General features: G+C 39.7%; 3 protein-coding genes across 3 annotated transcripts in view; all 3 read left to right on the top strand.

Annotated features, from left to right (window-relative positions):
- The first annotated feature begins 29,092 nt into the window (after nt 1–29,092).
- foxd3 (forkhead box D3) lies at nt 29,093–31,196 on the top strand. The gene has a single exon (XM_080887941.1). It carries the CDS (start codon nt 29,518–29,520, stop codon nt 30,709–30,711), a length of 1,194 nt encoding a protein of 397 aa, XP_080744067.1. The 5' UTR covers nt 29,093–29,517; the 3' UTR covers nt 30,712–31,196.
- Nucleotides 31,197–36,719: 5,523 nt separating this feature from the next.
- alg6 (ALG6 alpha-1,3-glucosyltransferase) lies at nt 36,720–54,810 on the top strand. Its single transcript, XM_080887813.1, has 14 exons — nt 36,720–36,902; nt 37,140–37,224; nt 37,515–37,604; nt 37,829–37,917; nt 38,132–38,214; nt 38,602–38,666; nt 39,953–40,138; nt 42,432–42,567; nt 45,708–45,793; nt 47,173–47,257; nt 47,449–47,519; nt 48,599–48,667; nt 51,004–51,196; nt 53,837–54,810. The coding sequence occupies exons 1-14, from the start codon at nt 36,821–36,823 to the stop codon at nt 54,032–54,034; spliced, it is 1,518 nt and encodes a 505-aa protein (XP_080743939.1). The 5' UTR covers nt 36,720–36,820; the 3' UTR covers nt 54,035–54,810.
- Nucleotides 54,811–67,889: 13,079 nt separating this feature from the next.
- The window catches only part of efcab7 (EF-hand calcium binding domain 7), a 12,523-nt gene continuing 8,323 nt past the window's right edge, over nt 67,890–72,089 (top strand). The window contains exons 1-4 of the mRNA XM_080886515.1: nt 67,890–68,243; nt 69,512–69,723; nt 70,103–70,189; nt 70,641–70,824. Of these exons, the coding sequence (XP_080742641.1) occupies nt 68,114–68,243; nt 69,512–69,723; nt 70,103–70,189; nt 70,641–70,824 (613 nt within the window). The 5' untranslated portion in view covers nt 67,890–68,113. The remainder of the gene's footprint in view (nt 68,244–69,511; nt 69,724–70,102; nt 70,190–70,640; nt 70,825–72,089) is intronic.

Here is a 72,089-nt window from a genome sequence, read left to right as displayed (position 1 = left end):
CGCCGCTTCCCTCTGGTCTGATGAATACTACTCACTATTCATTCAGCCCCTGCGTATCCTCCTCAACTCTGCCTCCATTACAGCAGTCTGTGGAGCTGTAGATGATGATGGTGATCATCATCATCATCATGCTGTCAACAGTGGGAAATTGAAATTATCTGTGTGTTCTTTGAATGTTTGAATGATTAAATGAAAAGTATATTTAAAAAATAATAATAATAATTTGGGGGTTTCTGGACAAGTTGTGCTTTTTTCATTGTTTCGGTCAATGTGGAAATATAGGTCAGATGTGAAAATGACATCACAAGTGATCTGGTAAAACTGAGAAACGGAGTAGATAGACTTTTTTTCCCACTCTGAGTATTCCCAAATGAATTTTAACTTAATGAACAAGGATTTCATTGCTGAAGCGATACCTGTGCTCAACATGCAATTATTGCAATTTCCATGTTTTGTTTAATAACCCTGTGACAATTTCCTATGCAATCGTTTGCAGAAACTCATTAAGTCCACAGAAAGTATCTGGATTTCATCTTCACGATGGCTGCACATGAGGAAAATGTTTGGGAAAAATTCCTGCAACATTAACACAGTATAGATGGAGGGTGGGGGCATTTCTGCAAACACTACACCTTCAAGGATCCCTTGTATTTAAATGTGAGTCCTTGTTGGCGTGAGTGTGGAAAACTCCCAGGGGACATTAAGGGAAGAGGCGAAAAACCTTGATAGGCACAGTCGTGACAGTCATGGTCATCAATACCCTCTCAATCTGCCGGGAAACAGTGAAAGAAAGGGGGGTAAAGATGGTGATGAGAAACACTAAAAACATTGATTTAGCATTTGTCCACTTCATTTAAAGTGAGACAAGGGGGCGACAAGGACCAGAGGGGTCTTTGAAGAGGCGAGATCAGGGAGTGTTTAGCCTTCTCCCATTCAGATGTCACCCTCTTGTTGGAAACCAAAAGCAACCGTCCCTCCCCTCCACATTGTTGAGGGTAAATGTGGCATAGCAGGGGCTGAGCATGTCTGTATAAATCAGACATGGAGATTGTGTGAGGCGATGGGAGCGTGTGCATGTGTGTGTGCACTATGAGGAGGCCGGCACATTCATGGATGCGTACACCGTCATTAATCCTGCTTAAAGAAGACAGTGTTGGCAGAGTGGCAGCACCCCAATCCAGCTGCTCCCCCCGCAGAGACACATCAGACACCCTATATGACCCCCACCCGAGCACGCTCCCTCCCTTCCTGCTAGTCACCCGCTCATTCAACCCACCTCCTCACCCCTCCGTAACCATCAGTTCAGCCTTCTCCACCTTTGCTCGCAGGCTTAATTTTCCATCACTCCCCTCCGCCACCGCCCGCCACCCCCTCGCACCACCCAAAACCCCACTCTCACTCACTCACCCATCCTTGCCATACATCACTCCAAATTAAATTTACATTAGGCCCTCCTCTATCAAAGAAGCTAAAAGAGAAGCAGAGAGGGAATGAGATCGAGGGGCTGACATCATTACCCGGCAGCAGAGCACATGACCGTCATCTATTAAACCCTTTTATACACATGTCTCAGGATTTTACCAAAGTTCATGCATACCTAAGTGCAAGTTTACGTTAAAAATTAAACGCTCTTTTAGGAGGACAAAGGAGTTTCTGAACTGTTGACTTTGAGAGGGGCTTTATAACCTCTAACCATGGATGTCTAGCATTGCTATAGACAGCCCCTTCCCTTCTTCTCTTCGCTCACTTTTTTCTTCTTCCTATGGCTGCTGCTGCTTTTTCCTCCAGTGGTTAGGCGGCAGTGAGTTGACTGTCCGTATATTAGCAAGATTTTTTATCCTGACGTAAAATAACAGCTCATGGCTACCACGATGCAGTCTTCAGTCACCCTCTGGTGTGTCCTGTTTCTCTTTCATATGATAGGTTTTTGTTCCATTCTTTGAGGATGTTTTCTCATCCAGTGTGTTTAAAAACCCTCTGGATTGTTATGAGAATGCACAGACATTTGGTCATACAAGTAAACTATCAAAAGACAGTGTCTATTGCAGAAACCTTGCCTGGACTTTAACAGCCTTTTTAGTTGTACAGAATTTCTCAGCATATAACTGAAGGTCCATTGTTTTATTGTAAAAAAAAAAAAAAAGGAAGAAAGAAAAAGAAAAGAAAAAGTCCATACCTGGACGGTCTTTTTTCTGAACTTTTGAGGCAGGTATATTTATAGGTATGTCAGGTATGCTAGCTAGCTAGCTAGCTGTGCCTCCTTGTTTTGCTATTAAAGAGAAATCTGACACTAGTTTCTCTTGTTTTCCTTCATTGTGCTTCATACAATGCCCTGCAGATGTTCTCAGTTATATGTTCTCATCTCTAAGACTCTTTACTTACTTACTTACTTTACTCACTTTGTGTATGGCTACGAGATTGTTGGTTCACAAACTCCAGCTCCTCCAGTCCGCATGCCAGAGTGACTCTGGGTAAGACCCTGAAATCAAAGCATCACAGTATGAACATGTACATGATAGGTATAAAAAATTACACACGCACATTCATATTGTTAAATGGCATTACAAGGTGTAGCATAAACAAAATCTATGTAACTTACAGGTAAATGTAGGGACAATTGTGGACACTATATGTACTACACCATCCAAGCACCACCACTGTTCTACAGATCAAGGAGGCTTTTTTCAACCAGTAGTCAGGACAACTCATGTTGTGTGTACATGTGAAAAGGGGACAGTGTCCTGTAATTGTTCAGAGGTCATGTGTACAGCCATAGCTGAAACCTCAGCCTTCCAGAGAAAAGGAAATCCAGGGTAATTTAAATGGTAAAACTACAATGAAACCTACCACAAAATTTCATTAGATTTTTTATGTTATGTTTCAATCCAATTCAATTAAACTTTATTTATATAGCAACAATTCACAACAACAGTTACAATTTATACTTTAAGGCAAAGACACTACAGTATTACAGAAAATCCTAACAATCAAGTGATTGCATATAGTAATAATTTAGCTGTTGCTTTCTAAAACAAGTGAATGCCCCCTTTTGCCAAACATTTGTCAGCCTTTAGTCTTGGAACTAAAGTAACCTTCAGTTCTCTGGAAAGCTTTAAGACATTTGTTTTGTTGTGTGTGAATATGGCTAATGTGCTGCAACATAGCAACAATGGTTTCTATCGTCATGTCATTAATTGACTACACAAAATGACATATCTTTACAATTTTACAGCTAAAACCAAAGTTCTCACACAATAAATACAAGAAGCCACCCTACAAGAAGATCTTTGGGTGCACGGTCGTATTAAACATGTGTAATTCATTACGATGCTGCATAACAACATGAGTAGTTTTTCATTACCTCGCGATGTGGCCCTGTCACATGTTCGTGTGCTGCTTTGTATGAGGTGTATAATGTAATTTCCCGTTGTCTATCATGTCATGTCCTATTGTGTCAGACTGGGTTGCACTTTGTCGCGCAGCATTATACTACAGCATGTCGTGTTGTGCTCTCTCGTCTCGGTCTATATCGGTGATGTATTAGGACAGAGTGTTACCTCCCCTCACCGTTGGGGATATATTTGCATTGGAGCGTCTGAAAGCAGCTGGAGTGAACCAGCTCAGTAAAGGCACCTGAGTGCTGAGCGCTTACTCTTTAATTGCTTCATTATCGTCTGTGCTAATCCCTCTCCAATTTCGACACTCTCATTTTCCACACTAATTTGTCCCGGTCCCTCTCCAGCTCTCTGCTCTCACAGTCCGCAGCGCTATGGCACCTATTTGCTTTCCAAGGCAATGATAACAATTAATGCAGCAGTTGGCGGCGCTTGTTTCATATAAACCTGTTTTAGCCGACTGAACAAGAGGTTGCTGATAAACAGACTCTGGAGCCAAGGCGCAGAGCTTCACAGCACCATTTGTTTCTCTAATTATGCTTTAATTACAACTGTGTATGCTAATACACTAAACATTTGCATAGAACATTCACACAACTTTCTGCTTTCTGTTCGGGAGCGAGCGAGCGCTGCAGAAACAAGGAGAGAGCAAAAGTAGCGGCGCTTATTGAAAGAGGCCCGCACTGTGTTAAATTACGTATGGGAATTGTTTGGAATAAAAAACAGTGCCACAGTTCTCCCTGACAAACTGTTTATCTTATATTGTTAGGTAACAGCAAACAAAGTCGGACTGATTACAAAATTAGGTGTCAATTTATTCCTTAAGCGGAAAACACTGTATTGCATTTTGCAGTAATAAAAACAATTTTAAAACGCTCTTGACAAATGTGTGTGATGATGTTTTCACAAATTATTCTCCCTGCATTAAAACATTTCTGCAGCGGGATGACACTAGTCTGCCTCGTGAAAAACAAACAAACACATAATTGCAGTTTCCTGGATGGTGTCACGTTTTAAAGCCGTAATTAACCCTTTAGTGTCGCTCTGCAACATCCAGTTAAAGTCTGCTTGGCAGAAATAGCTGCTATTAGTCAGATGTTCTCTGCTGCCTTTATTTGTTCACAATTAATATGCAGAGAAAAAAACAGGAAACATACAAATATGACAGTTTAAGTCATATATATTTATGCCCTAAAACTTTAATTACAAAATGCTTACTTTTTAGTGCAACATATGTAAAACACACAAAACTTGCTGGGATCAATGCGATATTTACCATGAATCAAGAATAAATTAAGAACTCTTAAGAACACTTTTGTCTAGGCAAAATAGTATCATAATAGTAAAGTAACAGCTACAGACCAACGTCTTACTTTGTTGATCTCTAGGAACTTTCCAGGTGACCATTTCCAGTTATTGTTTCCAAAAGTATTGTTCTACAAGCAGACACAGAATGGAGAGGTGATAGAGTTTCTGAGAATGATGTTTCTGATCATTCTGTTAGGTGCTTTTTGTCAGACTCAATATAAAAGGTGTTTGAATCGAACAATGGTGTGCAGTCTGGGAGCAGATATAAACTCTGAATTTGACAGTAACAACTCATCTGAATTAAGGAGTTGGCTAAGAAGGTATATTTCTTTATTGAGACAGTTTTGGACAAAAGAGTTACTTATTTTTATATTTGTTATCATTGCTGTATAAAATTTATAGGGTGATAGATTGTGTTTGTAGAAATGTAGCTTAATAATATCTGTTTGTGAAAAAGAGAATGGAAAAGATAGATAAACTTGTAAACTTAGATAAACTGAAGTTAAATTGTATTAAAGCGAAAAGGTAAAGAAATGAAGAGGTATAGCATCCCAAACAGAACCTGTTTTTTTTAGGAGATTTTGAACATATTTAATTTTAAAGGGGATATTAAGTTTTTCTTGCTAGCATTGGGCGACAATGGGGGGAAAAGTTTAGTGTAGACTTGGTATTTTTAACATGGTGTTAATGTCATGAGAGGCTCCAGGGAGCAGTTGTTAACCCATTCAACTTACATTTTAAAGATTCCCAGTTCACAAGAACTGGGAGTCGCAAGCCCGGATAACGGAAGGGTCACCTCAGGAGGAGCATCCGGCTTAAAACCTGTGCCGAAATCAAAATGTGGATCCATCCGCTGAGGCGACCCTTTAGGAAAAAAGGGAGCAGCTGAAAGTTAATGTCCTAAAAGGAAATAATTCAATCCAAACCGTGATACTTTCCTGAACCCATAACAGAGAAACTTGAAGAATATACCACAAAGAAGGTGCCTAAAACTAACGAGAGACTAAAAGCAAAAGGACAAAAACAATCTGGGTAGCCACCATCCTACATCTGTAATGGTTTGGTAATGAATGTAGTCAAGCTTTAATCATTTCGGTTCACTGAAAATAATGTTAAAAGTGTCCGTTGGCTCCAGTTTTCATGAGACATAAAGCTCTTCACTGAAACTCAAAATGGCTGAAATGCATTCTGAAGGGGCTAGGTCCGAATTTTCAGATGGCCATTCTTTCTAAACCATTCATCCAGTTTTGATGAAATCAGGTTTGTATTGGAATTGAATCAAATATGAAATACAGTTGTCAAAATTCAGATCTTACTATCCCCATTTGACCTTCTGACCTCCACCACGACCTTTGTGGTTAGTAGTAGGAAATCTATACTGCTGCTAAAATCACATGTTTATTAAAGAATATTAAAATATCCCACAATTAATATTTCTCCTTTTCTTTCAACAAATGCAATTGAAAGTACCATGGATTTATACTTGCGAAATGCATGACCTTTGCGTGTCCTCTAATGTTGCCCTACATTGTTAAATAATTAAATAGCTTTGGTTGTGGAGAAATCCAAAGACAAACATGTTGCCCAGCCATGAAACAACAAATCAACAAGCAATTCTTTAATGTCTCAGATTAAGTTTCCTCTATGTAGAATGTTTTTTAGGAGCTCTGGCGATGTCACACAATTCTCAGCGGGTAGAATTTGTTTCATCAGTGTTGAATTAGCACCAAATGTTAAATCCATCAGCTGATGATGTCCGTAGGATATGTCTGAAAGATCCAGAAGACTCGCTAAATGAACCTTAAAGAGAGATTATTTTATCAACCAGTATTCTATTCTATTCTGTTGCTCTGACTGTATCACTGCTACTCTCTGCTCGAGCCAGGCATTCAGCTAAACACGTAACTTAACTACATTATCATTAACATACAAATGACCTGCAGTTATCCTGTTATTAGGCCCCCCAAATGCCACCAAATGCTAAGAAACGCCCATTTACAGATAAGTAACCCAGCCAGCCCTGTTAAGTAATTCTTCGCCATGCCATTTTGGCTAAAATCGAGGCATTTAATTGGTCGTTAAGAGGTATGCTTCTCACTGTTAAGGTTAGTGGTAGAGGGGAGGATAATGATAGTAGTAGATGATTGAAAAAGTAGACTACACACTGAGAAGAAACACACAAATTCAGTGGCTGTATAGCAGTAAATACAACACATATCCCATTCACGGTACAGTCGTCGTTCACTATAGGATGATCTCATAGTCAGCAACTGACTCAGTCCACCATCAACAACACAGTCAAGTGACTGTTTCTGTCACTATTTGTCAGAAGAACATGCCAGGCTTTATACACAGCTCACACCTTCTGGGAAATTTGAGATGATTTCATTCCCATTCATCTTCAATATTTTCCGTTGTTAACAAGAACGGTAAATTTTATATACCACATTTTAATTATTTTAGCTATAACTATAAAATGTTTTGATTCATGACAGACGTTATCAGTCATTTGGATTGACTGACCAAATAATCACATCCAGGTCCATTTATTAGCTGTTCTGCAGTTTTCATTCATGCATTTCACACAATTCTCCCAAACTGATTGTGGTTTTTCCAACATTCATGTTCATATTTCGGGTGCCCAAAGACTTTTTCTGTATTTGCTTAAATTTTGGATTCATTTTTACTTTCTTTACTTTTGAAAGAGCTGTTCAGAAAAACCATATTATTGAATTTGCAGGGTTACTTTTTATGCCATGTTTAGTGTAAGAATTAAGAATGTTTAGAATTTGTTTGTAATTTCCTGTTTTAATTTGATAGTGTTTACCTCCTGTCTGTGTACCTGTGTCTCCTCCCCCTCCTGTTTCTGATCCCCAACTAAAGTAAATCCGGTCTTGTCCTCCTCTTCTTCTTTGTCAGTTTGTCTGTGATAGCTCCCTGCTTTGCTGCCTCATTTTGGGTTCATGTTGGCATTTGGGGACACACTTCTTGAACTTCCCATGACAGAAAGATCATGTATTGTGGTTAAAACCTGCAGATAATCTACTTGCTTGTGGGGTGAGTAGTTTCCATTACATATTTACAATTAACAACAGCCTTTTAATTGGTGCAGAACATTTTAAGGATTTAATAATGTAAAACTATTCCCCTGCAATACCACAGCAGTTATCGTCAAGGTGTTTTGTTTCTCAGGTTTAAAGTCTGTGTACTTTCAATAAATGTGAAATTATGAGTCTTATATCAGGACAGCACTCAAAATAGTCTAAAACACCAAAAAATCTTCACAGTATGTCTGAATTTTTTTTTCTTTTCTTCGTAGCGCACAACAGTCAGATCGATATATGTTTGCTGACCTAACCTCTCTGCCTGTCCAAGCAGGAAATCTAAAAGCTATGAAGCAGCTCATCTGGACCGAAGTGTAACCTCTGACCTTGAGTGCGGCAAAGGCATCTTCACTCCACAGTGGCCAGAGCTCCAGAGCAGTAAACACTAACTAGAAGTTGTTGCACTTGTCACAAGGTTGCTGGGAGCTGACGCCTACTGCTTTTCTCTGTTGTTCTTTGTCTTCTGCAGTGGTCGAGTGCAAACACAGTGTGTATGTTACCGGAGGCTGGAACTTGCAGGTAATTCAGGAATTTCAGGAGATTTTATTCTTTCCTTTTGTTTTTGACAAATTATAAAGAAGCAGACTTTCAGCTTAATTGCTGAAGTGTTAGCTTTGTAGCTTGAAGTAAATCAGACTTGTTGTGGATGTGCAACAGCAGTCAAACACTGGATATTCAACAAATCAAATAAGGATAAATTAGGCAGATCATTCATGCACAGGTCACTCACTTGGAATCAGAATACTTTATTAATCCCTAAGGAAACTATGTAATTCATGCACTCATGAATAAAGCAAGTAGTATAGAAATAGACTTGGTCAGACATACATTAAGGGAATCTGAACCTAATCAAGGAGAATAATGTCATCACCCTAAAATGAAACTGTAAATATTTCCTCTGGAGCGTAACGCCGTAGGAGTACAGCAAGCATTTAAGCAGGTCTTTTATTTTGGCTTCATCTCTCAGTTCTGTCATCAAAATTGAGATAGCGATACTGAGGAGGACAAGAGAATCAACAGTGAAAACAGAACAAATAATATTTCCCTCTCACATCATCTATCTGACAGAAGGCAGCAAAAGAAGAAGAAGAAAAGGGAGAGAAAATAGAAGAAATCTCAGTCTGCCCGCCAATCTTTCATTCGCTCTGCTCTCATCCATCCTGGATGCACCTCTTAATTTGGTCCTGCCGCAGACTGGGCAACAGAGACCTTCAGCCATTGGAAACAAATGGTCTGGCTGGGGAGGGGCAACAACTCACAGCCAGCACTGCAAAACTACTCAGCTGCTGGGGTTTACTTTGCATTGGAGTGGATTTGAAACCTGTTAGTATCCCAGTTTTTAGAAGTCCATCTGCTAATCCATGACTAGGACTACACTAGAAGACTTGCAGGTCAAAAAAAGATTAGCTCAGGTTGGCCCAGCCTTACACTGAAATGCTTTAAATCACAGAAATCACTATTATGACTGAGATAAACATGTAGCTGGCAACTGCCAGTTTCGAAAGATAAATTAAAAGTTGTGACTAGCATATACGCTAAGCAAGCTAGCATTCAGACAGGCTACTGAATCAACTTTCCAGTTGACCTGCTGAGTCTTGTGTAGGTACCTGATGCCAATAAACTATCTAGTAGAAATAAATGTGCAGGACTGGACTTACCTGCCCAGGGATTGTGGATGAAAATTAGCTAGTAGCAAAATCTGATGCAATGCATTAAGATTAAGAAAGCAATTAATTCAAAATCTCATCAGAAGATGATAAAGATTTCCAACACCTGCAGATGTATAACTGCATCATGGCCACGCAAACATACAGACAAGGCCATCAAATACATTCTTTCAGTTAGGAGTAAAAGTCTTCTCACGTTAAATTTTGTAGGATATATGTGTATGCACCCTATCTACCCCCTTAACACTTGCCCAATCAGAATGAAACTCTTGATTTTTATATTAATCTTCCCTCTGCGAATGAGACATTACATTCTCCATTACCATTTGTTTCATGTGTCATATTCAACGTAACTTAACAGTATACGAGGCAGAAGGCAGTGCTAAATACCCCGGTCACCAGTACCAGACACCTCAAATTAGTGGAATTATGAAAATGAAATTATTTAACAGATAAAGTAGGATAGACACTATAAACTGACCACTGAGAGAAACTGTGAAACATTTATGCGTTCACATGACCCAGACAAATTTATAAACATAACTTTACGTGTCTTAAAGCAAGCCCTAAGAAAACATCTAAAAGATGTTCATGTGTAGAACATCTTTTAGACTTCTGTGACCAAATACTGAGTTTTCCCTTAGTGACATATGACCTCGGGTTGGAGCAGCGACAGAAATCTTTGAATGGCAGCTTTAACTGTCAAATAAAGTTCAAGTAAATCATTCAAATTTATGATTAATATGAAAAGAGGTTTTAATGTGGAAAACCTCACATATTTTGGCAGATGACACAGGCTGACAGACAAAAAGAGGAGAGGAGAAAGGCTTCAGTCAAGTCTTTTTACAGTAACTTCAGTGTATTGTAGTGAAGAGCAGAGTAGCCACATGGTGACATTTGTGACTCTATCGATGTCAACCTAATTTTACTGTGAAACCAGAAGCCCCGTGTCATCCTCATGTGAGAGTTGAGTAAGAGGCCTAGAATACACTGGGGAGATGATACCGCACACACACAACACACGGACGCACATACGCACACATGCAAAAAGGAAAATGAAAAAAACACTGAAATTTGTGCGTGTAAATGGAACGATAACTACATGATGTGTACAAACACACACAGTGACAGGTATTTATAAATGTATAATAGTGGTGTGGATGATGGCATACACCTGACAGACACAAGCAGAGGCTGAACTTAGTGGCTCTGAGGGATCATGGGGCAGATGCCAACTGAATGGACCGTGTTGGTGTGACTAGTGGGAGGACATATGAGTCCCCAGTGGATACTACAAGAGAACAGGGCATTGACACAAGGTGGCAGATAGCTACTGGTCACTAGCTCCAGCTCTGTTCTTTAGAAGTGTTGCTCAAATAAGATATCACTCTCAGTATTTTTTAAGGGACTATAGAAGCCATCGGCATAACTTTGTGTTTACATTGTGGGGTCAAGATCTCTGTCTAAATAAGTAAATAAATCTGGGTTAATTCCCAGATGGTTAACCATGCAACTATTTTGTTGGTAATACCTGAAATGAGTAAAGAAAATCAACAGCCTATTTATGCAAGATAATTTATAATTTTATCGGGGGGGGGGGGGGGGGGGGGGGGGGGTATACTGGCTGGGTCTGATTATTGGGGGGGTCATAACCACCCTAACTCCCCTGGAAATTATGCCCTAGATAGAAGCCGACAGAAATGTACAACATGTGCTTCATTGGTCCACTGTTTAAAAATCTATACAACTAGCTGCCTGTAAAATTTGGCACACACTACAAAAAAACCCACTCACTGGCCACTTTATTTGGTACACTATGCTAATACTGGCTTGGGTCCCTTTGCCTTGAGAACTGGTTTAATTCTTCGTGGCTCAAATTCAACAAAGTGCTGGAAACATTCCTCAGAGATTTTAGTTCATATTGACTTGATGGCATATGACAGACATGCCGGCTACACACCGACAATAAGAATCTACCGTTCCACCACATCCCAAAGCTGCTCTATTGGATTGAACTCTGGTGACTGTTGAGATCAGGTCATTTGAGTACAGCGAACTCATTGACATGTTCAAACAATTATTGTAAGATGATTTGAGTTTTGAGGCACAGTGTACCGATAAAAATATAGCCATGATTAACAGCAATATTCAGGTAGCTGTGGTTTTTAAATGATACGCAGGCACTAAGGGACCCACGCTGTGCCAATAAAATATCTTCCCCACCATTACACCACCAGCAGCAGTAGCCTAAACCAGGTACTATGAACCTATGCTTGCCTGTTATTTACACCGCACTCCAAATGTTGCAGCAGAAGTTGAGACTCATCGGGAACAGGCAATGATTTCCCGATCTTCCGCTATCCGGTTTTGGTGAGCCACAGGTATAAACTGTAGCCTCTGTTTCCTGTTCTCTGCTGCTAATGAACATCTTCTTTAAGGTTAAACATGTGCATTCAGAGATGTTTCGTTGCATATCTTGGTGGTTGGTTTGATCTACTGTTACCTTCCTGTTAGCATGAAGCACTCTGGCCATTCTCCTTTGATATCAGGCATCAACAAAGAACTTTCATTCAGAAAGTCTAAGGTTTTTACCTGAACACTCAAATGAAAGCTACAGATGTGGTTGCCATATTGGCGTGTAAGATTGTGAGTGCAGGTAGACCGTGTATGCTCCTTGGTTCCTGTCAGACGTCCACACAGCCGGTTTATCAACACTTGGCAGTTTAACCAGGAATTAGACATACACTCTGCTAATTTCACAATGTGTGTAACACACACTATTAATTAGCAGTTTGTGTTAGGGTAGGTTTCTTATCTCTTTAGTGGTAAATTTAGCAGCTGGTCTGTAAATTGTGGTCTGGAAAAGACTTCTTTAGATTTAATTTAACTTAAAATGCTTTGGTCAAAAAATAGTCTGTCACCACAGCACAGAGAAATAAAGCTGGCCCCTGAAACTGTAGGGTTTTTGTAGCCTGTAACAGCTCTTATTTGATTTCTCTAAGTTTAGCCTCAGCCAGTGTAATTGCATTTCCTTTACTTCTTGGACAGTTATAAATAAATTGGGTCTTGAATTTATTAATGCATTATTGTAACATGCTACTGATCTACAAACACAACAGGTTGCCCATCATTTGAGATGATAATGATCCGCCACAGCAGCTCACCTCTCAGATGTTATGCTGCTAAGATAATTAGATTGTACTGGAGTTGTGCTTGGACTGCAGCAGTAGCATATAGAGGAATTCCTGTCAGATGACTTAAGTTTCCAACAAACACAATTTAAGGTAACTGGAAGCGTCTTTGAAATAAATCAGATGTTTACAGAGCAATTCACCTGCTAAATTGAGGGAATCTTGGGACAATAACAAAGGGTCATGTAAGTGTTAGCACACTGGGTTCGCTGTGAGCAGCACAGCGAAGGTTTTTGATTTAGTCTGGTGATGTTTTATACCACTATTTTCATTTGGACAGATAAATTAACAACATTGAAGTCTTGCACTTTTACTGGTTGTCTGAGGAATTTGGGGTGTTATCTGTGCACCATCTACATCAATTTGTTTTAGAAACTTAGCGATTAGGCAAGATTTACGCCAACACTTGATGAGTACATGCAAATGTGTGTCTATACACTGTAAGAACTGGATATTTGACCTCTAAATTGCCAACTGAACTAACAAAGTGCACCCTGTAGTACAATAATGGTACTCCAAGTTCTGCAAAGCTCTGATTTGTCAGCCACACACACATGTTGTCAAAAATATGTGGAACAACTTGCAATGTTGACTATTGTTGTTCATGTTTGCACAATTCTCCATTGGCCTACGCATAGCACCATTGCTGTCGAGGGATGACTTCTTAGTTGAATTCCCATAAACCTTCTCCTTGTGTAGCCAAAAGGTTACTCCGACAGACACAAATTTAGGATCGTGAATCTGGCTTTAGCCAAACACATGTTTGTGTTCCACTCCACATATACAATAGTGTTTTTCCTGCTGCCAACAACCGCCCCTTACCTGACAGCCTGTAGGTTGTACAGTATGATAGCGATGACATGCAAATAAAAGTCAGTATGGAAAAGTAAATAATCAAAAATGATGTTACACTTAAGAGATCCTGTCATATTTTATATCATATTTTTATATTACCAGTGTGAAGAAAAATTGGTTTTAGAGTTTTAGAGATCTTGATTTTTTGTTTTTTGGTATATTGGTTTGTTTATTTTTGCAGTACCGTGTGGATCCAATGGAGCATACAGGCAGCAAAGCTCAGTGCCAATGCTATATCTACCTGTGGTAATACATATACACACACACGAGTTGCTAGGACAGTTGTGTGTGTAATCCACACGCATTTCATGACTCACACCAACACGGTCCATGCATTATATGCTTTGTGGATTACTATTTTAGTGATCCAGTATCGAAGTTAAAACGGGGTGAAAATACAGACTCCTTCCTTTATTATTTAGATCTAAGGAAAGTCTGTATGTTCCATCTATCACGAGTGACTTTCTACATGGAGGATCTAAGAGGAGGGGACGAAGACAATAATATGGAGGACAGAAAGAGGTTTAAATGAGCCTGCTACGATTTTTCAGAAAGTGAAAATAAAAGTACTACACAAAGTGATATGGGAAGGAACTACACTGATGAGTGTTGGGTGATGTTTCCAGCAGATCTCACCTTTCCTGTGCGCCATGTCACATTCTACTCTGAAGATTGCCAGTTAATTACCATCCAAGAAAACCTCAATGAGAAAACAACAAAAACAGCCAGCCAGCATAACCTGTGATCCCAACTACTAATCAGTCTAGTTAGGCAGAGAACAAAGGTCTTTCCCAGAAAGACGCTTTAACAAAGTTTGAGTCTGTTCCTGATTAACCTTGAGATGGGAAACTGGTTTGCTCCACCCCCACCCCCACCCCCAGTTGAGTTAAGCACGTGCAATGGGCTCCAGCTCCAAAATTCACCAGTGTAACCAAAAAGTAAGGATCAGAACCTCAGTTTTAAGTCTGTCTGACGATTTGCAGCCTTTGTTTTGTTTTTTAATAAGTTTTAAACTATATTTTGTCTGATTTAACATTCTTAAAATTGTTTCAGCTGCACCACAATCACTCTTACTTGGTTACAACATTGATGAGAATCTTCTAAATCTTCACTCTTGTGTGTTTTATTTAAACAGTGATCACTACAGTAATACACAGTTGTGTTCAGAAGTTTACCTAACCTCAATATGGGCAAGAATATCATGATAATTTGGTGAGTTTAATTATTTCTTTGAACTCTTCTTTTCTCAGGGTGGAATGATTGTACAGAATACATCTTTAATGACAGAAATAGAATATATGGTATTTAATGTATATATAATATATACATTTTCAATTCTTAGAACACTGTATCAGCTGCCAAGCATGGAGGTGGTAGCATCATGCTCTGCAGCAGTTTTGCTACCAGTGGTACTGGTACTTTACAAAGTAGATCTAATAATAAAGAAGGAGGACTACCTCCAAATTCTTTGAGTTACCAGGTTGTGGAAGAGATAAAGCAGGCTGACATCAAGTTTCTGCAGTGATCTTTCCTGAACGCAACCCCATTGAAAACTTGTGGAGCCGATCCCTGCCAGGAAATCAACCAATTTTGATGAATTCTACAAGTGCTGAAAAGAAGCGTGGTCAAATATCCAGCCAGAATTATGCCAGGAGATTTTTTTTTTATGGCTAACAAAACCATCTGGTTGATTTTTTTTAATTTGCTAAGGAACATTCACAGAAAAGAACCCAAAAATGAGATTACCAGTCATCTGAATTGGCCCCAATATAATAACGCAGTCACTCAGATCACCTGCAGAACACCCACTGAGTTTATACTACATCAGATTAATGTCTCTCAAGATAGGCATTAAAAGCTGCACATACAGGGAGTGCAGAATTATTAGGCAAGTTGTATTTTTGAGGAATAATTTTATTATTGAACAACAACCATGTTCTCAATGAACCCAAAAAACTCATTAATATCAAAGCTGAATGTTTTTGGAAGTAGTTTTTAGTTTGTTTTTAGTTTTAGCTATTTTAGGGGGATATCTGTGTGTGCAGGTGACTATTACTGTGCATAATTATTAGGCAACTCAAAAAACAAATATATACCCATTTCAATTATTTATTTTTACCAGTGAAACCAATATAACATCTCCACATTCACAAATATACATTTCTGACATTCAAAAACAAAACAAAAACAAATCAGCGACCAATATAGCCACCTTTCTTTGCAAGGACACTCAAAAGCCTGCCATCCATGGATTCTGTCAGTGTTTTGATCTGTTCACCATCAACATTGCGTGCAGCAGCAACCACAGCCTCCCAGACACTGTTCAGAGAGGTGTACTGTTTTCCCTCCTTGTAAATCTCACATTTGATGATGGACCACAGGTTCTCAATGGGGTTCAGATCAGGTGAACAAGGTGGCCATGTCATTAGTTTTTCTTCTTTTATACCCTTTCTTGCCAGCCACGCTGTGGAGTACTTGGATGCGTGTGATGGAGCATTGTCCTGCATGAAAATCATGTTTTTCTTGAAGGATGCAGACTTCTTCCTGTACCACTGCTTGAAGAAGGTGTCTTCCAGGAACTGGCAGTAGGACTGGGAGTTGAGCTTGACTCCATCCTCAACCCGAAAAGGCCCCACAAGCTCATCTTTGATGATACCAGCCCAAACCAGTACTCCACCTCCACCTTGCTGGCGTCTGAGTCGGACTGGAGCTCTCTGCCCTTTACCAATCCAGCCACGGGCCCATCCATCTGGCCCATCAAGACTCACTCTCATTTCATCAGTCCATAAAACCTTAGAAAAACCAGTCTTGAGATATTTCTTGGCCCAGTCTTGACATTTCAGCTTGTGTGTCTTGTTCAGTGGTGGTTGTCTTTCAGCCTTTCTTACCTTGGCCATGTCTCTGAGTATTGCACACCTTGTGCTTTTGGGCACTCCAGTGATGTTGCAGCTCTGAAATATGGCCAAACTGGTGGCAAGTGGCATCTTGGCAGCTGCACGCTTGACTTTTCTCAGTTCATGGGCAGTTATTTTGTGCCTTGGTTTTTCCACACGCTTCTTGCGACCCTGTTGACTATTTTGAATGAAACGCTTGATTGGTCGATGATCACGCTTCAGAAGCTTTGCAATTTTGAGACTGCTGCATCCCTCTGCAAGATATCTCACTATTTTTGACTTTTCTGAGCCTGTCAAGTCCTTCTTTTGACCCATTTTGCCAAAGGAAAGGAAGTTGCCTAATAATTATGCACACCTGATATAGGGTGTTGATGTTATTAGACCACACCCCTTCTCATTACAGAGATGCACATCACCTAATATGCCTAATTGGTAGTAGGCTTTCGAGCCTATACAGCTTGGAGTAAGACAACATGCATGAAGAGGATGATGTGGACAAAATACTCATTTGCCTAATAATTCTGCACTCCCTGTACACAGAGATTAATGGTTGATCCAGAATTGAACCATTGTTGGTTTGTGTGCACGGAAAAACAAAAGGAGACTTTCTTGTTCTGCTTTTTTTCTCTTTTAAACAGAGTAATACAGAGTAATGTCCCGTAAGACCACAAAATCATAAAACTGAAATCCACTACATATCAGGCTCTTAGACCCATATCTTATCACCATCACAAGTTTGTTTGCTTTCTGTGTTTTTACCGAGACAGACTTTCCATTTTGTCCTTGATAACATTGCGTTTTTCATGACTAATAAATCTATACTCGTGATTATGTTAACGATAAGCAGTCCAAAATAAATCATTAATGTGGTCATAAAGTATTAAGCTAATACTTGCTGTGCTGCTCTGGAGATGACGCTACAAATATGGAATCTGCAACTTCTCAACACAAATGAGAAAGAAAAGGCGGGATACGTTCATGTATGGTTCCAAAACAGAGTGGATAATTTATCCACAGTGCAACTGGTCGCGTTGAATCAGATTTCCTTCTCTTTATTATTCATTGTGAATTGTTAGCTGTGCATAGAGAGCTCTCTTAGCGTCTTTCTTTTTCTATTCAGTTGACATTCCTGATGGGGGGAAAATCCAGAATTCATAATGAAGTTCAAAACATTACATATGCAAGGAGAAATTTTGGATCGCTCGCAGCTACAGCTTTGCAGTGTTCCCGTTGCATGGATCTGCACCAACCGCTCTAATGCCAAAAGAGCATGAAACAGAAATGACATATGCTGCAAAACTTGAAATGTATGTAGCTTCCTCAATATTATCCTTGACTGGCTCGCTTTGTTTCAAATGTGTGTCCAAACCATGTACACAGATAGATGACCCAGCAAAGGAATTCCTGCAGCAGCTCAATGAAATGGCTTATGCAGGGCAAATTTAATATGTGGTTTTGCCCAGACAATACAGGGGTTTGAGCAGCTCTGCCATGCCCTGGAGCTGGGTGATGAAGAAGAGCAACACAGAGGAGAATGGGGCCTTTGTGAGAAAGTTTGAAAGCCCCTTGCAGGATGCAGCAAAACCTGACCCAAGACGACAAGTCCCTGTAGGGGAAATAAAATGGGTAATCATTAGATAAGTGCCACAAACTGTTAATATCTAGGGAACAAAAGAAGTGCAAACTAAAGTGTGACTGGTAGAATGTACATACGCTCGAGCTCTGAGTGACTCGGGTCACTTTCTCAGCAAGGTGATTCTTATCGGAACACATGTGTTTGGGATTTTACATATATATCATCATTATTATTTAATGTCCATGATATTATCTTTTACAGCTGAATAGAGAAATGAAGGTCATTTGTCATTTCTGCTGTAGCAGCACAATGAAGTCTGCTGCAGAGATTCCATCTGGGTGAAATAAAACAAAGAGATGTTTCATGATCTTCCATCTAATCAAACATCTGGGATGGAGAAGCAATTTTTTTAAGCACAAAGCATCCTCTTTGGAGCCCATAATTTCAAGTAACTTTGCAAAACACTGTTTTAGCAATGTTTCAGTATGCACGCTGCAGAATCATTTAGTCCTGGTGGTTAAGTTTCAAGTCCAGCTGGGGACTGCTCATTTCTCTCGGTCCCCAGTCCTAACTGACATGCTTGCTCTCCAATAAACATAAAAGGACACTGCTGGATCCCTAAAAATCTGTTTAATATTTCATTTATATTTCTCGTGTTTCTGTGGGGCTTTAACTCAATGTTTGTTACCCATAATGCATCACTAAACCATCTTAGGAAGTGACTGCTCAAACTGAATGCCTACACTGAATAACCAGACCATTTTCTGATCGCATTTTAGCACATTATACTCATTTGTAAACATTTAATAACATTCAAAGAAGGCGTAAGGCGCTTTCAAATGACATTCGCCACACTAACAGGAGTCATCTGACTGGAATACCTCTAATTTCTAGTATAGACTGTTTTCATGCAGAATCCTAACATGATAATTGGATTTTCTGTTCTGAGTTGCTTTCTCAAGTCCAGTCACATGGCCCCATTAGCCATTTAGCTTCTCCTTTGGTTCTTGAGTTGTAACATTGCAGGCCAGGAAGAAGCCAGCCAAATCACTATTAACTGCAGATCTTTGATGATTCTGTAACATGTTTAAATGAACTGGTTGATCTGATTTTCCAAAAGTTCCTGAACCAGAAACGGCTTGAGGGGGAATAAAGAATAGTGAGAAACCAGATGGTTTTGTTTAGAATTAGAGGAAAAACATAAAAATGAATGCCTGGATTATTAACAAGCAGATTAAGAGGTACAAAAGCTTCACTCGGCTGTTTTTTTCTCTTTTTGAAGCAACTTAAGGGTGAGCTCTAAGGGCTTGTTACACAGCTTATCACATCCGTTAAGTTAGTGGTTAGAATACAGTTTACACCAAGGCACACATCCTGTGCATAAACTCACAACTGTTCTAGCCAACAGATGGCATGAAACTGTGCCCTCAACAGGACGATGGTATGTGCACAGAGTAACAGGCATAAAGTTGTTTTCTTCAGAGGCTGCCATTGCATATGGTCCCAACTGAATAAAAGGACTATGTAAAGTCATATTTAGAGCAAAAGCTGCCTCTCAAAGAGAATCATATAATGTGCTGAATCTTAGGTCCTTCTTCACTGTTTTTTAAATCATCCTTTCAATTTCAAAAGCGCACAGATTTTGGTTTCACATGACACAAAAACATCAAATCTCAGCATTATTCACTGTAAGGAAGAGGACTCCCTTACTGCATTTATTTATATTATCTGTATAGCACTTTAGAGCACACCTTTCACTTTGTTAAAAGCACCTTATCAAGCACTTTATTTAGCATTGCACTTTAAGCATGGATTTGCACACAAGTTTAAATATTTATTGACCATTTATTGGGAATTTTAAAATCAGTTGGTAGCCTTATTTCAGATCCTGCACAGCTGCTCCTCATCAAGGAATGTGGTGGTTGTCTGTCAGGAGAGAAGAATGGTGATTGAGATTGTGATTAAGGTTTACCAGTAAGGAAAACTAATGCAAATGTGTGTGTGAAATCTAGGGATGAAAGTGGTGCAAATAAGTGTAAGATAATGATTACTCAGCTTTCTTGCCTGTGTCCTCTTCAAGGTGTTTGGGCAAATGTTTCACTGGGGGTCCAGACACCATTTAAAGGTTCCGGGAGAGACCATTGGTAAAGAGAGTGGTGAATCTTTTTGTGCTTGGGTTTCTGGGTTTTTATAATATTGGGTTTGGTGTAACATTAAAGTGTGAAATATTTATTAATATGTAAATGTGAAAATGTATTTATGTATTTATTTATTCTTATTGATATATTGTATACTGTGGTGGAAGGTTGGGATTTAAGAATTTACCTGAGAGTGGAATAATGGTTAAGTCTGTGACAGCTGAACATATTTAAGGCTGCCAGTTGTCATTAGAGGATGGATTTTTGTGCTGTGAAGAAGCTCGACAAATTAATTGTTGTAAGGTGAGCTGTATAGCAAATAATTACTTTGTTCCACTACAATTGCCTTGGTCCATCTCACTGTGTTTCCAGCCGCTAAGGGCCGCCCTGTTACATGCACAAATTGCACAAACACTCAAACACATGATTTTGAAGCTACGTACATCATTTATCATTATGGTAATACCACCAATACTACACAAGTACTGATCAAAAGGTTTAAAATCTTGAATCTGGACTCTCAATGTGTCAAAAAGAAATGTAAAAAAAAAAAGCAGTTTTGACCCATGCACATCTCCTGAACGTTGTCGGAATTTTTCACATTTTCTGTTACATTCTGTCACTTTTTATATTGGCTCAAGAACAAAACTGTGTCCATTGATCTTTTTAAGTAAACAACTGTAGCTGCCCAGCAACACTCAATCATCCCCAATGCTTCCAGATATTAACATTGCAAATTTATCATCATGCCCTAGCTCATTCGTTGAGATTTGCCACACTGGTATTCTATTTGTTCAGTGCATTAGAAAACTCCACACCAAAAATGCATTTTTCAGAACCATCAGGAGGATGAATCACGAGTCCTGCACGTACACTTGATCTCGACTACATAAAAGAACTATGCAAGGTTATCACTTAACACATGTTAACACCTTTTTACAAGGAAAATCTACTCTAACTGCTGCCTGCAGCTGTGTTCTACTCTCAAAGTGTGTGCAATTCGCCAACATTGAGTTGACCAAGTGACCAGAAAAATGATATTCAGTGTGAGCCTGCTGCCAGGTGTCATTACATTTCCCCCTATCCAGCAGAGAAAAGCAGCCACACACGCAGACATCTGTTTCTAAGATACCCTCCCAAGCTCATAACAGTGTCCTTTTTGCCTTATTTTGTGATCATATTGAGAAGCTGTGGTGTGTGCGTGTAAAAATTGAGCCTCTATCAATCTTTGAGTGTACTCATGCAACAAAGCCTGACTGGACCGAGACATTTCCTCAGAAATTTGTTATTTTCCAAAAGCCAACCAACAAACACAAGTCTCACATTTGGCCTAATGCATTCAGAAGTATAAAAAAGGCTGTATTTGACTACATCAGGACACAACAACTCACAGTTGTGCATGCAGAGGGCTGATGGTACATTTTGACACGAATTCATATGCAAAGGGCGCATGGATTTTATTTTAAAATCCCATAACACTGAGCATTGTGAAACATATTCCAAACAGCCGCCTCCATCACTTTTCATGCCAACTCTGACATCCAAGCAACAATCCCCCCCCCCCGCCACTTCCTGTGACAACAGTATCTGCTTATGATCTCGCTGGTGGACAAGCACACAGTCCTCAAGGCTGGCTCAGTGTGTGGCGGTGGGTGAAATCCCCCCTTTTGTGCAGCAGAGTGTTGGACCAGGCCGGGTGTCCTCTTAGTCAAATCAAAGGCGCTTCCTCCGGCACTGTGGCAGAGCCCACTGCCTCTGGAGCTACTCATTATTACATGCGAAGGGGGACTTGTGATCTTTTTAATTATTCTGCACTTCATTTCTATCCCACCATTCAAAACGCAACATGAGAATTGATTGCCTCAAAGATCCATCTTTATAATCTCCCTCAGGCCCATAAATTATCCAACTTTTGGGCAGGGTGGACGAGCCATGCAGGCACAAGCAGATCCCTTTCAGAGCTAGGCGGAGGCACATCGCTGCAGTGTGTTGGGGGGAGCCAAACTGAATGGGGCTGCTCTTTTGCTCGCTGAAAAACGACAGGGAGAAAAAAAAGTACACTTGTTATCTTGTGAACCCTCAAACATGTAAGATAGGAATCTCTTGAATGTCAGCGACAGAAATGGAATTAACAAGAGATCTTTTTATTGTCACAGAAGGTCATTAGGCTGCCAATCGGGGTAATTATGGAAATGATCTCCCCAGCTCTTTGGAATGTTTTCCTGCTTCCATAAGGACTTGAAAGTGTTCAATCAGCCTCTCTCGTGGGAAAGTTCAGCCATAACTGCAAGTGTACCAGCAAAATCAAATTAAGCAAAGAGATTTCATTAGTATTTATAGCCCCGAGGCATTTGTAAAAGTATGGAGCTGCAGAGTAATGTGGGACTGTGGCGAAGAGAATTATTGCTTAATGACAAAGGCCATACCTAGAAGACATACACATGGATAATGAATAGGAGGCATTGATTACATCTTTGAAGAGGATTCTGGAGGGATTGTAAAATATTGATGCTTACTTTGGACTCCCTGCATGGATGCAAGGGAGATAACCTTGTTGTTAACCCCGCTATGCTGTTTGCTTTATTATCTGCAGACGTTCTACCTAAAAGCAAATATTGTAATGCAACACTGTTGCAATAATTTTAGATGGTTTTATCTTGTGTTTTATATAAAGGTTTTGTGTATTTTTACTGCTGTAGTTCTGTTGCTGCATTTAGTGTGAAAGAGAACTGAAGCATAGCTTAAAGGCTGCAACATCTACTCAGGCACTCTTTAGGTGTTCATGACCAGTTTAAATGTATTTAAATGGATACTGGAAGGGGAGTAAAAATAGGTTTGCTGAAACGAAGTAAGTTTATGTTTTCTTTGTGTGTGAAATGCACTTCGCCATCTGGGGTAAAAATGAAATGAAGTCAGATAGCAATGTGCGATCAGGTGGAACACCTGATTTGAATCACTGGGTCTATTCAGTCCACTTAACCTCAGAGTAATTGACAATTTAAAGGTGCAGTCCTTAATTTCAACGGACAGAACCAGGACTTTGATTAGGATGTGTGATATGCACTTCCCCGCAGGAATAACAGGCAAGGACATTTTTTTAAATAACGCAAATAGGGGAAGCCATACATTAAATGTAAAATATTATGTTTGGAGATTAAAGGAATAATATTAGGCCTGCAAGAGAACAAGCACGTTATAGACAAGTGATACTAATGTGATCTTAGACCTTTTTATACATCATTTATACATCATTTTAAGCTTCTTTGTAAGTCATACGTTTTAAACACAAACACACATTTCGGTCAATCATACAATGAAAACACCATTCCTCTCCGACCGAAAGCTTTTGTCTCATTATCTCATTTTTTTTCTCCCACAATAATTGGGTTCGTGAAGAGGTAAAGTGTCTCTGTGAAGAACTTGACAGATTATGTGAAGGTGTATTATTACGTGTAGGGCAGGCGGGATGTAGGAGGTAATTTACTGTGATGTTACATTTATTTATATATATGCATCAATAAGCAGGAGGATATTGAGTTCAGGGGTCGAGCTGAATGAGAGTTCTCTTCCATGCTTATGGGGAAAAGGTGCTTTGGATGCAAACATTAATACTGGCGCGTGAAGATTTTCATTGTGAAATCAAAGAAATGTGAGATAAGGGTTTTTTTTTTATTGTTCTGCATTTCAAGAATTTTTGCAATGGCAAATAACCTCAAATCAAGTGTACTCCTGAAAACAAAGGGCCAATACAATCAAAATCCAGTGAAACGTTTATTAAATGCACTGATTTCCTCACTTTTTATTCTGAAACTTACACACTGGTTAAAAACGTGGAGATGAACCTGTGAGCGCTATTATAGGTATTTCTGAGATGCTTTCTTTATCATTTGACATCTTTGGCTGTGACTATTAGCACATCGTTTACTGTTCTTTCAGTGATTCAGTTCAAAGACGAGGTGTGCGTGTTTTGGCACCGCGCTAAATGCCCGCAATTGGGCCAATTTGCACTGTTTACGGCTTGAATCGCAACACAGTGATATTCCGATTCAGTCCTTAATCTGAATGACAATGAACCTACAAATAGGGTGACACCGCGCGTATTTAACAAGCACACAATGGCATGGTAATCCGGCTGCATTTAACTGAAGGTGTCACTTTCCCACCAGCACCTGCGAGTTTCCACGCAACCAGCCTTCTCCTGGGGGCTTCTCACTCACGGGCAGCCGTAGGGGTGGGACAGGGGCGAAGGCCGGCGTGTTTACGAGTTAAAATATTTGATATTAGATTGTAATACAAATTTATGTAAAAACAAATGAAAAAATGTGGTTTGTGTACATTAAAGGACGTGAAAATGATCAGTCAATATTAATTCAAAGCGACAATAAAGTAACGTGTCCTTCTTTGTAACCAGATACATCTCTTACGGGAATAAAATCTTTTGATTTTTTTCCCGAATTTTCATATATTACGTTCTCTTATTTTATTGTTGTTTCTCATGTTTGCTTGATTTATTTCAAATTATCTTTTATGTCACAACACGAAAATCATCAGGCTAGAAAAAAAGGTCTTCGACTTATTCTAGTGACAGACAGCTGTTTAAGCTGTGCATGAGTTTATTTCTGCTCGCCGCTTGACCCAGATATCGCCAGTGTCCACTAAGAGTGCAATCCCCCCAATTTTTTTTCAAATAATGAAAGAAATTAGTTGATTTTTTTTTCTTTTCCTACCTGAAACACAAGCATGCTGATCTGGGGGGAAACTATTAAAGGGAAGATGGAAAACAGTGGCTGTAAGTAGGAGACCTAAACTTGAGACTGGGAAATCAATAGAAAGGCGTGGGGTGTGTCCCCTTAAACGTGATATTATCGCTCAATCGATCCCCATTAAAAATATAAAACCGCATTAGCATCCAAAAACGGCCCGTGAATGAGCTGTAAATGGTAAAGTGAGTAAAGGCACGATGTTTCATGGATCACCTGCTGCAACTGCGCAGCCTGACCTGTTGAAATGTGTCTTTATACAGACGCGTCAAACAGATGGGACGTCCAACAAAACACAAACACACACACACACACAGTGAGAGAGAGACAGCATACACGCTCGGATCTTTGGCTTCCATTCTAGGTCCTTTTTTCTTGCTTTTGACGTGACATGTGAGAGATTTGGCTGCGGCCGATCCAGCAGGAGGGAGGGTTAAAAAATGAGCTCCATCATATTGTTTGACAGAAACTCGCAGGTTGATAGAGTGGATTCTGAGAAGGGCTGAAAATGGTGATTTCCAAAAGAGAAGAGGAAGAAACGAACACAAAAAAGAGGAGGGGAGGTGAAAAGCTGTCATACCTGCCTTCTGGATTTTACGAGTAAAATGTGAAAAAAATCCAGTTCTGGGGAAGAAGAATGTGTAAAGTTTTGTTGTGATATTCTAATATTGAGCTATTTCGTTTTTTATTTAATGTGACAATCCAAAGATCTGACTGACTGCTGTGAAATAATTAACATAATGGTCGCAATAAGAATGTATCAGTTTATCGTCACATTGGGAGTTGCATGCTGCCCCTAGAGATGCACTCTGTCACCTGATCAGTGAGCTGCCTTTAAAGATCTGGTTTTGCGGAAAATCCGTGCAAGAATGTGAATTATTTAGCCCGCTTCAATGTAAAGTTGCATTTTTGAGCATTAATATTGTCATGTTTGCATCATGCACAACGTTTTATTCTTCCAAAGACTCCCTCAAGACATGCAAATGAATAATTATATAAAATAACATTTTACAGATGTCTTAAGCATATTTTGCAGGAAAATAAAGATCCTGGTTTCACCAGTGCGCACGCGAGGTTTTACGCCAAAGTTACTTTTGAGAGTTTTACAGGAAAAGCTGTTACAAAGCTATTTGTACTCCGAATGTTTTTGTGTGCCAATTGGGATGTTATTAGGACAGCACTTCCAAAAAACCTCCAGTAGTTTTCTACTCTAAAAAGCCCTGACGCCTGTGTCAGGAAATTATCGACAATTAAAAATATAATACAGCCATACTTTTAAATATTTATATTAATACATTTATAGAAACATATGATTTGTATATATTTATACAACTTACAAATACTTTGTATATAAGAAAATTACAACTATTTTAAAATTATTCACCCCTTCATTATTATTATTATTATTATTATTATTATTATTATTATTATTATTATTATTATTATCATTATTATCATTATTATTATTATTAGTAGTAGTAGTAGTAGTAGTAGTAGTAGTAGTATCACAAAATAAGCATGCTGTCCAATCTGGTAGACTAAATAAAAATAAATTATAAGTCACATATCTTCACCTTTTCTTTTCCCTCGCCACCAAATTTTGATAATAAGCGTCTCCTGTCACCTTTATTCATTCAGACAAACTCAGCTCTTTAGCAGTCTGAGGCGTTAGCCTCGCCAGAGTCTCTCTGAGCAACGCACTCCTCCAACCTCCCAGCTTCTGCAGGTGACCTCTGAACCCAGGGACAGACGCACGAGGACGGGGCAGAAAGCAGGAATCGCGGGAGCATAATGCCTTATTATGATGACAATTATTTGTTCGGTGACCTTGCTGGTACGGCGTGCACTCATCACATGTGCTGGCTCTTTCCTCTCCATCACCTGTGCTGCCTCAACCGCCGCCGCTTCTGCTTCTGCTGCTCCACCGCCATCTCCTCTTCCCACCTCCACCCAGCCACCCCGACACTCCTGCTTGCACTCGTTGGTTTCATGCAGGAACGAGATGGCTTATTACACTAAAAGGTTTTGTCGCGCTAAGCCGTGCATGCGTGCTTAAAACGTACTTTTCATTAACAAACTGCGGAGGTATAAAAGCGGATTTATGAGGCTTCAAAAGATCACAGGAAGGACGGGTTTGAAACCCCCTCTCGGTGCTTTTGCAGTCAGGTTATATCAGCAGTTACGCCGCCTTTCACACAACACTGCAACTCCGGGATTTTTTATTTTTTGTTTTTAATGAAGGCTTGCTGCACCTGCCTTTCCTAAAAGAGGGGGGTTAGGACAGCTGTTCTGCGATCATCTGATTCTTTAAAGTAAAACAAAAATATAAGAAAACTGTAAAAATAAATAAATAAATAAATAAAATCAAACATCTGCTATACCCACGTGTCTCTTATTTTGCTCCTGTAAAAGATTTCTTCTGTAAGAAGACAAAGAAAAGGAGGATTCTTGATTGGGCCCAACATGAGTTATTCTGCTGTTAAACGCCCGAATGTAATGAAAGAAAGAAAAGAACGAACTGTGATGGAAAAAGTTTTCCTTTTAAAAAGAAAAAATATATATTGAAAAAAATCTGTCAATTAAAACTCAACTATATATCTTTTTTTTTTATGTTTTAATCTGACAAATCCACAAAGCAAATAAGCGATTCCTTAAATACACTCTCGCCGCGCGGAGGAACAGGATGAAAGTTGACCCCAAGCCTCTGGATTCATCTTCTAAGTAGCCCCGGTATTGACGGACATCCAGATCGCGCGGGTCATCGAGAGATTAACGCGGAGCCAGTCCGATCGGAATCCACGATTCCGTCCTTTTGACCCGAACACACACGCATTATTAATGATAGTGTTTTAATTTAATCCCACTTTTAGCTTCGCCAGCTCAGGTGCCGGTGAAGAGGCGCTGTGAAGGCACTTAAGGGATCAAATTTACCCCCAAATTATACAAATTAAGTACAATAATAATAATAACAATAATAATAATTCAGTGTTGTATCGTTAATTTTATTTGAATAAAGCCCTGACATTAAGTAACTGGCTCGTGCTGATTTTTAGGTATTTCCTCCTGAGAGGTTCCAGAAACCGTGTGTACGTTCAAGGCGCCTATGTCAAGCTCGAAAATGTCTAAATTGCTGTTTTTATTTTAACACACAAACGTTAAGATAAGCCGCTTTGACAAACGGCCTAAATACAGCAGCTCGTGCTTTCCTATCAGTCCTCCCAGATTTTCGCACGCGACGCAGGAAGCCTTGTGTAAAGGACCTGACGTGCCCCCTCTGTCAGAGCTCAGCCTGCACCGCTCACCTTCACGCTTTTGTGAATAAACGTTCTCTTTGCACTCACCCGCTGCCCGCATTTCCTACTTTTTTTTCAAATGCAAAAACTCGGGTGACACGGACACGGGGGAAAGGGGGGGGGGGGGGTCGTTAGCACCTCTTCCAAACTCTGAAGGAAATTCTGCATTCGTCCCATTCATCGTCGCTGCTGCCGCTTCTTCAATATTCTTCCCACCTCGGCTAAATCCTGCGGGAATAAATAGACTGGAATTCATGCTTTGCATTCGCTGCTTGGATTTACGCGACCGGGCTTTAAAGCTGGGAGCACCGAGGCATGCAATTCCAGCACCGAATGAACAGAGCAAGCAAAAATATCAATAAAAAAAACATGTCTAACGTATCCTTTCAAGGAGAGTTACATGCACGGACTCTACGCTAAAATAAAGTGTGGGGATTAAAAATAAACTACGCATGCACAATTAAACAGTTTCTATAAATATATATATATATATATATAGAAGTCAATACATTCATGAACTTGAAGGAAGATTCCGTTAACTTAGCTGTTGTCGTTTTCATTCTGCAGCTGTCAGCAGAGTTCGCGTTAGCAAAGTTAAAGCTTTGGTTTGTTTTTTAACGCGGTCACATTATTGCGCGTCAGATCTTTCAATCACGCGAGCCAATTTTCTCCCCCTCCTCCTCTTCCTCCTCCCTCTGCCACCGTTAAATGGTCTATGACGGACGAACACAAAAATAAGCGGAAAGCAGCACTGCTGATGTCCCATTGTTGACAAATCCATGAAACAACTCCAGTTTGCATGGTTTAACAGAGAGGAGAGGAGAGGTGGGTGGAGGGAGGAGAGTGGAGAGAGGACAGGGGGGCGTCTGTCGTCACCAAACCACGTGTCCAGCGCTGATAGTATATCTTATAGTGGGGAGGGAAAGTAATCTATCAGACAGTCTTGTTAAAAGCCCCGGCCTTTTTCAGAGCAGCATGTGTCATCTCGGCTCGGTTCTCCAAATATCGCTCGTCCAGGAAATCTAAGCACCGAGAAGGGACGTCGGAGCGCAAAAGTCGCGCTGTCTGCAAAACAACTTCTAGGCGAGACGTGCTGCTCCCCGGGCCTGCTCACTGACCGAGTGGAGAAATATTTGTAGAAGTTTGAAGTTCCTTGTCGGCTGGACTGGCAGGCGTCCGGTTCGATCACATTTAGATTTTTGGGGAGGGGAAAGCATCCGATCTGTTGACAACCAGCAGCGCGAGCGCACTGATCGCGCGGCTGCTCTGTCTTTTTCGGCTGCAGTGAGACTTTTTTAATAATAAAAAAAATAAAACGGTGTCAGTAAGAAGTGAGATGACCCTGTCTGGAGGCAGCGAACGAGCCAGCGACATGTCCGGCCAAACTGTGCTCACAGCCGAGGACGTGGATATTGACGTAGTGGGCGAGGGAGATGAGGAGGGCATGGAGAGGGTGGACAGCGACTGCGACAGCCCAGGAGACGGCATCTTGCACGACCTCCGGGGGGAAACGGGAGACGAGGAGGTGGAAGACGAGATCGAGGTGGAGAAAGAGGAGATGACGTCCGGGGTAGGGAGTCCGTGCTGCGAGAGCGCCGGGGAGGCAGAATCGGGCACCGGAAAAGGAGAGGGTCACGACCAGAGCGCAGCGCCAGGTGCGATCCAGAAGCCCAAGAGTAGCCTGGTAAAGCCGCCTTACTCCTACATCGCACTTATCACCATGGCTATCCTGCAAAGCCCGCAGAAAAAGCTCACCCTCAGCGGGATCTGCGAATTCATCAGCAACCGCTTCCCTTATTACCGTGAGAAGTTCCCGGCGTGGCAAAACTCCATCCGTCACAACTTGTCTCTCAACGACTGCTTCATAAAAATCCCTCGGGAACCTGGTAACCCCGGCAAGGGCAACTACTGGACCATGGACCCCGCTTCAGAGGACATGTTCGACAACGGCAGCTTCCTCAGGAGGAGGAAAAGGTTCAAGAGAGTTCAGCCAGATGTGCTCAGGGACCAGACTGCTCTCATGATGCAAAGTTTCGGGGCGTACAGTCTTGGAGGGCCCTACGGGAGACACTACGGTATCCACCCGGCGGCGTATTCCCATCCGGCTGCTTTGCAGTACCCGTACATCCCCCCTGTAGGTCCCATGCTGCCCCCGGGCGTCCCTCTCCTGCCCTCGGCGGAGCTAAACAGAAAAGCGTTCAACTCTCAGCTCAGCCCGAGCCTTCAGCTTCAACTCAGTAGTCTCAGCACGGCGTCTATGATCAAATCAGAGCCTTCAAACAGACCTTCATTCAGTATAGAAAATATAATCGGGGTGTCCAGTGCCTCCTCTTCCTCGCCGGGCGCAGCTCAGGCTTTCCTGCGGCCTCCTGTGACCGTCCAGTCGGCCCTGCTGAGCGCGCAGTCCCTCTCTCTGACACGGACCTCAGCCGCTATCGCGCCCATCCTCAGTGTACCTTCAAATATTATTTCTGGACACGTTTTACCCTCAGCGGCGGCGGCGGCAGTGTCCAAATGGCCTTCACAATGACTTCAAACCGAAGAGAAAGCAAACTCTTATTTTTATATAGAGACATTATTACTGGGAAGTGTGAAAAGCACAAATTTATAGGCAGCACTGGACTGTAAAGCCATGTAAAGACTGTTGAAAAACAGAGAACAAAAAACGAAAAAGAAGATTTTTTTCTGTACAGGTAATATTTGTAAATATTTGTATAAAAAAAGACAAATGATTTTGCCAGTTTGACTTTTACCTGTTCCTTTCTCCCCTTTGTTCCTGTTTGAGATCTGTGGTAATTATTTTACGTTTTTTTCTCCTTTCCTTTTGTAACAGAAGCTCAACTGGACATAGTTACTTTGGCTTCTTTTTCATACAAGACACAAAACCTCTGGAAAAAAAGAGACTGTTTATAATAATAATTTTTAAAAAATACAAATATATGTAATTCTATGTAGCTATATTGTGTTGTAAACTGAATTTATTTGTAAATAAATCTAAGAAAGAATTAAAAATCAATTTTCATTATTAACATTCTTAACATTTTTGACACGTGATTTGAGAAAAAAAATCGCATTATTTCAAGGGAACATTTTTCACGGTAAAAAAAAATAATCGTAAATTTAATTTGAATAACTTCACAGTTCGTGTAAAGCATACATTATTAATATTGCTACACAAAAAAAATCGAAGCTGTCTTATTTTGTTGTCTGTTTTCAGGCTTAAAAATATCGAATATATAAAATATTATTATTAATAATAATAATATATAACATATATGTTTTTAACATTACTTTCAATGTTTCATTTTATCAGCATAATTCAAAGTATTTCATTATTTAGAAATTGAAATAGAAAAAAATTAGTTATACTTTACACTTTACTTTACACTTCCTAAGGATTAGAATTTAACAAAATATATTTTTTTACTGCTGTTGCGATTGACGTGGTAGCGTTTAAAAACATATTTAAAGTTACAATTTAACAATAGTATGCAAATAAAAATAACTAAAAATACTGACAAAGGTGTATGAATAATATGTAATCGTAAATTTTAAAATAAAAATAAAAAAAACTTGTAAAAGCTTTGAGATTAGCTTGCTATAGAGTAAATTCAATCCTGAAAATTTGCGCGTATGCCTACCTTATATTTATGCTTTTTGCAGGAAGGCATACATCTAATTTGTATCATATTTCAGATGATGGGATGTGGCATAAAGAGGTGAATATTGAGCACAAATCAGTGTAGCCCTTTATTAAAGTATTTACCCTGGAATTTCCTGACAATGCTCCCTGACAGGGGGTTACAGTTTAGACCACAGGTTCACCATCACATCACACGCTGTACGCTTTTGCGCGATATTCTGTGGCTTGGCTCCTATAAAGGTAACAATTTCGCAGTTGTGTCTGGCTAATCACTTTTACACAAACAGCAAGTGGTGTGCGTGTGTGCATATGAAAGCGAGAGTGTGAATGTGTAAATGTGTGTGTGTGTGTGAGAGAGAGAGAGAAAGAGGGTGAGCGCGAGGGGTTTTAGGGGCTATATTTATCTGATCCCCATGGGAAAGAGAAAAAGGCCTCTCTCTCCGCTCCAATTCACTTTCAGACACCGAAGAAGGTGCTGATGATGCAAAAGTCTTCTCCAATGTCACCGTGACATTTCTACTTACTAAATTCATTATTATTCAGACTATTGATATCATTCAAATTACCTACAGCAGTGACTGTGATGTTATTATTTTAAAGACCAGTCTTTGATTATTTATCTACTGAAACATAAAAATAATATATAAATTAAAATGTGAGACATTGTCTGCATTGCACTGCCCGTAATAGATTTCTGATCATTTCTGCCATTTTTTTCCCTTGCCATTCGATCATGCGAAAATAAAATGACAAGGCATTAAATATAGCAGGCTCTACAATGAAGTGATGGCTAAAGAGTACAGTTAGAGAAAGGTGAGTGAAATTTTGGGGGATGCAGAAATATTCAGAAAAAGCTTCAAATTTTAAATACCAAAAAGACTCAAACTTGCACTTGTTGAACCTGTTTATTTAAACCTCTAATTTATTTCTTGTGTGACGTGTGTACATGGCTACGAGCGGGGATTCAGACTCCACAAAGCAACATTAACCCAGCCTCGCGCGTCTGTCTTATAGGATGCGAGCATCTATAATTACACTTGCAGTGTTGCAGTGTGAAGCCCGGGTGTGAGATCTTGCAACAGGAGCGATGTTGCAGGCTGACAACACCTTGAGGCCGTGACATCCATGCCGCTAGGGGGCGTCAACATACACCTGCGGCTCTTAATTAGGGTGATCATAAATAAAATAAATATTTGTGAAAACCTGAAATAATACATCAACATTTTCCACCTAATTTTCTTTCTTCTTTGCACACACACACTTCCTGCTGGACAAATTTATCCGAGTAATCTAACTGCAAATTTGATTTTAGATCATAAGTGATGTTTTACCATTTACCATTATTTTTGTAGTTTGTAGTAACATTGTAGCAGAGTATCTGCAAGTGGTTTTTTTTTCCCTTTAAGCAAAAATTGGTAACGTTAATTGTGTTAATATTTAAGATACAACACAGAGAGGAAACACCGAAAGCAAAGCTTTTGTTAACGACAGAGCACTAAATTCCTGAACCGAAGCTGCAGTGCTGCAAATACAGGCATGAACAAGATTTCTAGCAGCACGGGCCTACTTAAAGGGTAAGCCAGTGCAATAATAACAATAACAGAGTTAATGGCTATTATTAATATTATTATTACTATTATTAAAATTATGCTACGTTAGCTTAAAGTTATTTCTTACTTGTTGTTTCATCAAAACCAAGCGCAGTTTCGTGTAATTATGGTGCAAACTATGGCGCACAATTTGCTAAACGAACGAAGACGCTCATTTATAGACGCTCGCGCGCCCGCCCGCACGGGCGCACACGATAATGAGCCATGCAGCTGCACGTGCTTGTGCACAGGTGGAGAAAAGCCTGGGTTGTAGTTCCCACAGCTCCACCAGACAGGCTATATTAGTATCCAAGCACAATCTGTAAATACAGCTCGCTCTCCCGCCCCTCTCTCTCTCTCTGTGATTCCTGACTTGTTTTACCTCCATATAACCTCCTGAGCGGAAAGAGTTTATGTAGAGGTTGGTTTTTTTTTGTATTTTTGTTTTGTTTTTTAGTGCTGATTGTGCTTGTGGCTATGATAGGTAACAAATCCTTTTTTTTAGTATATTATCAATGCATAAATGTGTCCAGTCAGCATTCGTGATATAAAAAGAGGTCACAGCTCTTTTTGAACCTAAAGTTAGATTATCGGGAAAAACAAAAAACAAAACATAACATTTTTTTTTATTTTTACTTGGATCTCTTTTGTGTTAGACATACGTTTGTGCTGTCCTGTGTGAAGAAAAAAAACGTAAAAGGTGGTGGTGGTGGGGGGGGGAATCTGAAGACCTATACACAGAAAACTGAAAGAGAGAAATTATCACTGCCCGTTGAAGTTGCTACAACTCTTAAGTTCAAAGTGCGTGAGGTAGATTAAGAAGGAATATTTTATAGAGAAATTGAATTAATATCCAACATAATGCACTTTATTTTTCACAGTACAACCTTTAAAACCAAAAACTTACAATTACTGATGTTACACTATGCTGCTTATGCGTGATCAATATTAGCTGCTAGAGCAGTGTATAGTCATCTGTAACTCTGTATGAGTTTTAGCTTTCAGGTTTGGGACTCAAGCCCATGCACAAACTGTGGGATGCTAAAGTAAAACAAAAACATCCTGTAGCAGGTTGGGAAATGACATCACTGCAAACAATGATGCATGAAAAATAGTTCAATTTGTCCATTCACTGAAACCCAAGTAAACAGTTGCACAGGAATATATAATAGTGATTTGTCCACTTGCACTGAGGCTTGTTAGAGCTCATGAGCCCATTTAAATCCTCCTTTCTGTCCCACCGAAAGGCAAAAATGGCTGTTGAACTTCATTTGCATTTAGTTTTTATCTGTCTTGTCCAAGTACACAAATTTAGTGTTTAAGAGTGTAATGATGCTGCAATCTCAGAAGCCAAAATTCCACATTTTGCAGGACCCTATGAGGGTGGATGTGTCTTTAACATACCAGAGAAGTCTCTGATCCATGCAGAACATTAAACATCTGGGTGATGATATTGTTCAAAGTAAGCTGTTAAAGTGCAAACCATGACCTTTGTTTCAGAGAGTGACTGCCAAGTATAACTGAAAGACTGAACCAGACTGATACAACACCCCTCTGGACGTAGGCTTTCAAAGCCTAGCACAGAATTGAAATGCTATTAAGTGCACACAAATAGTGCAGGATTTTTCCAAATGGCAATTAATTATGCACTCAAGAATGAATCTGAAAAGGTGCAGGACTTCTTTATCATCACAATTCCCAAATAAGACATAATAGGAGAAATCTCTATGAAGTTCTGGATTTGTTGATCCGGCTTGACTTGCTGTAGCAAACATGACTGTTGACATGATAGACTTTAGTGACATTGGGAAGCAAGGCCTAGGCCTTTAATAATAACTAGGTCATCCTGCACCACAAGCTATAGCCTTCTCCTGGGCGGAGATTACAGACAGTAAATGTAGGTACAGCAGTTGCTGAATATTTAAAAAGGCATAGAGATGAAGCAATAAATGACAAAGTAAAGCTGGCGTGGCTGGGCATTAATAACTAATGGGTACCAGTGAGTTATAGGCTGCTGCTGTTGTAATGAAAGTGTCATTGCAAATCAGCAGTTGTCCGAGGTTATTATTATTTATGCATAATTGATGCCAGAACCACAAGGAACATGTCTCATCCAACAAACCCTAACACCTTGAGAACAAAGATGATGGTGTCAACAAAAGAAAAGGTCACAAAGAGAAAGACGCCCTCTGGCTTGGATTTAGCCTACAGTGTGCAGGGAAGACAAGGTAAGGATGTGATACCCATATCTACATCTGTGTACAGAAGATTAACACAAACTAATACACTAGTTAGACTGTCGCCCCTCTGCTGCTGATTATATAGTGGATTTTTCTCTGTCACTTTGATATAAATTTTGTGAAATCAGCTGTTCCTGAGCTATTTGCAAAGACTTAGAATTAAGCATTTGTTATGACAGCAACAATTTCCAGTTTGGCATGGATGCTTGCTTCTTTAATGTCCAAACTTATTGATTCCATGTGCATCCATTTTATCTGCCAATTTGTTTGTTCTGCTTCCACGTACCTCCAAATTTGCAGAAAACAACTAAATATATTATAAACTGTATAGTATTATTATGTTTTTACTTTCTTGGATATAATTTGAGATTTCAAAAATGTTTCATAGTCATATTTATATTGATAAGAAATGTTAAAATGTTTTTCATTATAAATGTAATCATGTTATGTGGATATTGTAGACTATTGGAATTGACAAATTCATATTCCTGATTATGATTGTTATGAATCAGCTGTATTGGATAATGGACACATCTAAAACCTGCAGGACACCAGCACTGGAGGCCTGGAGTTGCCTAATGCCTATGCAGTCAGCCTCGCCCCCCCCAACCCATGTTATTAAGCAATCTTAGGAGTGTTCATTTATTACCAGGCGGCCTCTAACCTCCAAATTCAGCATCAGCTGCAAAAAAAAAAAAAAAAAGCGAAAATACGGAAGAAATAAATCTTTAATAATGCATAATACCCATCATAAATCTTTTTTCAGAGATGCCTTCACTGTGCCTGGGAAATTTAGAATACATTATTCGACTTGTAACTTCTAACAAGTGAGCACAAACTGTGAGAGTAATATACCAAAAAAACTTCCTGTCACGTGTTAAAAAAAGGTCTTGGATGATCTGAAACTGGATTATTAAAACGCGTTTGATTACTGCAACAACTGAACGAATGATCGACAAAAGTGAAGATGTCAATTATTTCCATAGTATTCATGAACGCATCATAACTGTCGGTCGCAACGTCAGAAATCCAGCGACCAATGAGTAGTTGAAACGAAGACTTGGTGAGTGACGTATACAGGAAGCGAAACAGATTTCAAAAGTGTTTCAATGTACCGATTTTTATTGTTTATTTCTTCCACAAATCCTCATTTTACCGAGTAAAGCTATGCAGACGTGGAGTCTCGTATCAATTTGCGTGTTGCTTTCCATTATTGCGAGATGGGGAGTTTCGCTAAATTCATATTCAGGTAGGAAAATTGTGGAGGTCGGCGTTTAAACACTACTTTCCCTTGGTACAGTGCTGTTTATACTAGTCAAAACAATGCTTTCAAATTGTTTTAACCGTATCAGAGTGACTCTTTCGGTAGTTAGCGTCCACTCAGTGATTTAAAAACGTGTTAGCGCGGGTGTGTTGTGTGGTGGCCATTCGTTCATGATGCAAGCTTCATAGTATTCACACTAACGGCTCAATGATTTTCCACCAGGGGCGGGGAAACCTCCCATGTTCGGCGATTATGAAGCTCAGAGGCACTGGCAAGAAGTGACCTACAACCTCCCCATTCAGGAATGGTCAGTCTAGCACCTCCCGGTGTTTATTCACAGGACCTGTTTGTAGTAACTGGGTCTTATTACAGGTCATGGATTTGAGAAATGTACTGTGACACTCAAGACGCACATTACTGACATGTGCTGTTCCTGCTCTTGTGTCCAGCTTACAAGTTTGAGATGGATTGATGTGCGAAACATTAAATACGGATAACATCAACAACAGTTTTTCCTATATACAGTACACGCTACATTGCTTATGTAGTATGAAACAGTTTTGTTGATGAAACTATGTGATCTTTCTGCTCCCCCAGGTACTTCAATACTACAAACAATGACTTGAACTACTGGGGTCTTGACTATCCTCCCCTCACTGCTTACCACAGCTGGATCTGTGCTTATCTGTAAGCCATTTGGATTATTTAAAAAGGATCTTTCACATAATATTTGAATGTTAATTTAGGAGAGAGACAGAACAAGAGTGAGCATACCATGGGAGAAATGTTAAGGTATAGTGATGTAATAACACAGCTGCCCACTTTTAGGAACCAATAAAGTTAAGTATTTGTACATTTTCTGTAAGGAAAAAGAAAAAAAAATCAAAATACATGCTTTGTTGTTTCTGCAGAGCCAAAACAATAAACCCTGAATGGGTGGAACTCCACAAGTCCAGAGGTTATGAAAGTACACAGCACAAGCTATTCATGAGAACTACAGGTACTGTAACTATGAGAGGTGAAAGAAAAAGAAAAGCATTCATAATCCATGTCTACTTCATATTTACAGCAATGTTTGTGGTTATACCTGCTTAGATATTATGCCCAAATCACTGTAATCATTCACATCATTGTATACCCATGGACCTTTTCTGTTACTTTGTATAACGTAAATTTGAGATCATGCAGTCTGTATTTTTTTCTTTTTGTTTCAGTGTTAGTTGCAGATTTGTTGATATACATCCCTGCGGTGGTTTTATACTGTTTATACCTGACTGATGGATCCTCTAAGAAAAAGGTCAGAGACGAGCTGAGCATGAAATGATTAGTTTTCAGTTAAAGACCCAGACCAGCCCATTTTCTCTCAGTCTGGGAACCCACCCTTATTAAAACAGATTACAGCACTAGACCTCCAAATTGGGAAATTATGGCGTCATTATTGTAAGTTAATCTGGTTATATGATGTTATTACATTTCCAAGAAGTTATTACAGTTCAGCTGGTCTTCATACATTTACAGTGCAGTCAATTTGAAGGGATCATTTCTAATGTTTTGACGGTGTCTTATGTTATCAAACAGTGAAAGAGGAATTGTAGTTAAACAAGCTTCTCACAGGATTTGATTTTAAAAGGTTGTGTTTTTACTGCTGCGTTGAATTAAAATGTCTGTCCTTTTCCCTTTTTAGGTTTCCGTTATGTTCTGCTTTCTACTGTACCCAGGATTAATTCTCATTGACTACGGACATTTCCAGTATCCTTTATGCACACGTGCATTCCTATTATAAATTGTATTCTTGTATATTATATGTACCATTAAGGTTGTCCTGAATGTAATTAAATTGAATGTAATATGAAATAATGACCTATAAAGGTATCACACTTGAAAGCTCCAATCATAATAAAGTGTAGTGAGTTATATTTAAATGCACTGCTCTAAAACAGATCAAATCTCAATGGGAAAAAATCATGCTGGATATCTATAACTGATATGGACTGGGTCATGTGTTAGGAGTGAAATTTGTGCTCCTTGCACAAAGGAGCAGACACTGGCCCTGCTGGTCGGTTAAGGACCTACGGTGCTGTCCAGCTCTCCTAGAGTAACTGCCTGACTCCTGGAATCTCCTCCATGCTCTTGAGACTGTGCTGGGAGGCAGCAAACCTTATGTCATTGATGTGCTGTCCTGCAGGACTTGGACTACTTGTGCAACCTCTGTAGGGTCCAGGTATCACCTCAGGCTGCGAGTAGTGATACTGTCCCTAGGCACATACAAAACTAGGGGAAAAAATAATCTCAGTGACCTGTAAAACCTTTCCTGTTTTTGGGGTTGTCTCATTGTTGCCCCTCTAGTGCACCTGTTGTTAATTTCATTAACACTAAAGCAGCTGAATTAACAACCACTCTTCTACTTAACTGACCAGATCAATATCCCAGACGTTTAACTGATTTGATGCTGTACTCTGATTAAAAAGTGTTTCTTTTTTTTTAACACTGTATATATTTGCAGCATCTTTTGAGTTTAGTTCACTGAGAAACAGAGATTTAAGCATTTAAAATATTTTAACAACATAAAAATATACATTTATTTTACTGACTTACGTAACATAACTTTAAAAAAAAAGACAAAAAAAACACAGCTTGTCCCATGGGGCAGATTTAGCACCACAGCATATCTATGGAAACGCTGAACAGCTGATCCTAGGATGGATGTGGAATTTCTGCATTCTTTATTATTCAGATTTCCTACATACAGTAGGTTCAATAGGATTAAAAACATTTGTTGTTCTGGCTTAAAACAATAGATTTACAAAAACAGTTTGAAGAGATGAAGAGCGCACCAGCTGACCAGGCTGTTATTATTGTTATTCAGCCACTGCCAAATACAACAATGAAAAGCTGACGATGTGCACACTATGCAGCAGAACTGACCTCAGGATCAGCAGCTATTTTCTGGATCGCTTGTTATACATCTGCAACATTAAGTTGTTTAGCTCCAGAAAATTGCCCTTCCAGATCAAAATTAACCTTAACGGTATCAGGTACAACGGAGTGAGCCTGGGTTTTGCCCTGTGGGGGATTCTGGCTTTGGGTCTGGGCTGGGATGTGTTGGGCTCCATGGCTTTCTCTCTGGCTCTCAACTACAAACAGATGGAGCTGTACCATGCTTTGCCTTTCTTCTGTTACCTTCTGGGAAAGTGCATCAAAACGGGCCTGATGGGCCGAGGGTGAGTCTTATTATTTCCTTCCATAATGAAGATGATTGTTTTTTGCACTGACGCATAGTCCAGATGTTCATCTCCAACCTCACCCACAATTTTAGCACTGATTAGATAATAGTATGATTCTTAGTATGATTCAAGGGTCCAGTTGGGGTCCATTTTTCTTGGCCTTCAGACAATAATTCTGATTGCTACAGTGCCAGACAGGACAGGCAAAAAAAAAAAAAGATAATAGTATGATTCAAATACTGTAAGCTAAAATGATGAGAATGGTTACTTAACAAATCCCAGTGTTGTGCATTAAAGCAATTTCCAATATTTTTAGGTGTTTTCTATGTGTAATACATTTCCTTATGTTGGTAAACAGCCTGTTATCAACAGGATTTTCTGAAAGGGTTACATATAAAATAAAGAAATGTCCTGTTTTGTACGGGTATACTTGTGACTTTTAATTTTTGTACCTGCATTCTAATCAGTCCAGTCTTTTTGGGCCACTTAAAATGTCTCGGTAGAGCTGTGATGTTATTTTTGTTGCAGTATCTGCTGCCCTCTTGGCCAGATCTCTCTTAAAAATATTTAAGGGTGAAACTGATTTTAGGTTCTATCTTGTAACAAGACTGTTCTTTCTGGCTCAAAATGGCTTGATATCATTAATAAGTGATATGTTTGACAGATCATAGCCCAACAAGTTATTTACAGCAGTTATGGGGAATTGTTTTATGTCAAATATCGTAAATTACTTTTTGGAAGACAATCAATTTTAAGCACAACACTGGTAAGCATTTTAGCGTGCTGGTGGTAACATAAAGTTCACAGTGCTACTATGTGGAAGAAAAGCAACAGCATTTAAAAACAAACAAACAAAAAATCCCAATATTGTTTACTGGGATTGTATTTACGGTGCTTAACAATTTTTTTAGATGTAAGGTTTATGTCATAGCTGCCCAAAATTAACAGTATTGGTAATTACCAAAACATTTTTTTCTCTAGAACATGTGCAAGCCCTTTGGTAAATGGCCTATATTTATATAGCGCTTTACTAGTCCCTAAGGACCCCAAAGCGCTTTACACATCCAGTCATCCACCCATTCACACACACATTAGCCACCCTGGGGCGCACTGACAGAGGCGAGGCTGCCAGACACTGGCGCCGCCGGGCCCTCTGACCACCACCAGTAGGCAACGGGTGAAGTGTCTTGCCCAAGGACACAACGACCGAGACTGTCGGTCTCGGTCGTTGTGACCGCATAAAAAGCACATTATTGTTTTTTGATTAATATGCCAAATTACACTTACTCATTGACATTACTCACGAGAAAGATAAGTTTCAGTTTTTGAATGTTACACTTGATTAATTTCTAAATTCTTAGAGAAGTTCAAAGTGCCGGCTCAAATTTGGGTATAAAAACCTGTATGTAGTTTGTTGTTTTCCTAATAAGTAACAATATATTTCTTTTAGTTTTAAACAGGTGATTTAATAAATTTGTTGAGCACTGTACTTTTGTTCATTAAACTTAAAAAGCAATCAAATAAGGTAACACAGAAGACTCTTTGGCTTTCCAGTTTACAGGTGGATCGCGTTTATATATATATGTGTGCATACTTGCCTTTCCCCCACACGCTGCGATCAGTGATGCCCTTCACTAGAGCCGAACACAAAATGTCTCAGGAGGACTTATAGTGATGACTGTGAAATCCTGAATGTTCAACTCTACATTTGTTGCTTGTACTCTGTGATCACTGTGCACATATGTTTCAACAGAATGCCCACACTAGATATGTAATGTCAGTGTATAAGATAGCAGTGTCCTCAGGAGTGTCACAGAATGACTGAGGTAATCAGATTGGATGCTGTTACTAGTGTGTCCAGTGTCTGTTTATCTAGTAACAATGTACCAAGGGCATTTAGTAGCAAATGGAGAGCTGGATTAGAAGGCCCGGGGGGAAGATATGTCCAGATGACACTCTGGCCATGCCCAAACTCCTCAGCTATGCCTGTGTGTGCAACTTAACCAGCAGCTTCACAGTTACAGCTGACAAGATATCCTGACCTACACTGAACACTTTCAGCTGATGCATGGCTTTCACTGCATTCCTTAACACAAGGGTCAAAGCCCAAATTTAGGACTTGCACACAGTATGTGTGAACTGTTTTCACAGACAATTTTAAAGTAAATACTAAAGCATCTGGGGGAAAGTGATTATAGGAAGTGGGGAAAGTATTAGTAATTGCTTGTTTTCATTAGTTCATTATTTATGACATATGATTATTTACTCTCCTGGTTGTCTTTTCATGTAGGCTTTTCTTGCTGGTGAGGGTTGGTGTAACAGTGTTGGCGACTTTTGCCCTCTGCTGGTTGCCCTTCCTGGCTGAACCCAGCCAGGCCATGCAGGTGGTCAGGAGGATTTTTCCCGTGGCTCGGGGTCTGTTTGAGGTAACGTGTAGTTCCTTAAATCAAAGGTTTACCAAAAAACCACATCTGACAAACATAATATTAAAAAGAAAACATGTATGCTTTTGTCATAACAACATCTGCATTCTATTTACACTATACCTGCTTCTCTTAAGCAGTGTTACTAGAAATGATAGCATACATTTTCATTGCTATGCAGATGATACCTGACTTTATCTATCCAAGCCAGAACTCACACATTAATTCATTAAACTGCAGGAACATCTTAAATCCATAAAGATTTCTCTTTATAAATTCAGATAAAACTGAGGTTATTTTACTAAAAATCTTAGAGACTTGGTTTCTAACTAGTGTGGACGGTATTACCTTGGTCTGAATCTTGGAGCTGTTTTTCAGCAGGATATGTCCTTCAATGTGCATACTAAAAAATATTTAGGACTGCTTTCTTGCATTTTTCCAAAAATATCTCTAAAATTCGAAACATCCTGTCACAGAGTGATGCTGAAAACCTACTTTATGCATTTATTAATGGTTGGTTCTAAAAAAAAAAAAAATTATCCAAAATAGTATTATTGTAGGGAGGTTACTGTTGTTGTGATTTTGCACTATATAAATAATATAGAGCTGAAACGAATACTAGCCGTGTTAATCTTGAATTGAGTTTTTTAACTGAAAATGGGAAGACAGCAATTATTTTAATCAAGTATAATACAATTCCAAGTACAACCAGTGACATGTAATAAAAAGGGATGTATATGGACTTTAAAAATTTCCATTGTGGGTTAAGCCAGCGTGGGTGCAGTTATGTTTCTGTTTGATCAAAGCAAATTACTGTGATCAATATCAGCAACTTCACATCTTATGATCACTGGTAAACGACTTCTCTTTGGGCTGAGAATTACTGTGAAATGCTGTTTCCTATTAAAGGATTTATTCTACTGTTTCGAGCATTAAGCTGTTACCAATGTTAGAAACAACACACACGGCACTACTCCGCTATTGCACTGGTTCCGTACTCACAGCATGGCGAAATACCCTTCCATCTACTAGCGCTTAGCTGCTTGGAAACAGATACCCTGCAGGATCAAAGAAAACAGTGGAATAAAACTGTGAAAGGTCAGGAGATCAGTTTCACTCTATCTCCGGGAGGTGTTGGGGTTTGGGGTGTACAGTAGGAGGATAGAGATAAATCTCACTAATTTATGACCAGGTTGTTTTCGCCACCTCGTAGCACAGCCATGTTCTAGCCATACGAACCAAGGAGTCTGGTGGACGCAACACTTGAAGGCATATCAGAGCACGTCGGACAGCTGCTTTCACCTACTGACTACATCTTCGGAAAACAGACACATAAGCGTATGTTTGACTGTTTTGCAAGAACAAACGTACATGTTTGATATACCGTGGTCACCCACTTATAGCCTGGTCACTGGAATATGATATTAATTAAAAAAGTAAAGTGATGATGGCGAACAAGAATACTTGAAACACCTCCGGAGTCAGAGTGATGAAAGCGGCTGAGTTGAAGTAACTGCGTGCGTGTGACTGACAGCTCGGAGGCCAAGCTTTGCGGCTCTCGTTTCTGAAACCCTGTAACCCCCTCTTGTCCCGGTTCCCGAGGTGGAACCCACCATAAGGTGTCACGGATGTGAGAAGTAATTGAAAATTCTGCCGGGGGAGCGGCTGGCATCGAGCACCGCGGCAGTATTTGTTCAACGAAATGGTTCAAACATAATACACAGGGTGTGAGAGACACTATGCTCGCCTGTGACGACAGCACGAAGGGGGCTGCTGGGGGCAAGTTGTCCTGAACTAATTGGGAAATTGTGCACGTAAGCAGACGCCTCGGACAAGGGGACGGGGCGAGAAGGGGCGGTGGGGAAGAAGAGGGCTGGTGACTGGTGGTCCCGGTGGCTTCTGTGAGGGAGCAGTTGTAAGTTTACCCACTGAGCTGCATTCTGGCGTCTCACATTGCTGCCTGCACACAAAAATGGCACCAAATGCTTCTCCCTGTGAAATTCCATGCTAGTTTATAGGTGAAGGGGGCTGCACCGCTCTCGCTCAGCCCACCCTGACATCCATGTGTTGCCTGCTGCACTGCTGTAACAGTTATTTGGAGCAATGAGCCAGAAAGGAAGGACAGAGGGATTGGGCTGAGAAAACACAGCACTGGACGGCCCTGTGCTGCTGACTACTTTGCCATTAAGATCGGCACAGCTGTGCAGCCAGCAGCTGTAGAACAAAAGAGAGGGAAGAGGCCAGAAATAGATTTTCTAGATAGAATCACACAGTGAAAACATCCACAGCCTCTGTGATGTGTGATATCATGGCGCACACTGGTGGCTTTGGCCTCGATATCCCTGCACAACTGCTTAAGCACTTAAATCAGCTGAAGCACACACAATGAGCTCCTCATCTGATATCAGCTTTAAACCGCAAGTACTTTTCAGCTGGTATTAAAGAGGAAGCTTCACGCATACCGTGTACTGTATCGTATATATAATTTCAGTCATCTTAGAAATGAGGCACATTATTAACAAAAGTGACACTAATATGAGAAATTGCACGACTTTTGATTAATAATGATAATAGTAAATAATGTAAATGTTTACATGCTTATTTTTTCCATAACTTCCTCTGGATTCAGCCTCCCAAAAATGAGAATTTGCTACTTCTTTTTTGTTTCAGATATATATATATTTTAAATTTTTATAGCCGTATTTTGGATTATAGTTTAAAAATATCCATTCATGCTCGAAATTATGTCTTCACTTTTCCAATGCCTGACATTTATCAGCAAAGCAACAAATCAAAAAGATAACAGCTATTGTCAGAAAATAGAATTCAAAGAAAGTTATTGGCTTAATATATCGACTTCATCAAACTTGATCCCAAAACCCCAAGGTTACAAATAAGCCCCATGCTTTTCCTGACAGGAGAGAAAATGTATGATGGAGGGTTATGAATAAACGTCATCCCACAGAGGAATTTTGTTACACTTTCTGAGAAGGAATAATTTCTTAGAACAATTAATTCTTTGTGTTTCCTGCCATTTTCTATTTGACCAAGGTGTGTGTGTGTGTGTGTGTGTGTGTGTGTGTGTGTGTGTGTGTGTGTGTGTGTGTGTGTGTGTGTGTGTGTGTGTGTGTGTGTGTGTACAGGATAAAGTGGCTAACACATGGTGCAGCCTGAACACCCTGATAAAGATCAGATCCATTTTGTCAGGTGACTCTCAGCTCTACCTCAGGTGATCCCTCTATCTGTTTAACAAGTTTCACTTTATTGTACCCCCCCCCCCCCCCCCCCCCCCCCCACACACACACACACACACACACACACAGTTCCTCTCTCTCTCTCTCTCTCTCTCTCTCTCTCCCTCTGTTTGATTTTTTTCCTCACTCCTTTCATTTCCTGAAAAAACCAAGCTTAAAGACAGTGATCCAGTAGTTGGAAGTAAGGTCATCACTTACATCTCATGAGGAGCTTTTGAACATAAAGTCATTGATCTCTTTGAAAATGTGGTGACAACATTTTAAAACACCCGAGAAATATTGAAAAGACTCAATCGATGTGACGGCGAGGTTTTATTTTTTGTTTGTTTTAGCATAATTATGGATCTTGTGTGCAAATGTAATTCTAATGTAGGTATGAAAGAGAAGCTGATTCTCCGCATACATTAGAAGTTATCTTGACCAAAAGTTGGGGTCCTGTGCAGCCACGCTTAGAAAAACTTTTTGCAACAGTTGCGTCGTGGTGGAGCCTGCTTAAATAACCCAGCACGCTAAATTTAGGAGTCCTGCGTTCGCAGCACGGACACGTTTCTGCCAGACTGCTAAGTCTGGGGATCAAGTTAGACTTCTTTTACTGTCGTGCATTTGAAACAAATGAAAAACACTGCTGTCTTTATGGCGCACAGGGTGGATTGCTAAATGCTCTGCTGTGGGTGTACATAAAATGAATCAGCTGTGTAAAGTCATACAGCTCCATCCAGACAGCAAATGCCCTACACATAGCACACGAGTAGCACACTTGCTTTCATACACAATAAATATCCACTTACAGGTCTGCCATTACTCTTGTGTATATTGTACATGTACACTTCTTTCTGTCTTCTATGATTTGTAGTTTAGTTAGTTGACACCTCAAACTAACTCGCAGCCTGACCTTTCAGCACATTTATACACACTGACTCCAACACGTTTTTTTTCTCACGCTTCTACCCCCAGAAGGTGACAATTGAGGGTTACTGCCTGGTAACCCTCAGCAGGGGCCATTATTTTGGTCCATTACGGCACTGCACACAACTTGGTTACAGATCAGAGGGCTGTCTAAAAAGACCTGTGGCATGAACTGAGAGTTAAATGCTGATATTCATACAGTGCCAATTAATGAAAACAAATCGTGCTGTTTTTATGTATTTTGTTGCCTTGGTAAAATAATGTATTAGGAAAGTCTTCATGAAAAACATTTCCATGCATCCACGTCCACTCAGTTCATAAGACTTGCATACAAACCTTGAAATGTCATGCAAATGCAATTGAGAATAACATTGCCTACATAGCACAGGTGATACTGTTTTGTTTTTTCCTTCAGTAACTTCATCTTCCATCTTCATTTGTTTTTCAGTCTTGCCTGCACTCTCCTGGCGGTTCTACCTTCCTGTATCAGGCTATTAACAAAACCAACCTTCTGGCACTTTAAACTGGCTTTGGTGAGTGTTTTTGGCATTCAGCATTTTTAAGCCAGTGAGGTTTATCATACATAAGTATCATATTTAATTTAACAAACCCAGTTTCTTTTTTGAGAAGACGATCTCGAATATGTTTCTCTTCCTTCCCTTTGTAATAAAAAGTGTAATATTAAATATAGCAGTTTTACTGATAGCCCCAATGTCACTTTAAGGTCAATTCATCCCTGGCGTTCTTCCTCTTCTCCTTTCAAGTCCATGAGAAGTCCATCCTTTTGGCTGCCTTGTAAGTACAAAGAAGATAATTGTAACTTCTTGAGGTTTGTCTCATTGAGTGACAAATGTAAATGGTACTTTCTCTGTCTTGTAGCGATATCTGAAATATTCATGAGTATAGATTTAATTTCTACTCACAAAGGAGCCATTCGCCTTGTCAAATCTCAGATTATGTCGTACAGAATTCTAATGGTTTCAAATCATGTTCGCTTTGTAAAAATGACGTCATCCTCCTGCTGTACCCCCAGATTTCTTTTTAAGTACCGAGAAGTTATTCACCTCTGTCAACACAGATAGGAACCCTGCTTCCACTGCCATGATTTGTGCTGTGTCAGAGCTGGGTCATATTTAACAGGGTGAAAGCAGCACTAAAAGAAGTGAGGTGTGTGTGTGCGTGCGTGCTTCATTATCATTTACCTCCATATGTAGAAAGCTGTAGGTGGGGTGAAAAGCCTGGGATAGATTTGACAGCGAGGGATTTGGTTCCTAGATCTGGGCTCATCTATTAATCTAGATTAGGGTAGATTGTTGCTTTATTAACTATTGAGTTATATCTCCCACCTGTCCTCCTGAATCAATCAGTAATACATGTCCAGGGATTAGGAAAGAATGGTAGGCGGCAGCTCGGGGTGTTGTTTGCGCAGGATCAATTATTGGGCTGTAACAGGATCACCGAAGAGCACTGACTGTAATTATGGGATCGGGGACTGATGGAAAGTGCCCCCCTTTGAGCAGAGTGTACAACTTGCACTGAAGCGAGCTAGCAAGTTCAATTAGCAACAGGCTTAAACGCATATGAACACAGATGCATGTGCATGTGACGCATGCGGTCATAAATGTATCATTGCAACTTCTTGGCAAAACATTGGCAGTTCTTCAAATGAAAATAGAAAACTTAGCTAAAGTGTAAAAGATGTATTCTCGAATAAAATAATGTGGTACAGCAAAGACTGACTGACTTGTAAATACTTGTAAGTGGATGTTTGATCAGCTCAGTAGCTTTAATATTCTTTTCACTCTAGTCTTGTCTAATCGCAAAAGTCACGGCAGTCTATTTAATATTGAGTTCATCTGAATTTCTTTTTCTAGGCCTGCCTGTCTCCTGCTGAATGACCTCCCCTTGATGGCCCTTTGGTTCCTACAGGCCTCGACATTCAGGTAAGAAGGAAAGTCTTTTGAAATCACTGACAACACACAAAGGTTGGAAGATTAACATATAAAAACAGGCGATCTGTTGTTAGATTTGTTTCTAAATCTTATTTACTGCAACTTGGATAATGGAATAATAGAGTTATGCAATTATAGTTATTTTTATGATGGGAAAAGGTTCAGCAATTATAATTGCTTTAAAATGTCCCGTTTGATTTGCTTGCGTATAAATCTGGTGTCCGGCTGTTGGGTGCTGTTTCTTGTCATTTCTTTTACTTTGTTTTCTATCTCTTATTTAATGAGAAACATACAAAAATTAACCTGAAAAGTTAAATGGTGTGCTGTGTGGGTTGGAGCTAAGCACCATGAATGGAAAACACAAGTAGTGCTGCAAATGCTCCATCTAACTTTCACCAGCTGTTGTTAAATTCTTCCGGCAGCACTAATTGTTGTGCGTGTGGTTTAGTATAAGGATATCTGGGGATTACACTGCATAGTCTGCATGCCTGCTGTCTAAGTGTGTGTTGTGTAGGGACAGGAGGTCATTCTGTAGCTGCTCCCCTGTACAGTCTGCCTTGGACTTTCACATTATCTGCATCCTCTCGAGACTAATTTAAAAAAGAAAAAAAATACATCTTTTGTTAGCAGAACTGGCTGAATGGATGGTCAAGCATGACCACTTTACGGCCACTGAATGCAGCCAGTCAGTGTAAATGGAGGAAGTGTTAAACATTTATCTACTGAATAGAAGTTTTTTTGTTTGAGTCCAAATCTGAATAAGTAGTTTTTTGTCTGGGGAAAGGTTTTTATAAGCTGGGGCGTTGTGTGATTCACTGTGAGTCAACTGTTGTTCTTGCCCATGCTCCTCTACTAAACTAAGATAAGCTCCTCGTTGAGGGTTACTGCCTGGTAAAAAAATAAATAAATAAATAAATTAAAAAAAAATTTAAAAAAAATGACAAAGGATGAACTGAAGCTCTGCCATCACGTAATGTCGCATACTGCTGTTTCTGATGTCATTTAAAAAAAAAAAAAAAAAAAAAAAAAGATAAGCTCCTCGTGAATTACAGAGCCATCTCTCCCTGGGAGATGCATGCACATACAGGCCTGCAGGATAAAAACTGTTTGACTTACTGCTGCACTTAACAAACTTTGCACTCAACTTAATGATGTTGATGGGTATGAAACTCTGTCGTGCTCTCCATCAGCTGTAGGATCAAACTTGATTTATTTTCTAACAATCATTTAAAAATCTGATATTGTCCCTTTTCTTTTCAGTTCAGTTTAATTTAATTTAATTTAATTGCATTTTATTTCTATAGCACCAAATTTACGAGAACAGTTGCTTTGAATTGTAAGGTCACCATAATACAGAGAAAACCCCAAGACTCAGATGAACGCTACGAGCAAGCGCTTGGTGACTGTGGGAAGGAAAAGCTCCCTTTTAACAGGAAGAAACCTCCAGCAGAACCAGGCTCAGGGAGGGCCAAGCATCTGCCACGACTGGTTCGGGGTGAGAGGAGGAAGACGTCCTGTCTTCCTCCTCTGATACACACATTTATACACTGTGTGTATAAATGTCCAGCTGTACCTTGCATGTAAAGGCAATAGCTATAATATCTTCATGATATAAGAATCACGTGTGATTCTTGCTTTTGGGGCTATATTACATTGAACTAACCAAAGACATCAGCGTGAGTTCATGCCCATCCTCAGAACTTTTCTGTCTTTATACAGGTGCAAATATTTTTGTTTGTAGAGATACAAAGATGCCAAGAATGAAAAAGAATGTGAGACTTGGGGGTGCTTTTAATAATAATAATGGATTGGATTTATATAGCGCTTTTCAAGGCACCCAAAGCGCTTTACAATGCCACTATTCATTCACTCTCACATTCACACACTGGTGGAGGCAAGCTACGGTTGTAGCCACAGCTGCCCTGGGGCAGACTGACAGAAGCGAGGCTGCCATATCGCGCCATCGGCCCCTCTGGCCAACACCAGTAGGCGGTAGGGTAAAGTGTAAACGACCAGGACAGAGAGCCCGGGGATCAAACCGGCGACCTTCCGGTTACAGATGCGCTTCCCAACCCCCTGAGCCACGGTCGCCCCGTGGTGCTCTTCACTTTGTATTCGTGTATTGGAACAGGACCATCCAGAGACTTGATGCTCATTTTGGTCTGAACTACACACCTGTGAATTTTCATAGCTATATTTTGCTATTGCTATGTGTGCAGTAGGTCCTGCTACAGTAGTTGAAACTGATTCTGCCATGACAACAGACAGACAGGCTTAAAATGTAATAAAATCTGCTATGCTTGTCCTTTTCCTGTCTCTGTGTGCAGCATGCTTCCTTTGTTCCTGAAGGACGGCCTGCTGGTGCCCTACATTGTGACCTCTTTGGGCTTCCTCTTCTTCAGCATTTATTTACTGTCTGCACTGGATCACTGTTCAGAGGATAAACTGAGACTGGGAGCTTACAACAAGCTGTTTTATTGGGTACTGAAGATGGACCTGGCCTTTATAGTGAGATGGAAGGTCAGTATTGAAGTGCTGTTATAATAATTTACATTATAGTTCCAAATATTCACTGATTTGTTTGTTTGCACATCAAAAGAAACCATGCATATATGAAATCTTGTAACTGTTTCACATTTACTCAAGAACTGTACTTGAGTACACTTAGGGGTTCTTCCAGTGTAAGGCCTTATTTAGATGGCCCCTGTAGGGAATCTTTGTAAAGCCTGTGAAGCAGTCTACAATGTAACCGACATCGTTGCCAGCATTTATGTTTGTGCAATGTGACGTGTTAATTAGCATGTGAGCGTGTCCAGTCCATTTGTTTCAATAGAAAGAAATGAACTGCTGGATCCTGAGTCCTGGGTCCTGACTTTTTGTTATGGCCATTTTTTTTCATAGGTAGACATATTTTTCTTTCAGGTTTTTCCATTTCTTTCTACATTCCCTCACATCTATGGCGACAGTCCTTATTCCTTATATTGAGACGATGATTGTTATGCTTTCGCTAATTTTTTAAAAAACTGCGTATGCGAAAATGCACTGGAGGAATTGATCGTACTGAACAGGTCAATCAAAATAGTTGCCTGCTCCATCGACGTGACGTGTAGTTACATTTCCATATCAGGTGCATGTCAGGTTACACTGAGGGTTTCAGAGCGGTTTGCAGTAACGTAGCTACAGTGCAGATTTCTCACTGAAGATCCCAATAAGATTCTTCAACCTTCTAGTTCACTACATATTTCACACTCACACATTTCAGTTATAGTTACAAATCGCTTGAATGCACGTATTTCATTAAAATATGATTCACTGTTACCAGTTGCACTAAATAGTAGTGTGAAGAATTAAAATCTAGACATTAAATCAAAGTTAGTAAATGTCAGTTTGTTAAGTCAAAGAGCATTGATTTTGGCTGTGTGTGGTGCTGTCCCACAGATGGGGTTAACGTTTATAATTATGGCTGCTGTTTTAGTTTGTTGCTACTAAAGGTTATTAAAGGTCATTCAGATTAAATTAGACTTTGACCTAAATACAGATTTCGCACAAGAAAAAGCAGGTAAAACTCCAGCACAACCCAATATGAACAATTTTTCATTAGCTGGATTTAACGCTTTATCTTTTAAGTGTGGTTTCGTTCATGTTGTGTGCTTGCTTATAATAAAGGCTCGGCTTTGCAGTTGGCAAACAAAGACATGTTTTCTCTGTTACATAGTGGGTGGAGGATGTACAGATGATACATTTGTAGTAAGAAGAGTGCTGATATCAGGGTCCCAGTGGCACTAGACCTAAATTGCAACTGTGTGAGAAGACATGCCCGACTGTATAAATAAATATCATGTGCTGGTGTAAGCTGTGTAAGCTGTCCAGGGATGAACGCTGCTGCCAACCAAAGAATTATTTATCGCTTATTTAAGTTTCCATAGCGTCTGAAGTGGCTTCTCTGCCGACCCCTTAGCGACAGGGGCACTGGTGGGGTGTCAGAGATTAGGAGAAGGTGTATTTTTATAGCACGTGTCATTAACACAGGTTTGCCTAGATATATTTATTTACACAAGCAGCATAAATAGCGAGCCCCAATGATGGGGATAAGGTTTCATGGGTTTTGGGCGGCTGGGCGGTTGGCAGGCCCGAGGTGCTTCCTGCACCTCACAGACTGATCTTTGGGTCATAAACCGCAAGCAGATAGATGAATGATGTGACGCTCACCATCACATCTGTTTGCAAATCTGTAACGAGATAAAAAGCAGTGACCATACCTTGAAGAAAAAAAATCTAATTTGCTGTAATATGATATTGCAGACCTCGTTTCTTTATAGCACCTCTCAAGTGACTAATTTGATGTCTGTCACTTAGTTATAAATATTCAATGTCATATGAGCTCTATTTTAAATTAAATTACTAGTTTGATGTTATGTGCATAGTTAGTGTTAAGGGTAAAGTCAACAGTTTGTTTATAGCCCGGGGTAATCAGTTTTTACAAGTTTCTAAATGAAAAAATTCATTTAATAACTATTACATTTATTTTAAGAGTTCTCGACATGAAAGATTTTGACTAAAGGCTGTTATTTTGATGAATACAGCTGTAAAAGATATTTGTGTCACAGCAATATATTTTTAAGCCAAGCTCCACAAATGTTTTCCAAACATTTTGATCAGTTCTTAAATTTTTGCTTATCTGCCACAGAGATCCCATCTTTGACCAAAGGCACAAAGTTACACTTGTTTCCTCACATAAGTGTCTTTTGTCCCGTTTCCCGGCCCCCCAACTGGTCCCAACACGTGGCTGCCCCTGCTTGGTTCTGCTGGAGGTTTCTTCCTGTTAAAAGGGAGTTTTTCCTTCCCACTGCCTCCAAATGCTTGCTCACAGAGACTCATCTTTTACTCTAATATTGTAGGGTCTTTACCGTACAATATAAAGGACCTTGAAAGAGGTTTTCAGTGTAAATGAAGGCACTGGCTAAGTAACTAACTTAGTAGGTGAACTTGTTTTGTTAGACTAGCATGAGATGCTTTCTTTTATGTTGTAAAGCAGCACGTAATCCACAGTTTTTTCTGAGCCTCTGTGCTGTTTATTATGATATCAGCATTTTGCATGGTCTTGTAACTCCCAGTCTCATTTCAATGAGCCAACAATCACACTGCCTTTATCTCTTACAGTTCTACATCAGCATTGCAGCCATGGTTGGCCTGAGCATCGCAGCCGCAGTTCTGATCGCTCCGCCCCATCTGCCCGACTTGTTCCCAGTCTTAATATCTACTACAGCTTTCCTGCATTTTTTGGGAACTTTTATACATTTCAACGTGGTTCAGTTCAGTGAGCCTCCCAGCAGAAAGAGCCAGAAGAAGAGCAACTAAGTCACACCACAGGTGAAGGTGTTGATCTGATTTTACACCAGTGAAGTCAACCTTACCCACTGAGGTATATCTGCTTTTAAAGTGCATGAGGCCTTTTACCCATGCCTTTGTGTACAAAATACAAAATAACACAAGTGCTCATTAAAGAGTTGGATAAATGGCATTTCAGAAGAATTGTGACATGAAATGAAAGGAAATTGTGGTATTTTTCAATGTGGACCAATGAATTTAGTGCAATTCAAAGACAAATCTTCCATGTTGTCAAGGTCACGAAATGTATTTTGGCTAAAAATGATATAGGTTCATGTGAAATTAACCTACCTTGTTGAATTATTTGCTCAGACTACTCATAAATTACCAAAAAAATACACAATTCCTGGCTAACCTGGCATTGTATGGCCTATACTGACTTATAGGCCTGTATGCCTTGGCCACAGGAGGTAGACACAATAACATAAACACCTGCTGTAATGTTTCCTTTTCATGGGGACCAGAAGTGTTGGTCTAATTTTATGGCAACTATTGACACCAAAGTTTGTGGTCATGTGTAATCATATTATGAACAGTTTCTGTTATTTTATCCACATTATGTCCTTGAGGTGGTGGTAAAGATGCACCTGATGTGCTGCACTCAGGCCTGCCAATGCTGATATCCACCCATTCATGTGAACTTTTTATTGAAGTTCATCGAACTGTTTTTTCACTGTACATTTTTGCCTAATATTAAAGCTGTTTTGTACAAATGTAGTTTTTGCGAAAATAAATCAAATTTACCAGCATCCTAAAAATGAACATCCGCTTTATTGCCACATTGTTCAATGACTTGATTCAAAGCAGCTTCGTATAAACTGTCTACATTAAGCATGTTGCGTGCTAAATCACCCCTAAAGGTCTGGCAGAGAGAGAACCAATTATTGGACAGAAATTATATCTTTCCGAGCCTTTACTCAACATCATTAAATATTCATTACGAGCCCTTGATACTACAAGTGTCCTGCACAAAAGACCCGTACATTTAAAACAAAACCAGTGACGGGAGAGGCCTTAAAATAAGGATGATGGAAGGTGACATATCTGAACATAATGCTATAAAGTTGAAATACCACAGAAAAAGGTACAAGCAATTTCTATATCCAATCTCTCTGCTAGTTAATGACGGGCATAAAAAAATCCATTACAACTATAAATGTTATCAGGTCAGCCAGGGTTGCCTGTGCATCTGAGGCTCCGGGCTGGCGGCCAATAAAGGGCTGCAGGGACAAATAGGAGCCCAAGATCTGAGTTAATAGTTACTACAATGGGGCGTGAACACAAGGGGCCAATTAGTGGTGGTGTGAAAGGTGTTGGCTTGCTCTTTTTTATAACATTTGCTTTTTTTTTTTAATTATTTAAAAAAAAAATCATTCTTCTTTCCTCCAAAGCCCAAAGAATAAGAAACAAAGAAACAAATATTCAAACAATCACAATAACAACAAGACAAAGAAAACTAAATAAAAGCTTGGCACAAAAAAAAACATTCTGGTATTGATGGAGTCTGGCAAAGTAGATATGAAGAATATTGGATAAATAAGTTAATATTATAACAGATAAACAGAATTGTAAGTAAGATAAAACCGTAAAATACATTTCAAGAAAACGGCTCTTTCAGAACCGTTTCATTTTCATTTATTAAGATGAATTGAGTTTAATCAAAAAGAGCGACTTCATTTTGTTGTGATAACTGATACTTCATTTACCAAGCAAAAAGCTAAACCTAAAATTCTTGCTTCTTTGTAGAAAAAAAGACAACACTAAAACCATCTGCTGAATATTGTCCACCTCATGCTTAAAGAGCTCTAGCCCGGAAAGTCTCCACAAATTGTCTTTGGGTGTCCTGTGGTTATCCAGATATTTTAATTACTGAAAGTTGTGAAGCGTTGCCTTCTTGGGTTGCACTTTCTTTTACAGATCATCCCGTAGATGTTCACTTGGACTGTGATATAGGAGAAGCAGAGGCCAAAGCAGCACTCTGAGCTTCTTTGATACGTTCCTCAGACGATTCCTTTACAGATTTTGCAGTGTAACGAGCTGAGAGGGGCCACTGTCATACATGCCAGGACCTAAAATGTCCCAGCTCGATATTGCAGTCTTACCCAGGTAGATGACACACACAGAGCTGTCCACATGCTGTAAAATGAAATACATCTTCTCACATTGTTTCATGGTCCAGTCCAGCAGTACTGACCGCTGCATGCCGAGAAGACCACACAGTACTTTCTGTTTTGGAGATCCAGCCATCTATCATTCGCAGATTTGCTCTTGTAAACACACTGCACTATGGGTGATCGTATTCCCAGTAACAAGCGGTAATAATGAAATATAACTCTCACTGCATCAACCGGCTGTCTTGTGCGACTCTTGCAACTCTTTGAGACAGATTTAGTTTGCGCTTGTAAAGTCACGCACAAATATCGCATTCGACAATTTCAGACTGTGAGACAGGATTTAAGTTCATGTTCTCCCAGCGTTTCAAAAAGTTCAAATACACAGTAGTAAGTATTTTCAAGCCACAGTAAAAAATAAGGCTCTATCATCATGTTATTGAATACGCATCCAGAATACTCTTTACCCTTTTACTGTGGCTTTGACTTTTAGTGTGGCAAGCAATAGATGTCAAGCTTTGTGTTGTGAAATTTAAAAAAATATCTCCCTTTAGATCTAACATCAATTTTTTAACCTTGTCAAAAGAGGAGCTCACAGTTTCAAGTGCCCCACCTTCAGTGAGAAAGGTATGAGATTGTTTGTAATGTGTCAGGACTGGGGGGTTCAAAGCACCACAGATCCTTCTACCAATCTCCAAAGGGGCTTGTATGAAAACATTAGTTTTGTTTATGGGCGTGCTGGCTTTGTCCTTCACGTGGCCTCTATGGGTGATAAAGTGAGAGTTACACGATCCACCTTAGGCAGAAATAGGAAATGTTGCTGCGAGCACCAGCTGTTGCTTAGGTCGGCTCGGGCAGCGAGAGGCCTCGGCCTTCCCAGGCACTGCCAAATAAAGAGACTACTGTGCTGTGTAAGACAGTTTGCCCTCCTCCACCCTCCAACCCCCCCCCCCCCTCACCACATTTACTTTTCAAAGGTGTTAAAGTGCGCATGTGTGGAGGATTGCATACATAGTTTTACCCATAAAGGGGATGAGGGTTGCCATCTGAAGAACATTATTTGCACAGCGTTGCAGCATTGTGGTTAATGTAGGATCAACATTTGTCAGCTGCCAGACAGAGGCTCCGGAGGAGAGACGGGGTAGGGGTTTGGGGGGGTGGTGGTGGTCTAACATGTCAAAGGATTCGCTCCTACCGTTCCAGACACTCTCCCACAAATGAATGACGGCTTCCAAGACATCTCAGCCACACAACTGACAGCGCAGATTCCACATTCATCTCCTGCCTTATCTCCGTGGGATCATACGCACAAGAGGTGAAGAGCAATTCCATTAGCTGTCAACAGCCGAGATGCCTCGCTAACAAAAACCTGGGGAGTATGGGAGAGGAAAACATGATTGTAACCCCTCTGGCACTCAGTGATATTGCACACAATGTAACAGTCGCTGTCAAAACTGAATGTTCACAAAGAAGAGAGTTTACCAGGTGGTGTGTTTTGCATTCCCAATGCTATCGGTTAACAAACCAAGATGTACACATGGCCGTGGTTCTGTCAGTTTTTACATTACATCCAAAATTAGAGTTGAAGGGGGATTAGTGTATGCTGGGACATAGCTGATTTCCTAAAAATGTAGGAGCAATCTCTCATCTTGTCATAAAACTGAAAGGAGAAGTGATTAAATCTGAAATCAAACATTTACAGACGGGTAAAAGTTTACAATTAGATGCCAATTTTTCAGTAATCTGAGCTGTAACTGAGGCTATACCACTGGTGTGAAGATCTGAAGGAGCAAACACAAAAATAACCTCAAGAAAACCATAACTGGAAGTCACTAATTGATGGTAACTCACCATCCCCTGAGCATTATACTCATCTATGATGATGAAAAGGACCGCTTGCTCGGCCTTTATACATTTCACAGAAGCATGGAAGTGTATTTTTGCTTTTTGCTTCCTGAGATAAAATGGCAATGGCACTTACTAAATCAGGAATCGCATCGGATAAAATTGCATACTCTGCAATCCAAGGTGTCGATCGAAGACCACCGGCTTCGGTTGGGCCAAAACAGTCTAATATACAACTCTCCCTCTTTGATTGCAAGCATGTGTTCAATCAGAAAGCATAAAACTCCTGGTGGGTAGGTGGCATCTGTCCATGAGCTGACTGATGTGCCACAGCTTGGGAGCCGCTGGGCCAGCAGCCCGCGACCTGCGACACAGCCCCCATCGCTTTTATGACATCTTAAGGAATCTTCTTTTTAATACAGCCCATTACTGCCGACATACAAATCTTTCCCCTCCCCCTACCCCCCACCCGGTGTGGCCCCATCTACGGTCTGATCAATTTTTACACTGCTGAGCTGCACCCTTTCCCCCTCATTTTGTCATCTCAAAATTCATATTATATAGGACTTCCTTATGGGGAAAAGTGCAATAAAAATACGTCACCACACCGAAGATGTGCACAAGTCAGTACCTGACTGTTACTGAAAATCTTGGGAGAAAATAAAATTTGTTTCTGCAGTAAGCAGAACTGTTTAAATGTTATTTATTTTTATGTGGCTAAGAAAATATATTGTGAAGTGCAGCATTGATTTAGAACATAACCGTGTCTCGATACGGGTTGGAGGGGCTGAATTTATGAATCCTTTGCACAACTCCTTTAATTGAATTTTCCAAATCTCTCACCACACACAAATAATCAATACCTACTGCAGAGGGAAACTTGCCTCAGAATTATTAGGGCCTTTCTTTTTCAATTTTGTAGTCATCAGCACATACAGGCGCTGCGGGTATTTGTAATGCCGCGACTGGGCCCAGAGGATTTATGCCCGCCTCAAGCCTGATTGCTTACCGAATGTGACTTCTTTAGAATGCTTACTGAAACTTTTGTTAACCTTAAAGGACAGTCGTAAGCGCTTCTTAGTGCTGTACTTTTTGTGTGAGGAACAAAGTAGTTTATCACTGCAGTCAGGCAGGAAATGACAAAAGGGCCAAAAGAAAGAAACAAGTAGCCAAAGGAAGGGAAGAAACAAAGGTTTAAATATAGGTGGTGGAGGTGCTACGGGCTTGAGCTGGGAACAAGGTAAGTGTGCATGGGTGCAGAGTCTAACCATGAAGAAAGGGCTGGTTTTAATGTGTTTGCTATGCCATGCAATACTCTGACATGCAGACATTATACAAAGCTACTAACAGGCAGTTGTAAAAGTAGGAATTTGTAACTTTTAAGAAATAGATAAGAAAAGTCCATGCATATCTTTACTACCTTTACTAAGTCAGACCTCACTGTGTTCCTGACCTTACCAAGATAGCTGCAGGCTTTCTGACTTTCCTTTGCTTGTGTTTTGCGTACCATTATCCCATAACTCTTATAGCTACAGTGCCTATACTTTAGCAAAATTAGCAAAGTTTAGCTTAAAACAGTCAATTTTTTCCAACAACAAGTGTTGCAACAAATGCAGCAAGACGACATCTTTTCTCTCTAATAATATAGTAGATTTCTCCAGTTTTCTGAAATTGTGAAACACTGAAACAACAAACTCTTAACTGGCAAAGGAAAAAAAGTGCGCTTTCAAAAAGGCAAAGACAAGAACCAAAGTAAAACCTCCACCAAGGCAGCTCACTCTCTGGACTGTATTAACTGAATAGTATATAGTCATTTTGTTTCCTTTGTCCCTGTTTACTTTTATTACACAAACATTCTGTAAAAGCAGATAATGAATAATAAGTAATGATTTGTAAATAATTCACCATGAGTATCTTAAGCTTTTATATATAACATTATACTGACTAGGCAGCTCGTTCTCTTTCTCTTGACGGCACTTTCTTTAAAGATAAAATGCAGTTTTGGGTCGACTTGAAAGAAAATCAGATATGAAATGTAAATGTCAGAGGTCAAATGTGATCACGTGTGGCGAAAGTTTTAAAGACAAATAAGATTTTATTAAAGTTTGACCTGATTTCACCTCAAAGAAGAGGTCAGAGGTCCAAAGTAAAGTGATATTTAGACTCCCCATGTATCATTCCCTATATGCCTATATGTTTTCAATACAAACAACAGCAGTTAAAATAGAGTTTTGAATTGCTCTTATAATTCAATAGATTAATCTATTGAATTATAAGGCTTCTTGCCCATTTTTGAATAATAAATCATTGAGCTTACCTTGAAGACTTCAATGAATTTAAGCCAAAATTAATGGATTGCTAACATGACCCCAATCTACACCCCTGCAAAGTTTAATCAGATTTCATGCAAAACTTTTTGAGCTTTCATCTTTACAGACAGAAAAAATCTCCAATCTCTGTTGTCTAATAACTTGAGTGAAGCACGTACAATGAATGAACTAATGATCGTTCACTTAAGTCAAATTATTTTCCAGTGATGATAGTGCAGTCCAATTTAAAATCTGTATCTGGATACAATAGGTACTGAGTCTGTTAGTGGAAAACAGTCTATTTCAACTGTCCCTGAACCAGTATTTACTCCACATGCCGACTACGCGCTAATAAATACTTACATAATAATGCACAACAGGGCAAATAAAAATGTATAGGCTAGATAACCCTACATAATAATCCTACATCTGCTAAGCACTCAGCCTTTTACAGTGTGTGTGGGACACTTTGCACCTTTGTATTCAGCACAGGAGCCAATAGGATGTAAATGTCATATCAGTGTATCTGAACAAACATTTTACACCAGAGCTGAATCATGCTCGAAATACTGTCAGCATCATCTGTCTGGATTTCATGCTCCCAGCAGATGTAGACGAAGCTTTTTAGTATCTTTGAATAACAGTTTGTTTGCTTAAAAATGTGTGTCTCAGTGCACATAGAGGGCCAATTCTCTCCCACAGCTATCTGCCTTGACATTGTGAAGTCTGTTGTTGTAAGGAGGTTTATGCAAAGCTGATAAATTTCACGGCACCACCATGTGACAAAAAATGTGACATTCCTGAGGTGTGGATCCACAATGTATCATGTATGTTCAGCTTGCTCACCGGAACTAATTAAAATAATTTCTAACAACCTTATCGGAAAACAAGCTCGCTTCCTGACAATGCCTGCTATTCATTTTCCACAAATGCTCATTGTGCGATTGAATCACAAGAATTGCTCTTATGCAGGCACAATATGTGCCTAAAATAATCAAGTTAATTCTTTCCCTCGGAAAGCTGCTTATTGACTCGTTTGTGTAACCATAACAAAATGTTGTTTTTCTCCAAAGGTCACAGAGCACACAATTGTCTAAGCATCTTAAACAAGGATCAATTGATGCTGTTAATGTTGAACAGCAAAGAAGATCCAGGGGGAGAAAATCAAATAGTGAAGTACATAGTATGGGCATGACCTTGGGAATCAAACAGCCTTGTGACTATGTTTGCTTTCCTTATCATTGCAAAGTCAACCAAACAATTGGAGCAAAAATGTTTTCTTTGAGTCATTTAAAGACCAAAAGATACAATCAAAACAATCTGAATGGAGTCATTTGGCCAAAGCGGTCACTAGAAAATATAACAGTAAAGTACTTCAGTTATAATTTGATCAGTTGTTCTGACAAAGTATGTAACCTGCACAGAGCTTTTTGGGTCAGGAAGAACCAAGAAAGTAATAAATATACAAGTTGTCAAACAGTTCAAACTAAATGTTGCCTTTAAGAAAATAAGTGTTGCTTTCTATATTTATCTTTGAACATGTGACAGATTTAATCTCCAGTAAATCTTGTGATATTATTTAACCTTTGGCCTTGATTACCACGTGGCCATAAAGCCTTTTTTGATAATTAGCGTTACAAAACTCCAGTGATATACAGTAATTGATGGCTTAAAAGCCTAATTGCACACGAATGCTAAGCAGTAAAAAGCTTTTTGATCTAATACAGAGTGTTCCATTTAATTATTGTTGCACTACGTAAATGGGAATAAAATGTCATGAGTATGACTTCAAACACGGGACGTAAAATCTTTACTCTTATTTTATGCAGCTTCTGGCTCAAATATATTATAGATATAAACCAAGTATTTCAAGCTATTTCACATTAAGTTGGGTCAGTGACTTTCTGAAAACAAAACTCTTTGTGTCCTTACTCGACTTTCTATATTTCTCTTCAGTAAAGCCTTCAAATGAGCATTGTTCATTGCTGCCCTCTGCTGACTAATTAAAACACAGAAAACAAACAAACAACACAAACACAGATAGCAGATAAAGGAGGAAAAGCCCCCACTGGAAGTGAATGAGCAAAGAAATACCGCGCGGCCCACGCAAGCGGCGATTCTGAAAGGAAAAGCTATGTCAGGAGTGAAATTCAGTATGTAATAAAAAGCATCATCTCTCAATCTGAAGATATGATGGAAGCTGAGCCATTTCCGCCTGTTCTAAAGATTTAGGACCAAAGAAAAAGTCTCTCTCTCACGAATATTTCCTCCAGCTCTTTGCTGCTTCTGATGAATGCGTCCACTGATTTTTCTGGTTTAGACTGCATGGAGTGCTGCAAAAGAGAGAGAGACAACAAAGTCTTTATATCAATCCTCCTACTGTGTATACATCTATCATACAGTATACTGACTAGGCTAGGATTATTCAGCACTATGGTACACTGCAACAGAACAATAGATAGCACTTATAGAAAACTTGCGAAAATTATATTTTTTTCAATTTGTTGATTGTCTGTGAGCTAAAAAATTGTCTGTAACTGTAAACAGTTGATCATCTTAAAATCCTGCTGTAAATCAGCCGTTGATTTAATCTTTATTTGGCTATTTAAATTCACTTTATTGTGATTTACTGTACTGTTTTATTGGCTTAGAAGTGTAACTGGCTTTATCTGGCAATGTGGGTTTGATTTCCCCAAATGATATTACATTTGCTTGGAAATTTATAATAAGTTAAGTAACCGGTGAACCCCCCCAACCCCATGTGACATAATCAAGTGAGTGTTATGAATGTACTGTAAACTGAGCTCGTGTAACACATTAGTGACAGCAATATAAAATTAAAAACTAATGCTTGTCTTGATGGATGGGCCCAATACCAAATGTCTGCCTTGGCAAAGGAAATGGCCCTTGTGTTAAGTGACTCTTATACAACTATTTTTAGTGCTATGTAAATCACCGATAATTTGGCCAGTGATGGATCTCCCTCATTCTGTGCCTCCTGTCATTAAATTCTGATATGTCATTATGACCATCAGGCAACTGTGACAACTGAAATATAGCAACTCATAAAACCGAGTTCTCTGTAGCTTTGTACAGACTTTAGTACTTAATGTGAAAGCAGTGAAAAAAAATCATAATTTGCAGCCTACAATTTTTATTGACTGATTAATAAAAAAAAATCTTAAAAAATATGGCAAAAGCTGTGAATTAGGTAGTCACTTTTCCAACTTTTTCAAACATAAACGAACTCTACGCTTGCTGTACAAGTAACCCCCACATACTTAATAACACAATCTCGATTGCACTGACATGCGCAATATAGTCCAGTAAATGCTGCCCACATAGAGATTACTAAATGATTGTTTATGCAGAACAAAGTCACAAATATACAGATACATTGGGGCAAAAAAGTATTTAGTCAGCCACCGATTGTGCAAGTTCCCCCACTTAAAATGATGACAGAGGTAAGTAATTTGCACCAGAGGTACACTTCAACTGTGAGAGACAGAATGTGAAAAAAAAATATCCATGAATCCACATGGTAGGATTTGTAAAGAATTTATTCGTAAATCAGGGTGGAAAACAAGTATTTGGTCAATAACAAAAATACAACTCAATACTTTGTAACATAACCTTTGTTGGCAATAACAGAGGTCAAACATTTACTATAGGTCTTTACCAGGTTTGCACACACAGCAGCTGGTATTTTGGCCCATTCCATCATGCAGATCTTCTCGAGAGCAGTGATGTTTTGGGGCTGTTGCCGAGCAACACGGACTTTCAACTCCCGCCACAGATTTTTTATGGGGTTGAGGTCTGGAGACTGGCTAGGCCACTCCAGGACTTTCAAATGCTTCTTACGGAGCCACTCCTTTGTTGCCCGGGCGGTGTGTTTTGGATCATTGTCATGTTGGAAGACCCAGCCTCGTTTCATCTTCAAAGTTCTCACTGATGGAAGGAGGTTTTGGCTCAAAATCTCACGATACATGGCCCCATTCATTCTGTCCTTAACACGGATCAGTCGTCCTGTCCCCTTGGCAGAAAAACAGCCCCATAGCATGATGTTTCCACCCCCATGCTTCACAGTAGGTATGGTGTTCTTGGGATGCAACTCAGTATTCTTCTTCCTCCAAACACGACGAGTTGAGTTTATACCAAAAAGTTCTACTTTGGTTTCATCTGACCACATGACATTCTCCCAATCCTCTGCTGTATCATCCATGTGCTCTCTGGCAAACTTCAGACGGGCCTGGACATGCACTGGCTTCAGCAGCGGAACACGTCTGGCACTGCGGGATTTGATTCCCTGCCGTTGTAGTGTGTTACTGATGGTGACCTTTGTTACTTTGGTCCCAGCTCTCTGCAGGTCATTCACCAGGTCCCCCCGTGTGGTTCTGGGATCTTTGCTCACCGTTCTCATGATCATTTTGACCCCACGGGATGAGATCTTGCGTGGAGCCCCAGATCGAGGGAGATTATCAGTGGTCTTGTATGTCTTCCATTTTCTGATGATTGCTCCCACAGTTGATTTTTTTCACACCAAGCTGCTTGCCTATTGTAGATTCACTCTTCCCAGTCTGGTGCAGGTCTACAATACTTTTCCTGGTGTCCTTTGAAAGCTCTTTGGTCTTGGCCATGGCGGAGTTTGGAGTCTGACTGTTTGAGGCTGTGGACAGGTGTCTTTTATACAGATGATGAGTTCAAACAGGTGCCATTCATACAGGTAACGAGTGGGGGACAGAAAAGCTTCTTACAGAAGACGTTACAGGTCTGTGAGAGCCAGAGATTTTCCTTGTTTGAGGTGACCAAATACTTATTTTCCACCCTAATTTACGAATAAATTCTTTACAAATCCTACCATGTGAATTCATGGATTTTTTTTTTCACATTCTGTCTCTCACAGTTGAAGTGTAGCTCTGGTGCAAATTACTGACCTCTGTCATCATTTTAAGTGGGGGAACTTGCACAATCGGTGGCTGACTAAATACCTTTTTGCCCCACTGTATATCTTGTACGTGCAGGCAGTGATTCCAATCATTCTACACCCAGATTATACACTCCTCAGTCCAAAACAGACCTTCTAAGATGGCTCTGTCTATGTATTAAAAAAGGAGACCTATATTGGTGCTATCTTTGATACAATCGGAGGAACCCCTACATTTGTCTGGACAGAATTAACAAAATGTGGGCTAATGGGCTGATGGGAATTTTGCGCGCATACTTCATGCTTAAAGTGTCTCTGCAGAGACACCTGTGAGTATTGTTGGTGTCTCTGCAGAGCAATGCGTGGACCATTGTCAACACATCGGCTTAAGAACTTGCAGTCCCAGTCAAGGATGGCAGGTTTTGTACAATGAAAGAAGCTGAAATCTATTTCTCTCTTTCTCAGGAAAGAATTGTTCATTATAATTTGGTCCATAAGTTAAAAAAAAAAAAACTGTATTAATCAATATGTGATTGAAGTGTAGACTTTCAGCTTTAATTTAGGGGGTTTAACAAAACTTTTGCAGAAACTGTTTACAGACATTTTTATACATAGTTCACAATTGTTAGAAGCTCAATCATGACTGGACAAAGTAACATAATTTAAAAAATAAAGATTGTTTTGACTGCCTGACATCTGGAACCCATGAACTTCACCAAATGCTGTTTCCTGCTTTGATATTCTCTCCTTGCCTTTACTGGAGCAAACGTCAGTTACTTCTTGTTTGTGGGTCTCTCTGAATTCAGTCTTGTATTTAATAACTGAAAAGCACACTCTGTTGGGTTGAGATCAGGTGACAGTCTTGGCCGCTTTTGGAATAACCCATTTCTTTGCCTTGAGAGCTCTTGTGTTGCTCATGCTTTGGGTCATTATCCATTTTCACTGTGACGCGCTGTCTGATCAGTTTCGCAGCATTTAGCAGAATCTGAACAGAGCGTACAGTCCTGTATACTTCATCCTGTTATCAGCAGTCACACCAGAGGTAAACATACTGATGATGTTCTGTCATTCAATGATGTGGTATGCATCAGATCATGAACTCTCTTTTCTACTCTTTGTATCTCCATTCACAAAGGTGTCTTTTGCCTCCTTGATAGTATTTATGAGTTGGTTAAATGTTGTGAAGTTGATTTTCTTAACCATGGAAATAATTCTGTCATCATCCACTTAAGTTGTCTACTGTGCTCTTTCAGGCTTTATGGTGTTGTGTCATAGTTTGTCATAACATTCATTCCTTTCAAGAATGCAGCAGATTGTGGATTTGGCCACTCCTGAAGTTTTTCCTTTTTCTCTAATAGGTTTATTTTGTTTTTGCAGTTTAATGATGGGCTTCCTCGTTGGCATCTCTTTGAGCATCATATTTAAATTGAATGTGAAAAGCTATCTGTATTTGAAATCAGCTTGATTATAGCGTTCCATGTTTCCCCTGCCTCCTAGCATCTTGCACCCTGCTGTTATGTGCTGGATTGTCTCAGGGGCATCTTTACACAGTCTGCACCTGGGGTCTTTCCTGGAGTGGTAGACCCCTGTCTCTATGGATCTTGCATTTAAAGCTTGTTTCTATCCTGTCTTTCAGTCCAGCCACTAGTAGGATGGCAGGATTTGTGCATGTCAACAACCTCCTCTATCTGCCAGAGGTACATACCGTGCAGGGGCCTGTCCTTCCATTTTGGCTCCTCTTTCTTGGGTTTTTGCTGCCTGAAGTATTCACCCAGCCAATAGAGCAACTTTTCAATTGTACATTCTAAATTGTCAGGTTATGAAAATGAATGCAGAGACACCCACTGAAAAGCAGCAAATGAAGAACCCTCTCTGGTAATGTCTAAACTTCAGGCACTCACTGAGAGGAAAGGATTTTCATTTAAGTATTGAAAGAATACTTATATTTAAAATTATGATTGTTTGTCAACTTATTTGACCTCTGAGAATGGGGGACTGTAGCTGTGAATACATTATCAGCAGACCTTTAAGAACTTCTATATATGTGAAAAGGTCTTGTGAAAAATGTGAATGTAAATTACAAGTATATTTAAAACCTCTAAACTATCTTTGTTTTTGTTTTTTAAACTTGTTGCAACTTAAGTTAACTATAATGCAGCAAAAAACTATTGGTGTAGTTCATGTAGGGCTGCATTGCCCACACTTACTTAAACAGGTGATATTACTTTAATGAGTGTTCACAGCCTGAATTGTTGTTATGTACATATTCTTTGATGTTAACATAGATGATATGGAAAAAATCATAAATGAACGACCTAAAGTAATAAAGAGCTACCAAATTTTCACGGAAGAATACTTTATCCTTTTTTTTTTTTGTCTTTTTAAGTTTAAAGCCTTCAGGAACAGCTTACTATGCGATCGCATTTGTAGTTTTTATGTTTTGCTATATACGAACTTCCTAAAATACATTTTCCTAAAAACAAAGACTCAAACAACGTTTTAAATGCGATGTTTTTTTTATCATACATATTGTTTTTAATCACCTCGGCAGGGCAAGCACCGCTTCACGTCCGTTTTAAAAGCAACCGGAACGTTTAACTTGTGTTTCTTCCGTGTCCGTTTTCATGCGTACCGTTGGATTTTTTTTGTTTACATAGCAACAGCCTAGATGTACCAGTATGATGTGTGACGATAAGTGTCATTGTTTCATTCTAATCTTATTCAATACACTGCATTTAGCTGGTTAAACATGACGGTCACAGCTTGATAATGAGGTAAAAGCTGCCATATCCGGCTACCGTTTTTTTCTAAGCTGGCGAGACTTAGCTAAGGGTAAGCAGGTCGATCTGTTCTTCGGAAGATGTCTTTTCAGGAGTCACCCCGTCCTTCTGAAGAGGATGAGGCTTTCTACATGCAGTGCAGAGCCGCGTACCTGGCTGTGTTCAGATCTAGTTTGACAAATATCACTTCGAAACAGCACTTATGCCGTGGTAAGCGAAGACAACTCACTGATTGTTAGCTAGCAACAAATAAACCTTTGTAAGCAGTTCATTGTGATTGTGATGTGTAGTAAGTAACAAGTTTTTATCGCTGAGTTTCACTATAATGGGCCACTTTTCTCTGTGTTCTATACTTATACTATGAAAAGAAATGATTGAAAGTAGAAAATGGGAATTTCCCCCAAACTCTGAGACCAGGGTGACCAGATCCCAACAACCTAAATGTGGGGCAAACATTAACAATGACGGGAGGTTTTTCATCGCTAATTTAAAGATAAAAATCCAGGATTGGTGTTTGCCATGTAAAGGCCAATTGTGTTTGCAGTTCTCTTAAGTAAAAGTTAAAATTTGCTCTTATAGCCTCATTCAACAGTCTTTATACACACTCTAATATTTTATTAGGGAAGCATCTATAAGCCTCCTTAAACTGGCACACTTATTTCTTCTGTCGCGGGGGGTGGGGGGGCTGAAGCCTATCCGAGTTGTCTTAGGGCAAGAGGCAGGGTACTGCATGTCTGTGGACTGTGGGAGGAAGTCTTAGTAACCGGAGAGATCCCATGTAAACAACAGGAGATCATGCAAATGCCACACAGAAAGACTCTGGCCTAATGGTGGAATTGAATTCAGGTGCTATCCACTGTGCCACCGTGCTGCCCAGTTTTTAGCAATAATTACCAATTATGACACACATATTCTCTGTGACTTCACACCATATTTCTCCCTCTGTTCAAACTGAAAATTCAACCAAAGCTGTGATTTTTTTTTAAAATGTTTTTATTTTTGGTGAATTGAAACTTGTAACTCTTTGATGAGTATGGCATTATACTGGCTAACCTTCTGACTATAAAAAAAAAACAAAAAAAAACCCTCCATTCATGTGCATTTGGTAAAATCCAGTATGGAGAAAAGTGCATGTCCTGTAGAACCAGTTAAAATATGGGACAGGGGGTCAGGGAACAGAAATGCTGTGGCATTTCCACTTAAAGAAGGACATCTGCTCATCCTATTTGGAAGGATGGCCAAATTTGAAAATAAACTTCACCTTAAGTGTTGAATTTAATTATAATTTCTATTGAAGTTGAGTCGGCATCAAATTTTTTGAGGTAAAAGGTTGCATATCTCACTGTAAAATACTGTCGGTTCTATTCATCTGAATGATTTCCTTGTCCTGATTACCATCAGGACAATGTGGATACAGGGGGTTTCATTTATTTATTTATTTATTTGTGTAAACATTTGTTTCCTATTCCTCCATTCAGTTCTTCAACAAGCTGGTAGAAATCCATCCAGTGCCACTCTTAATAAATACTGGACTGCTACAACATCTAAGCTGAACTTTGATGACTTTTGTGAGATTCTCAAGCATGAGGAGAAAACTGAGGAGAGTGAGCTGATGAGAGTTTTTAAAAAGATGGATGTGAACGGTGACGGCTACATCACACACAGTGAACTGGAGAAGGCCTTAATCACTGTGAGTAGCCTAACACTTTGGATTAGATTTTCATCAAGTGGTTATACTTTAGTTATAAAGTGAATATGGTATGGTATATGGTTATATAAGTTTGTTATAGATGTCATTTTTGAGTTAACTGGCCACTTCATTAGGTACAACTCCCAAAAGGTTGATTCTGTTCATCTGGAATTAGCGTTTTCAGTGGGAGAAATGTTTCGTCACTCATCCAAGTGACTTCTAGAGACTGAACAGAATCAACCTTTTGGGATTTACTTACCTGGATGGTTGAGGATGCATCAAGACATTAGGTACAACTGTTCAGCTACTCGTTACCTCAAATATCTTACTAGCAAATCACATGGCAAACGAACTGAAGCATATTTTCTTGCTCTTCTAGAGAGGAGAGAAAATGACAAAAGAGGAGGTGAATGCTATCTTCTCACTGGCTGACATCAACAAGGATGGCAAACTGCACTACGCAGAAGTAAGTGTAGACATATGAAATGACTTTTGCTGATTTTTATGTAATTATACTTTATAAACAGCTTATCTTAAAAGCCCTTGTCCCTGTTTCCTGTATCACAGATTGTACACACATACTGTACAGTGCAGTCGTGCAGCCTTAAAGAAACATTGAAGTTATCAGGTTTATACTGAATTTTCAGTCTTCCGTCATTATTCTTATTGCTTGCTTATACTGGACTTTTGTTATGGATACACTATATCTTAATATGCCATTTACTCAGAACATTAATGAGTAACACGAAATTCTAATTCTTCCTCATATTTGTTCCACATTCATGTTTATTTAATACGTCTTCTACTCATTCTTAACATTGCCTAACACCAGACTGTAAACATTCATCCCGCTGCTTGTTGCTTCAAAGTATCGCTCATGCATCATCCTCTTACTCTTGCTTTCCTGCTGCTGTCAGTTCTGCAGATTGTTTGCGTCTACAGTAGAGCAGTGTCAAACAGCTGCTTTGGAGAGACTTGAGGCTGATGCCAAGCTGAAGAGACTGAACTTTGGCAGTCAATCATACAGCCCACCAAAGAGCTCCGTGTCATCAGCATCATCAGCAACTCAGCGGGCGGACTCGGACACGACGCCAAAGAAAGGTGCAGGATTCGACCTTCTAGCGAGAGCTAAAAGAAAAAAGGGATATCAAAATTTTGGTTAAAAAAACAACATCAACTATACAACAGTTTTGTGCAAAATTTTCATATATTTGGATGCACACCCATACACACAGATTTCCCATTTGCTCGGTTACTGATCGATTTTTCACTCACTCCATGACAAATCACCTCATTAAGACAGTCCATACATCATAATAGCCACACAATTAAGGTGGCCTGTTTGGAGGGAGGAGACTGTAAAGTGTTTTGATTTGAGTAATCATTTCTGCCATTAAGAGATTGACATTGGCTCTGTCAACTCTGAGGAAAACTCCAGGCGTTCAATCACTTTTGAAATCCCACGTGATTATTTTTCTTTTCTTTTCTTTTCTTTTTTTCGAAGTTGGTAATTTCCAACTTGCTAAACTACTATTTCTTACAAACATGAGAAATGTGTGCTTCTCCAGCCACTTTTTTTTTTATTAAGTGGATGTTAAACGCTCACTTTTTCACTTTAGAAGCACTGTGTCGAAAAGAACCGAGGTCCAGGATGAGCGAGCCAAGGACAGGCTCACAGTGGGAAGATAGATGGGGTTGATTTAAGTGGTCAGTCCATGTTCATGTTATTGATTTGGAGGATTCCACCACTTCTCACTGGGGAGATGATGAGGGATTAGAGAGGAGGCCCAGTCCACCACTGCTGCAAAAACAAATGAGCTTCCAGATAGTAGTCGGGATTATCACATTATTGCGCCTCTCCCATGTATTGATTTATACGCGTTACATTTTAACAAGGCTCTGACACAAGATGCTACGTGATCGCACATGTTGAATGGGTTATTCTTCCAGCTCGAAAACAATTTGGACTGCTCATTTGGTCTTAGATTTGTCAGTAGAAACCAGAACTGCCCCAAGATATACATTTTAATCATATCAGACATGGGTAATTTTGACATATTTTTTTTCTCTTTACCAAGAACTGCTGAGAGATGATTATCTGTTCATTCTGCTGAAGAAAAAACTACCCCAACATTCAATGTGCGCTCACATGGAAGCTTTTGTTGGGGGGGTTACGTTTTAATGCATCTGTAGACCGCCTAGAATAGTCCCAGCAAAATAGATCTGTGACAAACACAATGACAGTGGGTCTGTTTATTTCTTTGCTACGGTAATTTGCTCATAAGTCCGTCTCGTTCCTTCGCATCTCCATTTCCCAGACTTCGAAACAATCAGACCACTCATTAGCAAATTGACATTTTCAAGCT

The sequence above is a fragment of the Rhamphochromis sp. 'chilingali' genome (genome assembly GCF_963969265.1).
Source record: "Rhamphochromis sp. 'chilingali' genome assembly, chromosome: 7".
NCBI classification, from domain to species: domain Eukaryota; kingdom Metazoa; phylum Chordata; class Actinopteri; order Cichliformes; family Cichlidae; genus Rhamphochromis; species Rhamphochromis sp. 'chilingali'.
The sequence above is the reverse complement of the archived record's forward strand: the minus strand, read 5'-3'. Positions and strand labels throughout refer to the sequence as shown.

Excerpts from the sequence above, each read along its gene's own strand:
- foxd3 (XM_080887941.1), top strand. The coding sequence starts at position 29,518 with ATGACCCTGTCTGGAGGCAGCGAACGAGCCAGCGACATGTCCGGCCAA.
- alg6 (XM_080887813.1), top strand. The coding sequence starts at position 36,821 with ATGCAGACGTGGAGTCTCGTATCAATTTGCGTGTTGCTTTCCATTATT. Across the intron at positions 36,903-37,139 it reads TTCGCTAAATTCATATTCAG|GGGCGGGGAAACCTCCCATG; the intron begins GTAGGAAAATTG and ends ATTTTCCACCAG. Across the intron at positions 38,667-39,952 it reads ATTGACTACGGACATTTCCA|GTACAACGGAGTGAGCCTGG; the intron begins GTATCCTTTATG and ends TAACGGTATCAG.